The 72,089-nt window shown below is 38.8% G+C and overlaps 1 protein-coding gene across 2 annotated transcripts; it reads left to right on the forward strand.

Annotated features, from left to right (window-relative positions):
* The first annotated feature begins 5,851 nt into the window (after window positions 1-5,851).
* On the forward strand, window positions 5,852-55,971 carry cacnb2b (calcium channel, voltage-dependent, beta 2b). 2 transcript variants are annotated; one of them, XM_023265060.3, is made up of 14 exons: window positions 5,852-6,380; window positions 36,969-37,034; window positions 40,132-40,254; window positions 41,048-41,187; window positions 44,321-44,382; window positions 44,475-44,500; window positions 45,075-45,155; window positions 45,283-45,341; window positions 45,474-45,583; window positions 47,899-47,907; window positions 48,666-48,817; window positions 49,008-49,103; window positions 50,451-50,624; window positions 53,669-55,971. In XM_023265060.3, the coding sequence occupies exons 1-14, from the start codon at window positions 6,363-6,365 to the stop codon at window positions 54,389-54,391; spliced, it is 1,839 nt and encodes a 612-aa protein (XP_023120828.2). In that variant the 5' UTR covers window positions 5,852-6,362; the 3' UTR covers window positions 54,392-55,971. The 2 variants fall into 2 exon arrangements, with proteins under 2 accessions (XP_023120828.2, XP_054870627.1); XM_055014652.1 differs by lacking the exons at window positions 5,852-6,380; window positions 47,899-47,907 and adding an exon at window positions 24,715-24,945.
* Window positions 55,972-72,089: the final 16,118 nt, after the last annotated feature.

Raw genomic sequence — 72,089 nt, forward strand, 5'->3', positions numbered from 1 at the left:
AACAACAAGAAAACATAAGCATGAACACAGTCATACAGGATACATGAAATTACAGATGTCTACTCTCTATCTGTCTTTTCTGTCTTTGTGAGAAATTAAAGAACAAGTTATGGAGAAATATTCTGCATTTCACAACAACCAATTTCATTTAACATGATTTTTTCCCCCTTTAATCTCATGTAAGGAATCAGTAATGTGCCCTCCACTGACTGGCCCTCTCCAGTCGTTTGTCCTCCCTCCTCTACGCCATCACCTCCTCCTTCTTCACTCACTCTCCCTCCCTCCATCCTCCAACCCTCACTATCCCTCCATCACTACCTCTGCTCTACCCCACCCATATCCATCACTGTCCTCCCCCCTTTCTTTCCTTCTGTCCCATTGCGCTCCATCCATCCCTTCTCAGTGTCTTCTCTAACCCCAGATGTTAGGAGGGCAGGACTGGCCATTTACTGGCCCCAGCCTCCAGCATCACAGAGGAGGGGCATCAGCCAGATGTTTGATTTCATATTCATACAGGGTTTATGAATCTGAGAAGAGCAGACAAGCACTGACAAGGAGAAGGAAGAGGAGGATTCAGGTGGAAGACTGAGGGAACTTTCTGCATGTTCTATTTCTGCCTCTGTCAGGCACTTTTGGAGTTATTCTATCTTTGTTTCGCCCTCACTCCTACTCCTCCTCCTCCTTCTTGAGTGAGTTTTGGAGACTGGTTATCTGGGTGGTTGGAGGGCGATGCTCCAGGCAGATGTAAACCTGGTGAGGGAAGTTTGTACAAGGGGGAATCGGCGGAGGACGTCAAATGAAAAACCCGTCTCCATCACTGAGGGGGCTGCTGCAGCTAAAGGTGGTCTGGGATCTGTGTGTGACTGAGGACACAAAGTGTATCAGGAGCTGGGTTCTTGGCTTGTCCGCCTGCAAGTCATGTCAAAAGTGCCCAAGACCAAAAATGTTTCCTGGGTGAGTACCGCCTTTCTGGCTGGCTGGTGGGGGGAGGAGTGTAAAGGGCATGCAGGGGGAGGGCTGTTAGTGGATTATATGAGTTCATTTTGAGTGCTTTTAATTTCTGTCAGTCTCATCTGCTTTGAAATTTGTTATTTATGGCTGAATTTTCTGAGGAATGCTATTTATGTTTTATGTGAATTTCAGGATACATAGCTTGGCTTTTTCAAAACCCAGTATTTCTGCTTTTGGCCAAAGAAGCATGATGTTTTTTTGGGCCCATCTCAGGATTCAGGAGACAGAAGAGATAAAACCATTGTCTTTGATGGCTCTTTTGCACATCTGCCATTATGTGTCCAACAGCTGTGCTGTCAAAACTATCCTAAAGCCATCTCTGCTCTTCCCTAGCCTGCTTCTCAGCATCCTGCCAGATGAACACTAAAAGAAGAGCATTAACCCTTAGATGCAGGAGTGATTTGAACCCTACACTCTTCCATAAGTGGGTCAAAAATGACCTGTATAAGAATCAATGTGTTTGTATGACATTTTTGTCATTTTAGTTAAGAATAATCATTTGTATTATTATTTGTATTATATTTTGGTCCACACAAAAATGATTTCATGTTTGAAATATGATTATTTTTCACTGTAAAACAGATTTTGAACATTTTAATAATTGAAAAAGAAGACTATTACAGAGAACAGCAATAGAAGAATGTCAACATCCATTCTGTAGACATTTTTCCACTCTTTTCCTCCAGCTGTTGCTACTCTCTGTCCCTCCAAGTTTGTGCACTTCAGCACCTGTTGTATGATATTATCAGTGATAAAGAGCTTGGGGTAGTAATACAAATATTACAATTTCTTTAAAAGTATAAAAGATAACTTAAATATTTAAATGCAGTGATATCAAAAACATGTTTTTTGAGCAATATCTGAAAAATTAAATTATAAAAACTAATCAAACAACGACCTCACCGCGTCATTTTTGACCTACTTATGCATCTAAAGGTTGAAAAAAAAAAAGGTGCTCAACAAAAGGTGACAATGAGGCTCAAATCAGGGAACCTAGAGGTCACTGAAGGGGTTTAGGCATGCTGAGACTGAGTGTTCACAATTTCAGAAAAATAATGAAACATTTTGGTTGTATATAAATGCTACTAGTGATGAATTCTGGAGTGTTTTTTTTTAGGTCAGGGCAGATGTGTGGTTTCTAGCTGTGTGGACACAGTGGAGGGCCGAGTGGGAGGTCGAGGTCTGGAACTTTGCCTGAAATTGTGCGTGCCATCCATCTCTGGCCCAGCAGCCCTGCCCTCCACTACTGGCCTGGGCCTGGCAGCGCACACACACACACACACACACACACACACACACACACACACACACACACACACACACACACTGGTTGTAAGAAGCTTAGGGACAGATGTTTGTTTATGTATGTGTGAGAGCACATGTGCACATGAACACGTGTGGGAGAGCGTGGATGAGGAGTGCAATGAGATTCGTGTGGACGTGTGATTATAGCTGTGTGAACAATGCAGTAGTAGCACATATCATCTTTAACAAATCAATCTCCAGTCAAGGTTTCCCTTGCTCCCTTATTATAGAGCTTTCAGCACTGATATACACAGACCTTATCAGGAGACTGGTTGTTGCCTCCAGATATTTGTCATAGGGGTGGCCGAATGGGAACTCTTGCAGTGGCACACCAAAACCAAAAGACAGCTGAATTTCATGGATTCTGTAGTGCCGTTGTAGTATAGACGTGAGTTAAAAAGTAAAGGGGAGTTAACGCTTGGTTTCTCATTTTACAGTGATGGTTGCTAATTATCTGATGTACATAGAGTAATACAGCTACAGGTAACACGGCGTCACTGCAGCTATGACTACAAGTGAACGCTACGTCAGCTGCCTGCTGACGATCACATGATTGCGATCCTACTACAAATTGACCGCTGTGGATTTTCAGGACTTGTCTGTCAGAAATGATACAAGGAACAATTGATTCAATTGTGGGGGTATTTCCGAGTCCCATCAATTCTCGCCGCCCGCTACATATTTAGGTCATGTGATTTGTATTCGTACATAACGGAATCACGCCTGTGCTCAGCACAAGGTCACTTTGTTTGTGGGTACATCTATATTAAATGGCCACATTCTATGTTGACGTGATTTCTGCCACGCATTTTTTCAGGATTTCAACCATCGGAAATGATACAACAACTAAGCACCCATGGCGGAGTACTGTGCTCTCCGAGTGCTTTTCTTGTTTTTTCTGTAATTAGTTAATAAAAATTAATGCATTAAAGTCCCAGCCCTAGTATAACTGTTTCAGTGGGTGTGTGGAATATTTTTATGTCTTCATGGAGCACATTTCACGAGTAGCTCCTTTCAGCAGGAACAGTCAGACTGCCTTATATAACAACTTCACAGCTGGGCCTCTTGTGTTCAAGTGCATTGCTGGCACTTCATAGGAGAGCTTGTTCTTGCTGGAGTGGAGTTGAGGGGTCATGGAGGAGAGATCAGTGGAGCCACAAGTCAGATTCAGTCCCAGGTCATGGGATAATGCTGGGACTTGAGGAAGCAGTTTTATGCTTCTTTCATCGTCTGTCACAGGTGGCAGGATCTCAGCAGTTTAATCTGTAATGGTGATGTCTGACTAGCAGGAAAGATATTGATGAGGATGTGCAGTGTCTGTCTGTAGAGTGTGTGTATGTATGTGTGTGTTTGTGTGCAGCTGTCCATTCTGTTGGTCCAGATGCGTGTCTGACCCGGAGGTCAGTGTCACAGCTCCACACGGTCACAGCCTGGCACAGCTGACTACAACCCTACACTTTCTTTTCCATTCTCAGTTACGTAACTCTCTCATCTGTGTCCCTCGCCTCTCAAAGCTCTCCCTGGAGATTTTGGTACCTCATCATATCGCCCATCTGCTCATGTCCCTTACTTGGCTGTGCAGGTTACAGGGCACAGCAATGAAAGAGCCGTGCAGCATCCCTTACCTTAAAACAACAGCGGAGGAAGTATCCAGATCCATCATTTTTAGGAATGTGGGAATAAAGAAAGATGCAATTCAGGACATAAAGCTTTTCGACATTGCTAAATAATCAGAAGCATCACAAGTAAAAATTTCCCATTGTGCAGAATGTTCCCTTTCAGCACCAATGTAAACTCCATTTTAAAGGGCTGGTTCACCCAAGTTTTACTACATGCGCCTTATGGTAAGTACACTGTAAAACGTCAGGAAGGAATTTAGTCAGATCAATTTATCTTTTCTTGTTTCCTCAATGTAATAAACAACTTTTGCTAATTTCTAGTAAATTGAACTTAAAATGTCCAATTTTTATTTTCAAACAAAATTTCTTACACTGTAAAAAAACTTATTTATACAGTAAAATTCTAGCAGCTGTGGTGGTCAGAATGCTACCGTAAAATTACAGTAAAACATTTTCTTCATTGACGGTAAAGAAATTTATTGATACTGTTCATTTTACAGTTATAAATGTACTAACTGTAGAAAAAAATCTTAACCTTTAAAAAAAAAGTTTTACTTTACATGTCAAATTTACATAAAAATAACTATAAAAATAAAGCTTGTTTGACCTATGATAAATATCACAACATTTTTCCATTATCAGCACAACAATTAGTATATTTAACATTTAAAATATTTATTTTTAGCAATGACATGCAAAAATTCTGGTTATAGCTGTTATAAATATTAAACCATATTGCCATAATGAATGACAGAAAACTACATCAATTTGACCACAACAAACTGTATTCTCTACATGAAATTAATGCAAAAATCACCATGTTGTTCTAGGTATTACGGCATGTTTTCAATAACAAAGAAACTCTTTAAACTAAGAGAAGACAATGACCGGATTATTCAACCACACTGCAGAATGGCAACTCACATTTTTAAGCTGAATGAACCTAAAATGATTTACAGTGTATGATTTGTTTCATTTGTCCACTGACCTCCTTGCATTTTTCATTTAGACATTTTTACTAGTTTTTAATAATTTTATGATAATATTGTCTCCTTAGTAAAATCATCTCCTTACATCACAAACTAAATATTTTCTCTAACCTACTAATAAATCTTCCTCTCTTTTTTATTTGACTGGAAAAAACAAACACATTTTAAGGTACTTAAAAAAGCAGAATCAGCTTAACGTGTGTGTGCAATAAAATTTTTAAAAAAGCGCTTCACATAGCAAAAGACTAGAGGTAGAGTGGATATTTTTTTTTTCAGTGATTCGGATTAACTGACCCTTTAATTCTGTAGCTGACCCCTGTTGTCCAGTCAAAATAAACTAGCAGCCTCATACAATACATTTCATATATTCAACATAAAAACTTACTATTCATAATTATAACAAACTATAGTTAAAGAGACACAGTATAGTGATAAAAAGGTGGAACAAAACTGAACTTAACTACAGTGTTTGAGTAAATACAGAGGATTGCTTTCCACCAGCCTCCATCGAAGGGTTTTACAGCCATTTTAGACAACATGAATGAATCCACTGTTCCACAAAAAACATTTTTCATTATTATCTTGTCTGCCTTTTATTATCCCATTGCCTCTCCCAGAATAATCTGGCATGTTGGTGTGGTCACCATTCTGGAAATCACCGTGAGATGTGTTGAGAGGGTAACAACCTCTAGTTTTAACAGTGACATAAGGACACTGAGCCAGCGTGGTGACAGAATATCGTGATTACTCTCTCTGCATGATGAATACTGGGTTTGTCTGTCGTTCCATGCTGTAAATCAGGCGCACAAAGGAATTCTGCACTGCTTGCTTTTTAATTTCGTCTTTCCATTTTGGAGCCAGGCCATTAGAATGCTCCCATTTGTGCAGCCAAACCCCAGGAAGTTGTTTGGATGCACACACGCACACTAATCAGGCATCACACGCGCAGAGGACGGACTCTGGTCAACAGTATAAACGAGACATTCCTCACTTTGCGTTATTTTGGACTCGCAGACAGCGCGGGCGGGTTGGACACCTTCTTGGTGAGCTCAGTGGCTGAGGTCAGAGTGAGCGGTGTGCGGCGCAACAGATGCCGCACCGAGAAATAAGCCTTTAATACCCCTAGGACTCTGGAAAGGGTAACTACACTCAACACAATACAGACTTAAGTGAAACCCCTCGCGCAACTCATCCCGTCTCCGGCGGTGTCCTGCGCGTCACGGTTCCTCGGCAGGTGTCTCAACTTTACGCACAAAACCGGCGCTTCAAAAACGGCGTTTCTGCTGCCCTCCACGGCATCCTCGGATTTCTCCACCTGAGCGGTGTTCGAGGTGAAAGCAGTCTCATGGCATCGTCCACGTCCCCTTCGCTGGAGCCAGGTGATTGGTAAATTTGAGCTACAGCCGTGGAATAACGCGCGTGGACACCTCGAACCACCATGCCACCCAAAAAGAAGGTAAAACAACCAAAAATATGTGATTTTATGAGCGTGTCTGGGAGTGTGCAGGGGCGCGTGCGCGTGTGCTGAACAGGAAGGGTAGGAGAATACACCATCTGTTGCACTGGGCGTTAATCCTTGTGTGAGGCCTTTCCACATCATTGCACTCACTGTAACAGTCAGAACGCGCAGGGCAGAAAGAGATGCATATCCACATGCTTGTATCATGTCATGTGTCCAGCTGAATAACAGGCTTTAGAGGGGGTTGCATAACCATTGGTTTGTGAAGATCAGATGGAGTAAATCTCTTTTTCTTGCTTTTTCTCTCAGTTATGACTTCTGGACTTGCAGTGAATTTCATGTGTAATATTATGTAGAAGCACTAAAAATTGGCTTTATTTTCACCATATGGTGGTGTGGTGAGGTTTCCTTTGTACACGCAATCCATTGGATCACTATGGTTTCCTGAAAGACACTGACACCGGTTTTACTGTTGGGTTTTAATAAAATCCCTTCTTGTCATTTTATTGTAGACAGAAACAGGCGAAAAAAAGTGAATTAAAGCCGCACGCAGTGATGGAGAGAGATTCTAGTTTTCTTTCAGTGAGGAAACCATTCCGGAGATTGTGCTGTTTAGGTTTTACCGTCACATTTAAGTCACAGCTGGCATCCACCTGTCACTCAGAGGGTGATGTAACAGCGCTTACCATTGTTATGGAGGTATTCTCAGAATCTTTAAAGACTCTTCAAAGTGAAAAAAAATCTAATCCACACAACGATGATAGCTGAAAATAAACTACTGGTCCTGCTTAGATTTGGGTAAGATGAAGCAAAATTAAATTGTACCATCATTTAAGTTTTTTTGTTATATTTTTATGTAAAACACTGTTCCAATATTTTTCTTGTATGATTCCAAACCAGCAGAGATTTGGGAAAGAATGGTTGCTATTCTTCGCAATAGATCCAATTGTAATATTTTTTACTTTCCACTCTTTCTCAAATACACTACCCAGCCAAAAGAAAAGTTGCACACACTAATATTTTGTAACTAGCTTTGAGTATGACACTCATTTGTTGTGGCATTATTTCGATAAGCTTCTGCAATGTCACAGTATTTTCTGTCCAGAGTTGCATTAATTTGTCACCAACATTTTATATTGATGATGGGAGAATCGGACTGCTGTGCAAAATCTTCACCAGCACATCTCAAAGATTCTCAATGAGGCTGAGGTCTGGACTCTGTGGAGGTCAATCCATGTGTGAAAATGATGTCTCATGCTCCCTGATCCACTCATTTACATTGTGAGCCCAATGAATCCTGGCATCGTCATCTTGGAACATGTCCATGTCATCAGGGAAGAAAAACTCCACTGATGGAAAGACCTGGTCATTCAGTATATTCAGGTAGTCAGCTGACCTCATTCTTTGGGAACATAATGTTGCTGAACCTGACCAACCCTAGATCATAACCCTAACCCCCACAGGCTTGTAGGCTCCTTGGCATGATGAGTGCATCACTTCATCTGTCTCTCTTCTCACCCTGATGCTCCCATCACTTTGGAACAGGGTAAATCTGGACTCATCAGACTACATCCAGACACTATCCTTCAGGTTTTAATAATACTTTGGACAATTCTTAACCTGATATTTTAAGAAATCTTCTTAGTTGTTTTCTTTGCTTGATGCAGGCCAATAATTTGACCCTTCTGAGACAGATTAACATCCTTTCCCTGACCACAGGAAATGTCTTCCAACATGGTTGTTAAAGAAATGAGAACTGACAAAGAATCAGCACATGCTTACAACCATGTCAACTTTGGCTTCACAACAAACAAGCCCTACTTAATATTCAAAAAATACCCCTTTGTGCTAGAACAGTTTCCAGCCAATATTCCCTTCAGAGTGGATGACCCCTGTGGATATTTCTGAGATCCTGAACTGGCCACATACCAATTTTAATGCTGGCATGGTGACAGTCAGACAAATATGTGTATTACAACTGTAGCAAGTCCCATTTAGGGGCAGCTTGACCATATGTTTTCATTCAGAAGATTTTTCTAAAGCAACTACAAGAACATTTTATGGTAAGGTCTTTCAGCTCATTGCTTTGTATTTTTTTCCAGCCCTGCATCTTCACTGTATTCTTTCATTGTCAGTTTTTGGTAAAAAAGGCCGAAATTCAGCACTGTGATGCAAACAGAAGTTAGACAAAGTTAGGATCAAGCTCGGGGACAAATAGACAGAAGCCCCTTTGCACATGTACTCAACATACACAATCTGAAGGCAGTGGGAGGCGTCAGCTCCAGGTCTGAATTAGTAAATAACTTATGAGGTCAGAACTGGTGACTTTTGTCGGTCACTTTCAGCTAGGCCTGGGTGACAAAACAATAGTCTATAGACACAACAGCAGGAAGAAAACTGTTTGATATTCTTTGGTCTTTACAATTTGAATGCATTTGATTCAAACTGCCATGTAAGCAAATAATGAAAACTCAAAGTTTAATTGCATGATCCTTACACCATACTGCTGTCCTGGTTCATAAACAGCCTTTCATGCCATGATAATGGAGCCCCTTCACCCAGCATTGCTCTCCCCATCACTGCCCTGCAGGTCTCCCAAGGTGCTCTAGTCTGCAGCTGCCTTTACCTCTTGTTGCCTTTGCCTGGTACTACATGCCTCGTCTTTTAGAGGCTCAGCGATGCTCTTCTGGCGCCCTGCTTCAAAGGTTGATGCAAGATCCCACCCAGTGATACCTGCTCCAGGTCCCCCACGCAGAACCTGAACCTCAGTGCTTATAGTGCTTATATTTAATGTGTATGAAGGGGAGATGGTTCCTTTATACTTCCATCCATCCATTATCTATACACCGCTTAATCCTCGTAGGGGGCTGGACTCTATCCCAGCTGACTTAGGGTGAAGGCAGGGGACACCCTGGACAGATCACCAGTCTACTGCAAGGCTACATATACAGACAGACAAGCACACTCACACCTACGGGCAATTTAAAGCTACCAGTTAACCTCAGCATGTTTTTGGACTGTGGAAGGAAGCCAGAGAACCCAGAGAAAACCCACACATGTACAGGGAGAACATGGAAACATACAGAAAGATCCCAGGAAGGTCGGGACGTGAACCGGAGATCTTCTAGCTGCAAGGCGAAAGTGCTAACCACCAAGCCACTGTGCATTTTTACTTGATGCTTATTTATGTGGGTACATTTATTTACTTGTGTGCATTTTTAATTGCTGTGTTAACATTAAAGTGATTACTTGTGTGCATTGAGAAAAAAAAACAAAGTAGTTAAATTCAAAAGTGGTAAAATTGAAAGCAAACCTTCCTCATCATCATTATCAAAAATAGGTAATTAAAAATCAAAATAATTATCTGTCACTCATTAGAGAAACATTCATCATAACATTTCGTCCAGTCCTACTTTCAATACAGCTCAAGTCTAAAATGCAGTTGCATTAACAGACAGGCACACACAAGACTACAACCTACTGATGTAGGATATCGTTACATATACTGGGGAACACAACAGTTTAGGAGGGGATGCTGTAAAAATTGCGATCTCATCTCAGTGGAAGCTGCCGATGTGACTGCCGGTGTGGCAGCACAGTAGTGAAGTGGATTTGTTGTGTAGTAGATCTGAGAATAGTGTACAGGTAAAGAGAGTGTGCAGTGATTGTACTGCAGTGCTGTGTCTGGGCCGTCTCTGTTGAACAAAAGTAAAACAGAAATATCCGGGAATTGGTCTTTGCTGCTTAAATTAGGGAGCTGCTTTCTTTCAGTTTCTTCAGTTCGAGGATGAGAGCTTTCCAGATTAACTCTCAGAACCCCAAATACTCTCTGGGCCTTTTTACTTCGGCCACATTTTTACTCATTGTGAGTATTTATTTATTTTTTAAAGCGTAGATTTGGTTTCCTAACCAAACAGCACGTGACACATGAGTAGTTCAAGGACTGTTAGAAAGTTCAAAAAACTATTTTCCCTCAGTTTCTGGCTCTGATAAATGGTGTAATGTGAGAGTATTTTGTAAAGGCAACATGCCTTTCAAATCCAGCAACACTTTTTGGGATTCAGAGGCTGAATGGGACAATAAGGAACATGGCTGAGTATCTGTCACTTCATGTATAGTCTAATCTTGCACATGTGGCAAATATGACTTTTTTACCATGGCCCTCTGTCACTGTTGTGATTCTATGTGAATGATGGCATAAGGATCAATAATGTAAAAGTGACCTATGTCTGAATGACAGAATGCCGTTACTTTAGCAGGTTGATTTAGAGGCTAGAAGGAGGCAGATGCTTCTCTTGGAGTGAATGGAGACCAAAGACAGTCAAATAAAGTGAAAATTTGACTACAATTACCAGGGTACCCAGAAAAATGACTCTAAATGAATAATAATATTTCTCTGTATTGTCAGGATGTGTAACTAAGCAATGGTTTGTTAAGCTGTAAGCCCCGGCAGCTTGGTGTTAGGTTTGTAGCTTGTTTCAGCTCAAGTCACAAAAAATACAAAGGTTTCAGGAACTATGTTCATAACAGGAATAATATTTAACATTTACTGCTTTTCCCCCCAGATATCTCTGAATATTTATTCTTCAGAAAACAGGCTGTTGGCTCTGTCACTGAAATGTAATGACAACCCATCAGAAGCAGAAAGTGGGGTAGAAGAAACCACACAGTCAGTGGACTTCCTGCTGTCTTAGATTGCAGTGTGCTGTTTAGTGCTGGCCCACTGCTTGTTACCTAGAATAGGAAAAGCCTCTTAGCCTTCGTTACTGGGGTATTACATGCACATACCTGCTCTCCTTCTGAGCAGGAAGTGGGGCAATAAGATGTCAGAGCTGTCTGGAAAGTTCCAGAAGAACTCTCGCTAGACCTGCTTCCTTTGTGATTAGGACTGTTTCCAAGTTTCCGAGCTTATTGTTTGTGTCTTTTCACTTCCCTATATCTGTGTTTTTCTCTACTCATACAGCAGACAGACAGACAGACAGACAGGTCCAGTGATAGAGCTGGTCTAATAATTGTGCAGCGTGTGAGAATCATAACAGGAATTGGTGGCAAAATGATTGTTTATAATCCCCACACATGCAGAGGCCTCCTTGTCAATTCTAATCATGTTGCGTTCCAATGCTGTGCAGTGCAGAGGAGCAGACTTCTGTGAACTATAAATATAATGTACACCAATCAGACATAACATTACGACCACCTTCCCAATGTTGTGTTGGTCCCTCTTATGCCATCAAAAATGTTCTGAGCCACTGGGCCTGGACCAGATGACCTGTCAGGGTGTCCTATGGGTTCTGGCAGTGTTGGCTATGGATCCTTTGGGTTCTCTGGGTTGTGTAGTTTGGCCTCTGTGAATCAAACTTGTTCCACTACATCCTGCTGATGCTGGATCAGAATGGGGTCTAGGAAGTTTGGAGGTCAAATCAGCGTCTTGGGCGATTGTCATGATCCTCAAGATCTTCCTGACTGTTTGATGTATTTGCGATGTGGTGGGGTGCATTTTCCTGCAGGGGTAGGTCAGTGACATTTAGGATTGCCTTTTGCATGTCATATGTGATATGTCTAAATCTCATCAACACAGATGCCAAAATCCAAGGTTTTCCAGCTGAACACTCCATAGTATCAATATGTTCAATGTTATTCACTTCACCTGTCAATGGTCATAATGCTGTGGCTGATCAAGTGTATCTGTGACAGGAACCGAGCAAGTCAGGAATGGAGTCGTATAGATAAAATTAATGCAGCTATTGTGTCTCTCTGATGACTGTCAGGAAGCCTAAGCACATGCTGTGCAAGCAGCAGTGTTGGCTGTCTGTGAGGAGTTTGCATTTGTCTCTCTGTCTCTAAATCCTGGATTGACGCATGCTATCTTAATCTCCTTACTCAGAGACAATCATGACCCAGAGAGCCAGAGAGGGAGAGAGAAGGATCCACATACACAGTGCTTTTTTCCCCCTGCAATGATTTTTTTTTCTAATTTAGTCTTTGGTGCTGTGATTTTCTTAGAAGCAAATGTTTTTTCCCTTATTGATGTTCCTGCATGATGAATAAGGAGTCATTACTGCGAAATAATTATGATTTGGTAGTATGATGTAAAAAAAAAAAAATCATTATAATTTGGTGTTACTCTTGTGTCTTACTTTTATATTCAAGGCAATGACTGATCCCTCAATAAAACAAGAAAAGCAGTCAGAGCGCAGTACTCCGCCAAGGCTGCTCAGCTGTATGATTTCAGACGGACGAGATCTTTACAAACATTCGTGGTCCACAGCGGTCAATATGTAGTAGGATCAAAATCATGTGATCGTTAGCAGGCAGCTGACATAGTGTTCACTTGTTGTCATAGTTACAGTGCTGCTATCTCACAATGATACAGAAATCTTTAACAAATCCATGGATCCAGACTATAAGCCACATCACTGCCAAAGTCTAATCGGTTGATCCTTGTCATTTCTGACCTTTGCTAAAAATTTCATCCAAATTTGTTAGTCCATTATTGAGTAGTGTTGCGAACAGACAAACAAACTAATGCTGATCCTTACATAATAGAGTGATAAATGAACCTAGAGCATTCACCAGCTGTACTTTAGAAACCAGAACTGTGCAAAACAGGCAGGTCAAAATTTGGCTAGACTAACAAAAATAACGAGTTTTAGAGTTATAATCCCAGGATATCCTCTCAAAGCTGCAATCCCTCCATCATAAACCAGAAGGTTTAAAATTTTGACCTTCCCTTGAATTCTCTACTGTGCTGGGCTTTTTCTTTGTTTACGTCCCAGGAGAAGCAGTTCTCCCCAACTCGAATGATATATACACTACTATTCTAAAGGTTGGGGTCACTTCGAAATGTCCTTATTTTTGAAAGAAAGATATTTTTTTTCTATGAAGATAACATTAAATGAATCAGAAATACAGTCATGACATTCTCAATGTGGTAAATGACTATTCTAGCTGGAAAAAGCAGTTTTTTAATGGAATATCTACATAGAGGTACAGAGGAACATTTCCAGCAACCATCACTCCTGTGTTCTAATGCTACATTGTGTTAGCTAATGGTGTTGAAAGGCTAATTGATGATTAGAAAACCCTTGTACAATTATGTTAGCACATGAATTAAAGTGTGAGTTTTCATGGAAATCATGAAATTGTCTGTGACCCCAAACTTTTGAACAGAAGTGTGTATATTTCTGTACATTTGACAGAAGGCCTCTTTTTACCTGCTCTTTGTCATGTTATCAAAAGTTTCTCCAGGTCAGATAATCATTTGCCAACATTCTGCCATTCTTGATGTTTCTAGAGATAATCAGTGGAAGATTATTTTGATGTTCGACAAAGTCAAAAGAACACAACAGAAGAAGTGGCTTCAACAATGAATGCTAGTAGTAATTTTGCATCCAGTGACAATAGCACTTCATACTAACTTATTATGTGGGTTTACACTTTCCTTTCACTTTACAGCCAAAATAACAACCATAGTGGGACTGTCCGATGTTTCATATCCTACTTTTGACTGTCTCACAATCCAGGTCTAATGTGACACAATGGCAGCCATGGGAAGCTTGGCATGAGCTCCCCTGAAAACATGAGCTGTGAAATTTTGTCAAGTGAAGTCCATCCACCATTATTTATACAGCAAATTTTAAACAACAGCCTCCAAGCCTACAAAGTGGCTAGTTAAAATATTGAGCTTTAGATCCTGTAGTGTTATTTCTGATGTGAATTTACCTGTGTATACTAAATATTAAGGCTATAATCCTACAGTATTATTAATTGTGAGGATCAAACAATCACAACACTGATGCATGTTATTCATGCATGAGGGTTATTAATCACAAATTCGCTTAGATACTGGCCTCACCATCACAGCGAGGCAGCGCTATCACAAACTTGACTCATTTTAATTCAAAGTTGAAAAAAACAAAGACATATTTCTTTGATGCCAACCACCATTAAAGAAGCCAGTACAACAAAACTATTTTTTTGTGGTGCTAAAAGCAGGCAGTAGCAGCGACTTCTCATCTGCTTTCTTGTTCTTATTTTTCATATTTTTATTAATAGAATAAGGATAAACAAGGCTAAATGAAAAGCTTTATTAATGTTTTATCTGTTCTCTTTGGAAGTCATGGTGTAGTTTGCACACTCCATGTTGCAATAACTGTCAGTATGAACACAGCTTTGCACTCAAAAATCCAAGAATTAAATGGTCTGTATTTATATAGCGCTTTACTATGCCAGACAGGATACCCAAAGTGCTTTACATTATGAATGCGGAAGCTGCAATGCAAGGCGCTAACCACAACCCATCAGGAGCAGTTAGGGGTTCGGTGTCTTGCTCAGGGACACCTTGACAGGAGTTCTTCAGGCAAGGATTGAACCGGCAACCCTCCAGTTACAAGACGGCCACTCTACCCACTGAGCCATGCCACCCAACAAAAGAACGCAATTTGAGACACTGTGAAGGTCTGCACAGCAATACAAGAAAATGTTTTCTTTTTTTGCACATCTTTCTGCCCACGTATTTAACGCTTCTTATATGGGTCAGCTTGGGATGCTGTTTTCAACTGCTTCATGGAACAAACTTTAACTGCAGCTGATAAATTTTTTGGACAATAAAATAAGATGGAAATGAGAAGTGTGCTTCTGTCTGCCTCTGTCTGAAATCAAGGAAGCAGTGTTTCAGAAATGACTGATTATTCTGAGATGTTGCCACCATTAACTGTTAACTGCAGATGTGTGTAAATATGAGAATTGGAGGTGCTTGGATGTTGGACATCGAATAGTAATTTAACTGAAACAGTTTATGCCTTTAACACAAACTGACAACATTATAATAATGACAAAACCTACACCACCGTTCAAAGATTTGGGGTCACCTGGCAATTTTTTATGTTTTCCATGACAACTCACACTTTTATTCATGTCCTAACATAATTGCACAAGGGTTTACTAATCATCAATTAGCCTTTCAACACCATTAGCTAACACAATGTAGCATTAGAACACAGGAGTGATGGTTGCTGGAAATGTTCCTCTGTACCTCTATGTAGATATTCCATTAAAAATCAGCTGTTTCCAGCTAGAATAGTCATTCACCACATCAACAATGTCTAGACTGTAATTCTGGTTCATTTAATGTTATTTTCATAGAAAAAAATGTTTTTCTTTCAAAAATAAGGACATTTTTAAGTGACTTTTGAATGGTAGTGTATATTAACATACTGTATAACAAATTGTGTTCGATGTGGTACAGATTTGCTGCCTCTTTTGATCTATAATTGGAGATCTGAAGGGTTGCGATGCAGCCTTAAACTCCATAGACGGACACTCGTGCCAAAGTAAAGGTGGCGGTGCCAACCCAGCCATATCTGCTCTGTGGTAGCATCAGGCACAGGGCACGGAGCCAGTCTCCTTCAGACAGATGATGCAAAGCAGCTGATTAGACAGGGCTTGGAGAAAACTGGATTGGAGCACACTCTGCATGCAAATGAACAGGCTGTTAATGACCAAGAGATAGAACAGCAAAGAAATCTTCCCAGTATACAGAATAGCACATCAGAGGAATGAACAGCAGATGAGCTGTAAGAGGACTGCTGTAATCAGATGAAATCTCACTACTCCTCAGCCGCAGAAAGTGCCAATAGAGAAAAATATTTATAAGCAAAAATGAGAATTGTTTGCCCATGAACACCTGGGCTCAGTGCCAGCTGCTCACTGGTGGGCCAACAGGAAATTAGTCATTATTAGATTAGTGACCTGCTCCACAGACAACAATGAACTGGGTGTTTGGGAATCAGGCTGTGTTTTTGTCCTTTTAGATGCACGATTCTGTTCATTGAGAATGTTTTAACGTGACATTAGTCTGTATCTGCAGATCAGAATGTCCTGGATATGAGTAAATTTATTGCGTTTGTGATCTTTCCTCATGAAAAACGATTTACTTGTTGACACAAGATTAAGATGAGGGCAGCTTTTCAGGAGGACCAGCTCACCAACGGGGTCTACTTTCATACTTTGATCTACTTTCAACTGCTGCAGCAGAAAGATATTTTGGTTTCAGCTGTCAAACTCAGCAGGTAACACAGTGGTACACATTACTGTGCTCAGATATGGGGAAAATATCATGCGACAGACTGCACTGTAAGTGCTGTGAAAGAGGGGATATTTTGGCGAAGATGTCGTTCCTGCTCATTTGCTGCATGGAGAGCTTCAGGGCACTGGGAGGTGGAGGCAGGCTGAATCTGTTGTCTGTATGTCCCTGGGGGTATTTATGCAGGATTTGGCGTTTTCTGCTGTAAATCTTTGGCTCCCAGTGTGAGCACAGAGCAGCTACTAACCCACTATGCAAACACTGATGCACAGATGAGGCAGACCGGGAGGGTATGTGACAGTTTGAAACGTGACACATCTGTAATTAAATGCCAAATAAAACAAGCAGCACTCAACCCATACTTTGTGGTTTGCTGTGTTGTGAGATATTTTTTCTAAGTGAAATGTGTTGAAAATTTAACCCTTTGAACCTAAACTACACCATGTATCAGAGTCAGAATCTGTGAAGTTGGGAAAGATGGTGAAAGTATCAAAATCTAAGCTTAAAATTGTGATATTTAATCTAAATCTATTTATTCTATGTCTTTAATTTGATAAAAGTTTGTACTGTATAGAATGAATGAACGTTGTTATTTTATTTCGGACACGTGAGGGGAAAAAAAGCCACAGAAACAAAATATTCAAAACAACAACAAAACAAAACAACAAAACAAAGCAAACAATAACCCAACATATCCGGAAAGGAGTAGGACAAAGCATAAGTTTATTTACTCCGACCCCTTCTCCATCTCAATCAGTCACATACTGTAGTTATTCGTGTACATATTTACAAACAAGAAATTACTTATTTTCTATTAATGAACAAATATTAAACAAGAAAAGCACTCCAAGCAGTACTCCGCTAAGGCTGCTCAGTTATATCATTTCCAACCGATGAAATCTTGAAAATGGCAGAAATCACAGCAACATAGAATGTGGCCATTTAATGTAGATGTACCCACAAACAAAGTGATCTTGCGCTCATGCATGTGTATGTTATGTACAGATATGGGAACGAGTGACCTAAATATGTAGCAGGTGGCAGGAACTGATGGGACTCAGATTACCACACTAGAAAATATAAGGAAAATAAGTATAATTCATAGTTTTATGAATTTTCCTTATTGCCCTTTTTTGTAGTATTGATAGTGACTGTAGTGAACATGTCTATGTGTTTCAACACAACCAGGTGCCAGGTGACGTTAGAGCTCCCTGTTCACAAAGTCAGATTCAAACTATGAGATACTTCACTGCCTTTGTCCTGAAGGTGAGGAAGCGTGACGCTGAATTTTTGCCAATATCTGATTTGCTGATATTTCTCAAGTCATTTTGGTCACTTTCCAAGTGCAGCCAACGTCTAGTCTCTTCTATACTGGAATCAACGTGTTATTCTGCCAATGGATTAGTTGTTACTCAGTGTTTATTAGGCTAGTGCCTATATTTCATTTCATCAGTACTGATGATATCCTGATATCATGAAGCTGAAGGATCTACTCATACTAGAACTGGTGTGGTGGTGCAGAAGCATATAACAAGGTGTATTTTCCATCGCTATAAATGAGGGCTAGATAAACAGCAGCACCTGGGAAGCAGTCAGCAAGACACAGGCAATCACTGACTCATCTGCAGTATCTATAAATAGCAATATTTTGCATATATCTCCTGCCTTTGCGCATATCAACGCCTGCTCACATATAACAGTATTGCACAAGATGCTAGCATTTGCATGAAGAATTTTCAACTGTTTCAATTTTATCTCATCTTTATCAAATTCCATTTTATTTCGTTTTCATTTTATTTGTTATTTCAGTTGTATGAAGGGAACTCGCAAAATAAGAATTTCATTACTCAGGGAAGCCACTGTGTTTGTGCTGTGTATATGACAATAAAGTTCTTGAATCTTGAACACAGTTCACAGCCACAGAGCTACTGGCTAGAATACACCATACATAATACACAATGCATCACTGAATGCAAACACAAAGTCACTGTGCACCCAAGCAGCAAGCAGGCACACACACATTCTGTAGTCGGTCCAGCCACCCTTCATGTAGAGATGAGAGCTCTGGACCCTGCTCTGTCAGTCACGGTGGAGTTGCATTTTCACATACTTCACCTCACCATTTCTGCATCCACTCTTTGATGCTAAAAATTATATTGATGCTGCATCAGAGTCTGAGCTGTATGAGATGCAGGTTCAGAAGGAATCTGCTGCCTCCATGTTATTAGACCATCTTTGTTTCTGTCTCTATGTCTCCTTAAAACACTTGGAATTTAAAACACTTTGTGCAGGTATATTACCGTTCAAAAGTTTGGGGTCACCCAAGTAATTTCATGTTTTCCATGAAAACTCGCTTTTATTCATGTGGTAACATAACTGCACAAGGGTTTTCTAATCATCAATTAGCCTTTCAACACCATTAGCTAACACAATGTAGCATTAGAACACAGGAGTGATGGTTGCTGGAAATGTTCCTCTGTACCTCTATGGAGATATTCCATTAAAAATCTGTCATTCCCAACTAGAATAGTCATTTACCACATTAACAATGTCTACACTGTATTTCAGATTCATGTAATGTCATCTTCATAGAAAAAAACTTATTTTCTTTCAAAAATAAGGACATTCCTAAGGGACTCCAAACTTTTGAACAGTAGTGTATATGAGTACACCAGCGGTACAGGCTGGTACAGGCAAGAGACAAACTACTGGACAACTACAGTGGTCAAAATCTTGACCTGAAGTCCTAAGTTTAGGTCAAACTACAAAAATCCTGCGTGCTTCCCATGATACAACTTGATAGCCTCCCTTAGAGTCATTCACTGTGTGTGTCTGTAGTCATTTATCACATTAACAATGTCTAGGCTGTATTTCTGAATAATTTAATGTTATCTCCGCTGCAAAAAAATGCTATCCTTTCAAAAATAAGGGCATTTTTAAGTGACCCCAAACCTTTAGACAGTGATGTATGTGACTGACATGTGACTTGCATTAGGGACAGTTAACTGTTAGATGTTCGATGCCTTCAGCATTGAGAAATACAGCAGCAGTGATGTGCCTTCAGCACTTCCAAGCTGACCTAACTGTATTGACATTTTCTGTCAGTTCAATGGCTCCTCTATGGATCTCCCACTGATTTTAATGCACTACTCAATTACTGTTAACCTCCTTAATCAGTCTTTGAGGATGTCGGGATTTTGTGGTGGAGCAGAGGGTTGTATTGTGGAGGATGATTTTTTTCCCCCTCCGAGGATAATGCCATACAAATTGTAATGTATTTTCATCAGTGGGAGTCATTTGTGCTTAGGTAGCATATTTCTCTCAATGGAAGCCGTGGAAACGTGTCTCCATTTGTTGAAGGAGTGTGCAATGGGAATCACATCTTTGGAGACACAACAGTATAAAGTCTGTTACAATGGAGGATTGCTACTAGTGGGAAAGTTGAGATGTTGTCGAGATCAGGGGATGGAACACAGAAGGAATCTTAAATGAAGATGCATGAACAGATGTTTGTTTTCTTTCAGATCACAGAAACTGAGACTGTAGAAACCCTGGTGCATTATGCAATTTGTCACGGTCCCCCCTTTGCTATTTACATAAGATGCCAATTTACACCTCAAAATCGGATTTTCTTGTAGTTTTGTCAGTCATTCCCATTGATCATGATAACATTTAATCTCCTAAACTGATTACTTAGATCCGTGGATCAGATCGTAGACATTGCCTTGCTGTGGAGACCATGTGGCAAGTAACCACCTGTCATTTATTTAGACAGGCTGTAAACAAGTTGTCAGTTTAACTATATTAACCCCACTACTACTTTTCCCAAATGAAAACAATGCACCTTTTTAGTTGCAGTTCAGGTGCACTAACAGTACTTTAATATTTACTGTCAAATAACTCAGTATCGATTAAGTGTCTGAAATGTGTTGTACCTGTTTGGTAATGTATAGCAAATAGCCCGAGATGCCAAACCAACTACTTAGTCCTAATCCTTTCTTTTCTCATTTGAAACATGCCTTCTGAAAACTCTTCAACTAAAGCATAAATCTTAGCTGTGTTCAGACAAGTTTAAAATTTTAAGTCAGTTTCTTTGTACACTAGAAAAAAAACCCACAAATTATTGACCTCTCGGTTCAATCCCAGAAGTAAGAAAATCAAAATGAACTACTACTAGTGACTACTTTAAAATCCGGCTTTGGAACAGAGCCTGGCTCAACAATATGAAAAAAGCCCTTTATTGTCTTTGATAGCTGCATGACAGAGAGAAAAAATAGACTATAGACAAGAGATCTGGAAAGTTTAAAAAGTGAAGAAAGTGCTGGTAAGTTATATATACACATGAAAACCAGTTATAATATCTGCGCTGCCACACTTGTGGGAACTGTCTGTAGTTTTTTCTGTGATCACAAAGCAGTTGTTTAACTTTGTTAAAGTCCCTCTGCAGTCATTGATTAAACTCAAAAAAATGGATCTGCAAATTCAAGTTACATATTTAAAACTGTTTGAATTGTTATTTTTCCCTAAAAATAATCCCTTTCTTAAAATCAGAAATGCACTCAGAATGCAGTACTCCACCAGGGCTCTCCATTCCCCCATAGGGCATTGTCAGAAATGCAGCATTTTTTGTTTTAGAAATGCAGCATTTGTTTATTAGTTATTGATGATCAGAAATCACGGCAACAAAGAATGTGGCCATTTAATATAGATGTGCCCACAAACAAAATGACCCTGCGCTGCACAGGCGTGTGTTATGCATGTGTATGTTATGATACTGAGTCACGTGATCTAATTATGTAGCTGATGTAGTGTTTACTTGTTGTCATAGTTACAGTGACGCCGTGCCACTATCTGGCAATGACACAGATCTTCAACAAATCCATGGATCCAGACTATAAGCCGCATCACTGCCAAAATCTAATCACTTGGTCCTTGTGTCATTTCCGACCTTCCTTGAAAATTTCATCCAAATCTGTTAGCAACATTACTCAAAAACGGACTAAGAAACAGAAACGTATGCTGATTGTCACATAACTCCACCATTCCTTGGCGAAGTAATGACTTAGATTTTAAGAAAGAAATGTCCACAATGTTGCTTCCTCTTGTCTATACAAATCTATGAAGTTCCCATCTCTTCACTGCTCAATACATTAGAGCACACCAGCTCACCCACAGCTCAGCCCAAACACTGCAAACCTAGTTCAGTTTAGTGTACAGTCATTTTTCTGAGCTTTCTATGGGGCAGCATTAGCACTGTCTTATCCACTGTATGACAGACAGCTGTCTGTGGATAAGACAGTGCCAGATGGTGGCTGTATCCAACCAAGACTGGATTGAATAAAGTGTAACCTGACTGTCCTTCAAGGGTTTTACATCAAAGTTGGTTTTTTTAGATCAGCTGTTTGTGAACTTTCTTTGGTTTGAAGTTTGAGGGAAACTTCATTGTTCTTCAGAGTAAAGCAGGGCTTTGGAACAATTTGCATCCAGGCACATTTTATTACCCCTAGTAACGTGTCATTGGTCTATATAAGAGTTTTGAATCAGGGGTGAAAGTCAACTTTGTTCTGTCCAAGTGATTTCTCTCTCGCTTTGCTGTTATCTGGAATTCACACCAACAGCAGCTGGATAAATATTTAAATGAGAACGTCAGTATACAACAGTTTGTCATGTAAGAGCTGCTCATTACTGCACATCCAGGGAACCTAAAGTCTGCGCTGAGTTTGAGAACCTCTGAGATCAGGCTCAACATGCAGAAGACCATGCAGTGTTCTGTACCGGCTGTGTTCTGAAGGAGGGATGCGATACGATTGACACCATTCACCAGACCATGAATGATCTCAAGACTTTTGACTCTGTGACCCTGACTTGACTTTCAGGCTTATTTTTGACAGTTTATTCTTTGGAAGAAGAAAGTTTTGCTTTTTTTTTTTATTAACTCAAAATCAACCAATAAGGAATAAGTTTGAAAACATTCAAATCAACCCCTTCAAGTATTGTTTAATGTGGACGTGAGCTGTATGTCAGCATTTCTTTAAGAACCAGTCCAGAGTTCAGTTTGTCCTCTAGGGAATCGCAGTGCTCCAGGCCAGCCAGCTGGCTCCTGGTGACTCGATGGCTCTGATTATTTCAGTTTAGGGATGGAGTCCATCTCCCCAATCAGACGCTTCTTTCCTAATGTACTCCCCTGGCGCGTGTCGAAAGAGCTGTGTAAACGCTTTTGAGTGGTACAGGAGTCACCTTCAGATAGCACAAGGGAGAACGTGGCTTCACTTGTTCACATCATCCTTGTCCTCCACCTTCCTTTGCCCACCCTCTAATCCACGTAATCACGTTAATGGGCCAGGATGGCTCTCCAACAGGCAGACACAGCAGGGAGAGCAGGACGGGCTGGGAGGAGATGGAGGGATCAATGAAGGAAAGGGGAAGAGAGTTAGAATATACAAGTCAATGAGAAAAATTCAACTTAGAGCAGCTGTATTGGACAGTTTCAATGGTGGGTAGAGAGAAACTGTTGTGTAGGTCAGGAATTCTGGGTATTTTCAATTAGGATGCAGATTTTGAGATCAAAAAAAGATGCTCTGTGGAACAGTGTTCAACTAATTATGTCCACTATCAGTTAATATCTGGATTATATTCTTTTGGATATTTTGACTTTATTTTATTTTTGTTATTGTTTTATCTACACTACCGTTCAAAAGTTTGGGGTCACCTAGACAATTTAATTTTTTCCATGAAAACTCACTTTTATTCATGTGCTGACATAACTGCACAAGGGTTTTCTAATCATCAACTAGCCTTTCAACACCATTAGCTAACACAATGTAGCATTAGAACACAGGAGTGATGGTTGCTGGAAATGTTCCTCTGTACCTCTATGTAGATATTCTATTAAAAATCATCCGTTTCCAGCTAGAATATTCATTTACCACGCTAACAATTTCTAGACTGGACTTATTATTAATTTTAATGTTATCATCATTGAAAAACCCCTGACCCCAGGGATATTTGCCTCTAGAAAATGATTTACATAAAATTGTTGACCAAGTTCAGGCACTTTATTTGTTAAATACATAAATAGCCTCTTGATAATGAAACCTATCAGTGAGTTGACGTGTACTCTAGCGCCACCATCACACCAAACTTTTAAATTAGAATTAATGTATCCTGAAAAGTTTTCATACAAATCTTCTAAGATTTCCTGAGAACATTAATGACCACAAGAGTATGAACCCCATGGGTTTCGGTGATGATATGACCTTTTCTGTAGTGCTGCCATAAGATCAAACTTTCAGTTTTAGAGTTAGTGTATCTTGAATGACACAGGACAAAACTTGGAATGTCTTCAGAGACATGGTGGCTGGAAATATTGCCTTTCCAGTCTCAGCGTTCTAAAGGCTTGCTGTTGCTTCACCTTTTAATTTGAAAATTCCTGCCAAAATGAGCAAGCATATGTACGCTTCCAAGTCAACTACATTCAAGTCTTTCCAACTGTCCCCATACACATGCTTCCCCTCTAAATTTGTCATCCCAAGTATAGTATTTTCAATCAATGGAGGTATGAAGAGCTCTAATGATGGCTTGACGTTTTCAATATGGCTGATTGCATATCTGGTGAAGCCTGGAACCATTTTGATAATATAAGTAGCGCTAAGTCTACCCTGCTGTTGAAGTGGGGAAATGGACCATATTATCTTTCCATTTTTGGAAGGGATCGTGTCTGCTGGTTGTTGAGAGACAACAGGAGGGTCAGCACACTCATTCTCCTCAGATGAGAATGCCTCAAAATCAGGGTCGTCCTCAACACAACCTTTTGTCTCAGGAACATTCTCCTCTGTCACTTTGACTGTCAAAGAGCTGTTCCAAAACATCAACAGTAAACCTTTTCCCACAGGACATTTTCAAATGAGAGAGCATGTAGACTGCAGTAAACACAGAGCACAATGAAGAATGATTTGGATCGAATGCTGTCCTGCGAGTGTTATGATCCGTGCTCCAGCCCTGCCCTTCTTCCTCCTTCTCCCTCTTTTTTCCTTCTTTCTCCTATGGTTCCTCATCTGTTTATCTGTTTTGACCTGTCTGTCCCTTTGGCTCCCTCTGTCTGTCATCTCTCCCTCCTGTCTCTCTCGTCCCGGTCTCTCTCTCTCTCTCTCTCTCTCTCTCTGCTCCCTGCATCTCCTGGCTGCAGTCTGATTGCAGTAATGTTCATCAGCTGCAGTAATTAGTTCACTCTACTCACCTGTTCGCTCCCTCACCTCCAGCTGTATGAACTCTGTTCATTCGCTCACTCTCCACCAGATCATAGACTCCGAGCCCTTCCTGGATTCTGGTTTTCCCACCAAGCCCTGCTTACCTCCTGACTGCTTCAGCCCCCCATGGACTCAGCTCTCCCCCCGGATTCCTGCCAGTTCCTGTTCCTTGTTTCCTGTCTCCTTAGTTGCATTTGGATTCTGTTTTCCCCAAGCCTGTCTCCCCATTTTTGTGAGTACCTCAGTCTGGCCAGACCAGTTATTTCTCTTGCCTTAGTTTGTTGTAGTGTTCATTTTTGGGTTTAGTGGTTTGTTACATTAGCTCTGAGTAGGTTTTGATTTAGTTTCCCCTTTTGTTAGTTGTTAATTTTCGTAGAGTGTTTGGTGTTGGTTTTCCCTCACAATCCAGTTTCCCTTTTGTGTTGTTGTAGTTCTTGTTTTGTTTAATATTTTCCTTCTGTCTCCCCGCTTCTGTGTTCTGCGCCTGGGTTCTCTGATCCTCCCGTAACAGCAAGCTTTTATGTTTGCTCCGCCCTTATTTTGCATGAACTACTAATGTCCTTGCAGAAACACCCCGCCCTTCAAAGTGCAAGAAGTGTCAGTTGTACTTGAGCAGGTGTGAGTACAGTAGGTCACATATGCACACACAGACATCTTCATACCCATGGTACGGGAAAGTCCTCATGAGAATATCGTTTGCTCCTCCTCCCTGTCACGTTGGCACCAAAAGTGGAAAATTATGGTCCCTCTACTCACTTCAACAACAAGGTAGAAGTGCTGCTAAGAGTGTGTCCCAGACACAGACATGTTGAAGACAAAGTCATTATTCAAGCTCTTCATGTAACTGTTAATTGATAATCTTGCACTTGAGATGATTTTAGAGGGAGGCGTGTGTAGTTGAAAAGAGTTGGATGTGATCAACTCACATACCTACATTGGCCTCCTTGGTGTCCGTAAATAACGTACACATGCAGAACACACGCCTGTGCTCAGCGCAGTCATTTTGTTTGTGGGTACATCTATATTAAATGGCCACAATCTGTGGTGTCGTGATTTCTGCCACAAATTTTTTTCAAGATTTCAGTCAGAAATCATACGACTGAGCAGCCTTGGAGTACTGTGAGTGATTTTATAGTTTTTTTTAAAAAATATAATTCATGGCATTCTAACTGGGCCATACTGCACAGCAGACATTTCTGACTTCCCTGTCCTTCTAGTCACAGTTGTGCAGGACTTTATATTGCAGTGAAAAATGAACCCACAGTGAGGAAAAATGTGACAGGAGCAAAAAAATCCAACCAGAAACAGCTTTGAGTTTTGAGGGGCAAGTTCAAAGTACTTGTTTTTACAACCAAATCTTTGACATTTTAGAAGCTGAATAATGTTAACAGGCTTATTTTTTTCCCAAACTAATCAATCATTTGATTGAATGTCTAACCTGATGATTATGGGATAAAATGGAAAAACATGGTTTAGTCATTTTACTATATATAACTACAAATGTGGGTAAAAAGTTATTTTCAGACAGTTACACAACAAGATAAAATAATAAAATGAAACACAGAACAGGTTCAATCCATATTTTTGTGCCACAAACATCAGTACAGCCCACACAATAATTTAAAATGCAAGAATAATGATATTTTCATATACTGACGTGAGACATGACTTTATGAGGTAAAATCCCGTCAATAATTCATGTGGTTTCCTCGTTTTTTCTTTCCCTCTCATATCTAAGTCACCTGCAGTAGCTCAGCATTGTTTAATAATTCAGCGTTGGCGTTTTGTAATGTTGGCTGGGTGACATTGGCTTGCCGGAGAGGCGTGTGCTGTGCGAACAGATGTCTACACCAGGCACGGGTAAACAAAAACCTGGGCATAATTGCGCCTCAGGGAGATTTACGGCCACCTCGTCTCTGATTCCCTCCTCATCATGTTCAATTCTCTGTCAGGACATTATCTCCACCGCACCCTCCTTTCTACGCTGTATTCTCTAATTACCAGCACGATCCCATCTTGTTAATACACGGTGTTCAAATCCTTTTTTTGTCATGTTATTTGAGGCCTTGTCTGCCTCCAAGGTTAATGTAGTTTTTCTCTCCTATTTTAAAGATGTTTCAGTTTATCTTTCTGATATATCATTCTTTTCTATTCTGCTTTTATTCCTAACTCATTTGATCCATAATGAATTTAGTCTACAATGTTTTGCTAAACATATTACAAGGGGATTTATGAAAAAAGAGCAATGACAAAACATTAGAAAAGACAATATAATACATTCATATATTGGTCACCTGTATTGCATAAGTCTGAGCATGACCAGTTGTAGCACCTTGAAATTGTCAGTGCTGCATTTTTCTCTTTTTATAGCACTTTTTTTCTTTACTTGAATGATTTCAACAGCTCTGTTTATAACATCTTTGAATCCTTCTTAACCCTTAGATGCATAAGTGGGTCAAAAGTGACCCGGTGTGGTCATTTTCTTGCTATATCTTTGTGTATCTTTGCATGAAAAGTTTTTTTTTTTTTTTTATTTCGTATTCTAGACATTACTTAAAAAATGTTTTTTTGATATCATTCCATTTAAATTTTAAGTTACCTTTTACACTTTTAAATAAATTCTATTATTTGTATTACTATCCCAAGCTCTTTATCACTGGTAATATCATACAAGAGGTGATGAAGTGCACAAAGAGGAGGGATGGAGAGCAGCAACAACTGGAGGAAACGGGTAGAAAAATGTCAACAAAATGGATGTTGACATTCTTCTACTGCTGCCATGCATTATTCTTATTTTTAAATTATCAAAAATGTTCAACATCTGTTATAAAGTGAACAATAAACATTTCAAACATGAAATAATTCTTGTGTGGACAAAAAATAAGACACAAATAATAATCAGGGCTCGGACTTTAACACAATAATTTCGATTAGTTAATTACAGAAAAAATAACGTGTTAAAAAAATAATGTATTTAATTGCACCTTTTCAGTTGTCTAATTTCTGGCACACCAGTAACACTGGTGCACACTCCAGCCCAGTAGGTGGCGGTAATGCACCTAAAGTCTGTTTGCCAGCTGCGAAGAAGATGCACAGAATTCTCTGAGTGATGTCAGCACATAAGAAAGTTTGGTGAACAGTGATGGAAGATGAGACCACTTCTCACGCTTGCTTATTTTGAAACCGAGTCACCAGACTTTGTAGGCATTTAAAAGAATGGATTTGACTGGTGATTCTATACATGCAGTTTTTTTATGTACCAGTGAAATTTAAGTTTTGACTCTCTCCCCGTTCATTTAGACCAGGGGTGTAAATCTCATTGTAGTTCAGGGGTCACATACAGCAACAACAATTTGATTTCAAGTGGGTCGGACAAGTAAATTCATAGCATATTAACCTATAAAAAATAATGCATTTTTCCCTTTGTTTTAGAGCAGAAACATCCTATTCTGAAAATGTTCACATTTAATAAACTATCTTTTTAAAAAAACATTATGAACAACCTGAAATTTCTTAAGAAAAATAAGTGCAGTTTCAATGACGTTATGCCTCAGTTTATGGTTTACATATTACAACTAACAGATCACAGTGTATGAGGTATCTGTAACTGAACCATATAGCATTTTACTTTATAATCAAAACAACTGGCTAAGATTGAGAAATTATTTTAAATTTTCAGTTTTACAAATTTGTAATTTGCAATTAATGTCTTGTCTGTTTTTACACTTGGTAAAGTCACCCCACGGACCAGATTGAACCCTCTGGTGGGCTGCTTTTGGTCTGCGGGCCATATGTTTCACACCCCTGAGTTAGACGGAAGTCTGGTCTTGTCAGATCAAAGTAACTGCCCATAAGATGACGATGTGAGACTTTACCTATAAGGACTTTGTTTATGACCCAGTGCTCCAGATATTCCTACCAACCAGCTGTGCAACGCCAAATGTTAGCATACTAGAGTGTTAATCTAAGAAAAAGGAGATGAAAATGGTGAACATCAACTAATGGTGAACAGTGAGTGGTGCCTTAGTACACTGTAAAACAAAAAAAGGTAATATTCCTCCAGGTGAAGTGCCAAATAAATATTATACTTGATCCATTTCATCTGTTAAATAAGAAAAGCACTCAGAGAGTGCAGGACTCCGCTAAAGTTGCTCGTTATATAATTTCCGACGGCTGAAATCTTAAAAAAATTTGTTGCAGAAATCATGGCGCCATAGAATGTGGCCATTTAATATAGATGTACCCACAAACAAAATGACCTTGTGCTGAGCACAGACGTGTGTTATGCATGTGTACATTATGTACAGGTACCGAATCGCATGACCTAAATATGTAGCGGGCGGCGGGAATTGATGTGGCTCGGAAACACTCCCACAATTTAATCAGTTGTTCTTCACATCATTCTGCAGCAGTCGATTTGTAGTAGGATTGCAATCATGTGATCGTAGTGTTCACTTGTTGTCATAGTTACAGTGACGTTGTGCCGCTATCTCGCAATGATACAGAAATCTTTAACAAATCCGTGGATCCAGACTATAAGCTGCATCACTGCCGAAATCTAATCAGTTGGTCCTTTTGTCATTTCTGACCTTCCCTGAAAATTTCATCCAAATCCATTTTGAGTAACATTGCAAACAGACGGACGGACAAATCAGTGCCGATTGTCACATTACTCCACCGAGGCTTCACCTCCTTGAAGGAGTAATAAAATGAAAATACGTGTGAAATTGCAATAAAATCTGACACGTTTTTGTGATTTTGGTGATATCGTTTCCATGTGTTTCAAAAATACAGAAAGAAATTAGCAACATTTAAAAAAACAACCACAAAAAAACATGTACAGCTACCGATTTATTTTTACAGTGTATAGTCTCTCAGACCTGCAGCCAAAGCCCACTGTGCAGGTTTTACTGTACCCAGCTAGGAACGGATGGGCCAACCGTTCATGTGGGTTTCTGCTCTGCTTCTCACTGAACTTATGAGATGAGCTCATCAGAAGCTCCTCTTCTGTTGGTTATTTCTCCTTCTGTCCTTGTCTTTATATGTTAATGAGCAAGCATAGGTTGAAATGTTGTTGTCAAACTGAAACCATCAGATTTTTTTTTTTTTTTTTGCCAAGATGGTTGTTGTTGCAACTGTGCCATTTTGCTCTTTCCTAGTACGTTTCCTCTCATTGCGCCTCATTTACCCAGTGCTCCTTTTCCTCAGCTCTCCCTCAGAATACACTCCTAATTTCATATTTCAAGCCATTAAACTAGAGTATTTTGAAGCTGAAGATAGGTCCATCACACAACAATTGGCCTGTAGTAGTGACACGCTGTGTAATCCATCATTGTCAGTGTCCCACTAGTGTCAGGCATCGCAGTGTGCACTCACTTGGAATAACACAGAGTGGGAGCAGGTGATGGGTAAACGGGAGCCAGAGGGAAATTGTTCTCTAGCATGAGGTTTGAACAGTGAACACAGTGACTGACTTTCATATTCATTCAGTATGTTCTTATTAGCCTCTGTAGTGAACAGAACAGAGCCATCAGTCCGTTTATTTTTTCATTTGTCTCAGGAGTGCTGACACATACACTACCTTTTAAAAGTCTGGGGTCACTTAGAAATGTCCTTATTTTTGAAAGAAAATCTTTTTTTTTCAATGAAGATAACGTCAAATTAATCAGAAATACAGTCTAGACATTGTTAATGTGGTAAATGTTAAACTATTCTAGCTGATTTTTAATGGAATATGGAATAGGCCCATTTCCAGCAACCATCACTCCTGTGTTCTAATGCTACATTGTATTAGCTAATGATGTTGAAAAGCTAATTGATGATTATAAAACCCTTGTGCAATTATGTTAGCGCGTGAATAAAAGTGTGAATTTTTACGGAAAACATGAAATTGTCTGGGTGACCCTAAACTTTTGAACGGTCTTGTAGTTTTGGAGGATAGTGACTGTGGCCGTGTGCTATGTGATGTTTTGCTGGAAAATCTGACTATTGTCTCTTTTATGTTCAGTGGCAACATTTTGCTAGTGAAGAAAGCTGTGTGTCATTTGTTGGCAGCACAGGCTAGGTTAGACAGTGTTCAAAGTATGAATGGTTCATTAAATTACATTTGGTTCCTTGTAGTTGTGAAGCGTTGTTGTGAAGAGATCAGGTTTCATTCTACATTGTATAGATGCTTACATTCTGGTCCACATTTGCTCTTTTGCACATATTTTGGTTGTATGTATCTTTTGTCTGTGTTTAATATTGCTTTATAGGGTTTATTTTTTAATGCTGCTAATGCGGACAGTGTGATGAAGTGGAAACTAAGTCCCAAATCATGGGCCAGAGTCTATGACTTGACTGTGTTCAAATGTTCTAAAAGCTTCTTTAAAGATCCACAAAAATCACCAGGAGAAGTCAGCAGCAGGATTTATTGTCAACAGAAAATCCGGGAGTAGTTCTTAGCAGTGATAACACCTCAAGAAAAACCACGGATACAGACCTGTACATCGTCTTTTATGCTGTGAGAGATGGTCATTTTGTCCATGCCTATAGGGCGTATTATTGAAGTGACAGTTTTGACATCATTATACTTTTCTGAATCTGTTGGTCAGATCTTGACATCAGGTTATCATATTTCCCCACTAGATCACCCCCTACAGAGAACATTATGTTACCATTAGGTCATGTTTTACAGAGAACATACCCAGACATGTTCAGACTCTGCCTTACTGCGTTGTGACAGATTTCATGCATATTACACCTGTATGTATTGTTTAGTTTATTATACATTTTTAACAGTTATATTGCCTTAACTTTAAACCATTATGTCTTGAGCACTCTACAGTTCATTTTCTAAAAAGTGTGTGATTTGTCTTCACACCAAACATACATGTTGTACTTTATAGTCTTCCAGCTGTGTGTGTCCTCCACAGACACACAATACCATCAGAACATCAGTCATTACTAGAATATTCATCATTATGTATTTTATACATGTCTTAACTCTATTCTTCAGTTTAATTGCATTTTCCATAATTATATCATCTTTTACTTTTAGTATATTGCACCTTAAAATATATAAATAGAAACTGATCTTCATTGTTTTTGTAAAAGTGACAATAAATTTTCTATTTTGTGTTGCTTTTGTTTAGGTCAAGAAAAAACTGTGGTTTGGCTTTTGCAGTAAACTAAAACTCCCTTTGTCTCGTTAATCATGTGACTGATCAATTTCTCAAAACATTCTTTCTATAAACCTTAACCTCAGGCCTTCAAGTTGTCTAAATAGGACCATGAAATAATTCATCAGAGTGGATAGAGAAGGAAAAACACATGGAAATCCTCAGCAGTTGTGCACCACTGGTTTAACCTCTGGTTCAGATCAGTACAGGAGAGTGCAGTGAACTCTCCAGTGCTTCGCTAACAGCAGCTAAAACCTTCATGGTGCTTCTTGGTGTTTTTCTGCACTGCTAACCAAAATAATTCACAACTACGGAGAGCATTTTTTTTATACATCACCATAGAGCTGCGCTAGCTAAAAAGTTTCTCACAATGAAATTATTATTGATCTTTTTAAATGGTCTGCTTTTCCAAGTGGAAGAAAATTGTAAAAAAACAAAACAAAACAAAAAACAACACTTTAGATGTTTTTTAATCTTAGTTTGTATCATCAGTGTCAGTTCTGTGTTGTTGGATATGTGTGTATACAGGGCTTAGTAGTTCCCCTCAGTACCTCTGTAGATCTACTCAATGATGGTGATGAGGTAAAGAGGTATAATTTATCTAAACTATGAATATATATTCTAACCTCTGCTACTGATAAAGTGTCTATCGCTATTGTTTTATCACTTAGGATGACTTGGGTATAATAAGAATACAGCATGTTAACTCTAAGTTTCTGGATGTTTTTTCGTCCTGGCGCATTTTTCCTCATTTTGGGTACTTTTCTGACTACAATAGAAAGTCCAGCACCTCTGTGGAACCACCAGTCCTATTCTGTACTATAACAGAGCTGCAATACCATAAGTCATTCTATTTTTCAAAGTGCTCCCTAGTGTTACTAACAGTGGAACAACTGGGAATCTACATACTATTTATCTCATATCTGCTCTCTATAAACTGAGCCTGCAGCCAAAACTACAATAGAGACAGAATCTTTGGGGGGTTTTTTTTGTTGTTTTTTTTTTTTTTTTTTAAACAATATCAGTTTAGTACAAACGGTTTATTTTTGGTGATTTTTTTTAATGAAGACTTGTGTGATTAAATGATTGCAATAAATAATGAGTATCTTTCAGCTGTGAGGAAATACCATGATTCTAAGATTGAATTTAGTTTTCTGTCTCAGATGAGCAGTTCAGAGGCCATCAGAAAGTTAAAAACCTGACAATTCTTTCTTTATTCTTCACGTTTTCTAGGTTTGGGATTTGATCAATGGTAATTTTGGCAATTTTTGAATGAAAACATGTCTTTCAAACCAAAATCATATAATTTATTGTTTGACCCACCAAGTTTCTGATGTTTCAAGACTGTGAACCTGAAGTTGTTTTTACAAATTGCACAATCATTATACACTACTGTTCATAAGTTTGGGGTCACCTTGTCAATTCCATGTTTTCCGTGAAAACTCACATTTTTATTGATGTGCTAACATAATTGCACAAATAATCATCAATTAGCCTTTCAACACAATTAGCTAACACAATGTAGCATTAGAACACAGGAGTGATGGTTGCTGGAAATGTTCCTCTGTACCCCTATGTAGATTAAAAATGAGCCATTTCCAGCTAGAATAGTCATTTACCACATCAACAATGTCTAGACTATATTTCTGATTCAAGAATTCAAAGAAAGAATTCAACTTACAAGCAAGTTATGAAAAATAAGTGCAAGTTGTGGAGTCGGCCTCAAGAACTCGCAATTTGGATTTAAAAGCGCTCAATGATATTAACTTAATTTCCAATTTTGCTGCAACATATTCCATGCAAAAGGTGCAGAGTAAGCAAAAGCCTTTCACCCAGTTCAGTACGAGCACATGGAATAGAAAGAAATAAATGATCCTGTGAACACTGAAAGTAAAGATCAGCACTTTTCTGTGCAGTTAGAGAACTTCATTGTTAAAAAAAAACAAAAAAAAAAAAAACTTTTCTTTCAAAATAAGTATACAGTACTGTTCAAAAAGTTTGGGGTCACTTAGAAATGTCCTTATTTTTGAAAGAAGAGCATTTTTTTCAGTGAAGATAACATTAAATTAATCAGAAATACAGTCTAGACATTGTTAATGTGGTAAATGACTATTCTAGCTGGAAACGGCTGATTTTTAATGGAATATCTACATAGAGGTACAGAGGAACATTTCCAGCAACCATCACTCCTGTGTTCTAATGCTACATTGTGTTAGCTAATGGTGTTGAAAGGCTCATTGATGATCAGAAAACCCTTGTGCAGTTATGTTAGCACATGAATAAAAGTGTGAGTTTGCACTATTCTGAGTATTCTGCACTAAATCCGTCACTTTATCTCATGGTCATGTTTACATTTCACTCAGTTCTGCTTTTCTTAGTTCTTAGTTGTTGCTCGGCTCTAATTTTGCTTCCTTTGTTCTTTTTTTTTTGCCCAAAGTTTTGAACAGTAGTGTATGTAGCAGCAAATCTAAGGTTCTTTAGACAGAAGAATGTATTGAATGATTATAATGCAACAGAGGCACTATAACATAAGATATGCATAAAATAAATACAGCATGGAAACACTGAAGCTATTTTCTAAAATTTCTCTCACTCTTATGCACAGAATACCAAAACCACTGTGTGTGAAAGCAATTTGAGAATAGGTTGGTTTATTTTAAAACAGCAAAGACGCCAATCACTATGATGTTAAAATGCACCAAACTGAGCAGACTGTCTACAACCAGAGAGCTGATTTGTGACTTTGGGATGCAAGTGTGTATCTTGAGTGCCAGATTGACGTGGGGGGCTGTGCCACCTCCTGGCGATGACACAGAGGGCATTAATTACCATGTCTTTGAAGGGACAATCTAATCTCAGGGACACATGGCACATAAACCTGAGCGTCCCAGGAGGGGACTGCTGCAACACTTCCTGACAATTAAAGGCATGAGCTTTTTGGAAAAGGGAACAGTATATGGGAACGCATATCCATGAGATGCAGCAAAATCCTAACATTATAGTGCTTAGGGGTCGACTGATGTGGGGATTTTTTTCCAGAGCTGATGCTGATTATTAGCAAGCAAGGATACCAATAAGTGATATTTGGAATTGATATACATTTTTAGCAATTACATCTCCTTGTCAAAACTTTGTTTATTTATTTTTATGTGTTTAATTAAAAGAGAATTTTATACCATATAACCTTCATTGCTGATTGGCTGTTGCTTGGAATGTGTGACTGTGGGCGGGATGTTGCTCAACTCCAGAGAGGTGAGTGCAGACAGTAAGAAGCAGTTAAATTCAGTTATTTTACTGGGAATCAAATTAAATACTTAACTACACTGATAGAAAAATGCTAAATATTGGATCTGATCAGCTGTGGACTTCTAAAATGTTATCTTGGAATCTAGCTGGATTTATAAGACATTTTATGGAACTGATTAATTGTGAGTTCTACTCATTGTGCTGCATTCACTGACCTCTTTGACATTAGCAAAGCTTCTGAACCTCAAGCAGTTTCTGGGAGCTTTGTGCTCACTGTCTACTCATTTTTGCACCTTTTGTGGAAACAGCACAAGCATGACCAGAAGGAATAAGGACTTAGAAGTGTTCTTTGCACAGTATGGTACAGTTTAAATGCCATAAATCATAAAAAACATTAAAAACTAATTTCATTCTTTTGATTATTTATTTGGTGAATGAAAGAAAGAAAATTTAATCAATATGTGGAAAGTTTTGTGTTGTTACCAAATAGAAGCTTCACAATAGATATTCAACTGCTTACATTTTTACAGCCTCTTTAAACTTTCATTTTTCCACTCTACCCCACCAATATTTCACCATGCTGAAGTATCTTCAGCTGCTGTGTACTGTGTATGAGCCATGCTGCGGTTGTTTCATTGGTCCAATATGTTTTATTCTCCTCTCAGTTTCTCTTGTCGTCTCCATTCTGCTCGGGATGAACACAGACTATATGTATAAGGGTCATAGCAGAACTGGAGGACATTTGGGCTTCAAAATTAAAATTAACCTTCTCTTTTACAATTTTCTGCTCCATATTCATCAATAATAGGTAATAAACTATCAAAGGCTTGATTGGTAAATCAAGTACATTTACACAACTGAATGTTTTATTATTTTGTACATGGATTATTTCAAATTTGATGGGTGGGACGTAAAATGTCCTCCAATTCTGGAATGAACCATTAAAACTCTGAATTTTTGTCACGTGACCGTTGGTTGTGGCTAAATGAATTATGGCTTCTTGGTGGTACTGAGGAGCCCAGGCTTTCTATTTTGTTACAGGATCTGGTGCAAAGCTTCTGTTATAAACCGGAGGAGTCGAGTGTGAAAGATGTGGGTGTTTATCAGGCCGACGGACTGAAGAAGAAGTCGAATACAGGGTTTTTAAAGCATTAAACATCCTAGAAACTATATTTCAGTCTGTGTGACACTGATTTGGACAATTCACACTAACTAAACACTACAATTTAGTGTTGCATTTATGGAAATGCAACACTAAATTGTCGGACTACTCTTTAGACATATGTCGCTTAAGGTCGGTGTGTTTTTTATTTATTATTTGATGTTTTGGAATCAGAATTTTAATCTGTGTGTTGTTCCTATTTTATGCTTTTATACACACACACACACACACACACACACACACACACACACACACACACACACACACACACACACACACACACACTACACTGATAACAGTGTGAGTTTTCATGGAAAACATGAAACTGCTTGGGTGACCCCAAACTTTTGAATGGTAGTGTAGTTTAAAAACATTTGTCAAACACTATAGAAACAAAAAGGTTCTTTGTCATGACTTTTATCCTTTTCTCTTTTAAATCTGTAACTCGCTGCGTACTTAAAAAAAAAAATAAAAAATTCTCATTTCACTGATATGTGGTCCCAACCTGAGCCTGAAAGAATCAGTGTGGACCTTTTGGGAAAAATATGTGACAATGTCTTTGAATCTAGTGTGTTTAAATGATTAAGTTTACTGCTCTGAAGTTTGTCACAGCTTTTCATGTGCACCTCTTTATGAACGATACAGGGAACTGGTGAAACTGACTGTTGTTCCTTCTGTCTCCTGCAGGGAGAGCGTCAGGACAGTGACTTTGTTGAGGAGAGAAACGCCCAGGTGCAGCTTGAGAAGGCCAAGGTACTTTCACATGGTTGCATCACGGTATCACCCGACTCCTCGCAGACTCTTTTCAAACATCCTGCTCTCAAGGACATGGTTACATCACAGACAGGAAACACAGACATCGGGAGATTGGATTAGCCGAGCAATATTCTGCCATTAAAATGAGTCACTGCAGTCGTCATCCTTGTCGTCCCTTCATGTGTATAGTTTCTGGAGAAGGATAATATTGAAGGATACTGGTTATTGCTGCTTCAGTTCAAATAACATACTGACACCTTCAGCTGAGTGCTTTCTAGCAGTATAGTAATAGAATATTAATTCACTGAAAGACACTGGAGTCTAATGAAGCGACACTAAAATGGCCAATTTAAAATGTGATAAAGGTTTTTGCTCTAGCAGCAATAATGATATATAGGAGACACTCATGTGTCATCCATGTAGAATTATTTAGAATCATTATGTCCTGCAGAATTTTTTTCCCCTATTCATTCTATTCTGTTTGGCAAATCCCAAAAATCCCCGGTTTTTATTTGAGCAAGATTTTTTTTTTTCGAAATGACAAGACATACAATAAACAGTAAATAAACCTGCTCAGAATATTTTTTCAACTGCAGCTTTCTGGTAGTGCAGAGTGTTAAAATGAAAGTTAATTCATTTGCTTTACATCCTTTGTATATGGCTTTTATATTCTGTCTCCCAAAGCCACCAAAACTGAAGTACAATTATAAGTGTGAAGTACCTTTTAGAAAAAAGTCCCAATTCTCTCAAAATTTATAAGCAATTTGAAATTAAATTAAACTGAACCTGCTAAATTATGTCAGGATGTAGTCTCACAGTTTATTGTGGCTCAGACACATACAAAAGGTGTAATATCTGTTTTTTCCACAATGATAATGAAGGTCATTACGCAAATATATCAAAAAAATATCATTTGATATTGAACATCCCCTCTCTTTGCCTCTATTTTAAGCAGCCCCTGCTGATACACGTCCTGTTGAATATTGAATTAAATCCCTCCCCACAGATTTAATGTGCTCCCGCTGGTGCTCCATAATTAAGACGGCAAACATACCGGGCCTGTCCCCTGCTGACCCTGCAGCCTCTTCCATAGCCTCATCTTTCCAAAGTGGAGTAATTAGCAGCTCGGATCGGCATGCCGCTGACATTTGACTCTGATAGGATTACAGCACCAACAGGCATTCAATCAGGAGGAAGCATACAGCGGCTGAAGTTCAGCAAAGAGGAAGATGCAGTGGGCTTTTTTTCCACAGCAGACATGTTCATTTGTTACAGTGGGAAAAGAGCATGTGTTGCTAATGCTATTAACAGTGGCTCTGTTGTCCTGGCAGTCCATGACGGTGAAACTGAAGCAGATAAATGCAATTCAGCAAACATTCATTTCATTATTTACACTTTTTCTACTGAGACATGTCTGTGAAAAAGGCTAATGCACATTTCTTTTTTTTTTTTTTTTTTTTTTTTTTTTTTGCACATTTCGATGCATGCTGCGGATTTTATCATCATGAAATATTACACTACCTTAAGCACATCTTCCGCTCATGTAGTTTAGATTCTGTCAAAGTCTTTGTATTAACCTGCATTAGACTGCATGTGTGCATAGTAGTAACAAAGCTCTCCACTGCTGCTGACACAATTGTCCAGTTCAAGTACACTCGATTAATAAAGGGACAACAAAGGTACAGGCAAATGTAATGATGACAATAGAACAGAACGTATGTTATTGTTCCCTGAGGTATTCACTTTTCTTCAGTTCAACAAACACACAGAGCAACAGGAAAAACGTATAACTTCATTCCCTTGAGTGTCAGACAACCCTCTCTGAGTGTTCTGCTTCGGGATACTCTGTGTCATGATATTTTTCAGATTTCTTATGTTCAAATATTTTTGAATTATCTTTAAGGTCATTTTTGAGAATTGGCTGCATAATGGCTTTGTGGTTAGCACTGTCACCTTCCAGCTAGAAGATCCTCAGTTCACATCTTGGCCTTCCTGCGATCTTTCTGCATGCAGTTTGCATGTTTTCCCCGTGCATGCGTGGGTTTTCTCCGGGTACTCCGGCTTCCTCCCACACTCCAAAAACATCCGTCCATCCTCTATACACTGCTTAATCCTCATTAGGTTCACAGGGGGGCAGGCCTATCCCGGCTGATTTGGGGTGAAGGCAGGGGACACCATGCACAGGTCGACAGTCTGTCGCAAGGCTACATATAGAAACACAAACGACAAACGATCACGCTCACATTCACACCTACGGGCAATTTAGAATAATCAATTAACCTCAGCATATTTTTGGACTGTGGGAGGAAGCCGGAGTACCCGGAGAAAACCCACGCATGCACAGGGAGAACATGCAAACTCCATGCAGAAAGATCCCGGGAAGGCTGGGACGCAAACCGGGATTCTTCAAGCTGCAAGACAAAAGTGTTAACCACCACGCCATTATGCAGCCCTCTAAAAATATGCTCAGGTTAATTGATGATTCTAAATTGTCTGTAGGTGTGAATGTGAGTGGGCTTGGTTGTCTCTATATGTAGCCCTGTGATAGACTGGTGACCTGTCCAGGATGTATCCTGCCTTCACCCTAAGTCAGCTGGGATAGACTCCAATCCCCCACCATCCAAATGAGGATTAAGCGGTGTATAGGTACTGGAAGACTGGCCAGATTACTGAGAATACATTGTGATGAAAACTTTGCGATTTATGCAAAGAAAGTGAAAGATTTCTTATTTTTGCATGCTGTTAGACCTCTGTTGAGCCCTGAAACAAGACTACTGGTCCAGCCAAGTTAGCTTCTATAGCTTAGAGGGTCTTACCCTAATAGGGATTCTAAGAACAGGTTAATCTGGAGTCGAAAAATCTTTCCTGCCCTCTGACTACCTTCATCCTAAGGTCTACACTGCACAGTTATGTGGTGCTGCACAGTAACAGCATCATATGTTAAAGGCAAATTTCCCTTTTGCACAGACTTACTGCATATTATTGGGTGTTATGCTCCTTGACATTCACAGCCTGATCGCTGTGATCTGCACTGTGTCGTATGTTGGTATCACAAGATTTAAACATTAATAGAACACCTGTCCTGTGTCTCCAGTACAAGCCTGTGGCATTCGCTGTACGTTGCAACTTCTCTTACACGCCAGCAGACGACGACAGCGTCCCTGTTCCGGGCCAGGCCGTCACCTTCGAGGCCAGAGACTTTTTACATGTCAAAGAGGTTTGAAACAAACACACACATCATGCAAATGTACATGCAGGTGGAGTTCTAGCAAGGAAGTGCATGCAGAGGTTTAACTAGAGAGGCAGATTGGGATGGCACAGCAAAAATGAAATATGACTACAAAGAGATTGAAAATGACACAAAATGACCAAAAGGTCTTATTTTTTCTCATTTTACACATTCCCCCAGTCTACTCCCTTCCCCCCATATTTCAAGTTTATAAACAAAGCCCTGCTTAGCTGATAAGGCCTGACAGTGATTCATTAAAACTGAGATCTACACTACTGTTCAAAAGTTTGGGTTCATCCAGGCAATTTCATGTTTTCCATGAAAACTCACACTTTTATTCATGTGCTAACATAACTGCACAAGGGTTTTCTAATCATCAGTTAGCCTTTCAACACCATTAGCTAACACAATGTACCATTAGAACACAGGAGTGATGGTTGCTGGAAAAGTTCCTCTGTACCCCTATGGAGATATTCCATTAAAAATCAGCCATTTCCAGCTAGAATAGTCATTTGCTACATTAACAATGTCTAGACTGTATTTCTGATTCATTTAATGTAATCTTCTTTGGATAAAAAGCTTTTCTTTCAAAAATAAGGACATTTCTAAACGACCCCAAACTTTTGAACAGTCGTGTATGCACAGTGCAATACTTAACAATGACATTAAAGGATAGAATGCAGTTGCTGAATTTAGTTGTTAACATCAACACATTTAAAATGTGAGTCACATCAATGACTCAAGTACATGTTTTCACTCTGTTTATATTCCTGCTTTTCAGAAGTTTAACAATGACTGGTGGATCGGCCGGCCAGTAAAGGAGGATGGTGTGGTGGGCTTCATCCCTAGTCCAGTCAATCTGGAAACCATCCTCATCAGAAGAGAAGTCCAGGCAAGGAAAGCTGCCAAGGCCTTAGCCAAGTATGTACATCATGCTGCTCTTTGAAAACAGAAGTTCCTTTTTGAAGTGACCAGAAGTAAATGTAAACTCATCCAACGATTAATCAAACTACATTTTGACCAAACAGGTGATATAAGTGGCAAAGAGTCAAGCCTGGATTTTTATTTTAACTACGGTAAAAATAAGCTACAACTGAAGTCAACAAGTCAATATTATATCCTTCCTTGGTCTTCTTTTATAATTGACATAATGTAAGAAACATACAGCTAGCGCAGTCTCTTTTCTTTATACAATGCTGACTGTTTTACAAGTTAAAATCCAAATATTGGCAACAGTTATTTCTATAAAGGCTAAAATTTTGGTTTTGATTGTTAATTGGTTCTATGCTGATGTTGGTGTTCAGCAGAAGATCAGCAAAAATAACTGAAATCTGTCTGTGGTGATGCCACATCAGTATCAGTGTTTCTCAGTAAATCTTTAATGTTCATCATGCCATTTAAAGAGACTATCTGTTAAAAATTCCATACAATGCACTACTTCTGTGGCCTTTTGCTTCAGCACAAAAAATAGGACAAAATGTGTAAAACATACACTGTACACACTCACTGGCCACTTTATTAGGTTACAGTAAAAGGTTGGGCCCCCTTTTGCATTCAGAACTGCATTAATTCTTCGTAGCACACTTTCAACAAGGTGTTGGAAACATTCCTCAGAGATTTTGGTCCATATTGACATGATAGCATCATGCAGTTGCTGCAGATTTGTCAGCTGCACATCCATGATGCCAATCTCTCCTATTCCATCACATCCCAAAGATATTCTATGGGATTGAGATCTGGTGACTGTGGAGACCATTGGAGTACGGTGAACTCATTGTTGTGTTAAAGAAACCAGTTTGAGATGATTTGAGCTTTGTGACATGGTGCATTACCCTGCTGGAAGTAGCCATCAGAAAATAGGTACACTGTGGTCATAAAGGGATGGACGTGGTTAGCAATAGTACTCTGGTAGGTTGTGATGTTTAAACCATGCTAAGTTGGTACTAATGGGCCCAAAAGTGTGCCAAGAAAATATCCCGCACACCATTACACCACCATTACCAACTGAACCGTTGATACAAGGCAGGATGGATCCATGCTTTCATGTTATTTATACCAAATCCTGACCATCTGAATGTCGCAGCTGAAATTGAGACTCATCAGACCAGGCAACATTTTTCCAATCTTCTATTGTACAATTTTGGTGAGCCTTTGTGAATTGTAGGCTCAGTTCCCTGTTCTTAGCTGACAGGAGTGGTACCCAGTGTGGTCTTCTACTGCTGTCGTCCATCTTCTTCAAGGTTGGACGTGTTGTCCTTCAGAGATGGTATTCTGCATTCCTTGATTGTAACCAGTGGATATTCGAGTTACTGTTGTCTTTCTATCATCTCCAACCAGTCTGCTCATTCTCCTCTGACCCCTCACATCAACAAGGCATTTTGTCCACACAACTACCGCTCACTGGATGTTTTCTCTTTTTCGGACCATTCTCTGTAAACCCTAGAGATGTTTGTGTGCAGTTTCTGAAATACTTGGAGCAGCCTGTCTGGCACCAACAACTACGTTCAAAGCCACTTAAATCCCCTTTCTTCCCCATTCTGATGCTCGGTTTGAACTTCAACAAATTGTCTTGACCACGTCTACGTGCCTAAATGCATTGAGTTGTGGCCGTGTGATTGGCTGAACAGCTGTTTGTGTTAACAAGCAATTGAACAGTTGCACCTGATAAAGTGGCTGGTGAGTGTATAAATTACAGATTTTTTTTTTTTACAGTGTTGGTTAAAATGAATTCAAGCAATCTGCTCACCAGCTTTTTCTCATGTCAGCAGTTTAGGCTACGCAACATATTACACCTTTTGCTGTTTATCTCAGGACGTGAGTATTAATTGGGCTGCAACATAAAACTTCACAGTCCCCTAAAAGTGATACAAAGGATTAAATTTTAATCTTTAAGATTTTGTCATGTATAACTTAAGCATCTGGCAAATGTTGAAATTAAACCTAGTTAGATCCACTGAGGGATTCAAATAAAAACTGGTGTCTAACCATAACCTTTCCCATTCAGTGAGGCCCAAGTGTAGTCAGATGAGTTTTATGTTTATATCTAAACATCACAAACTACAAATTTGGTTTTTACAACATGTGCAGCACACAAAGCAACTGTTGGAGGCTTTTTTTTTTTATTATTTTGAAAGAGGGATGCAGAAGCAATTAACAGAACAGTATCCCACCTATCTGTACGTACTACCATTCAAAAGTTTGGGGTCACCCAGGCTTCTTTATGTTTTACATGAAAACTCACACTTTTATTCATGTGCTACCATAATTGCACAAGGGTTTTCTAATCATCAATTAGCCTTTCAACATGATTAGCTAACACAATGGAGCATTAGAACACAGGAGTGATGGTTGCTGGAAATGTTCCTCTGTACCTTATGTAGATAATCCATTAAAAATCAGCTATTTCCAGCTAGAATAGTCATTTATCACATTAACAATGTCTAGACTGTATTTCTGATTCATGTAATGTTATCTTCATTGAAGAAACTGTTTTTCCTTCAAAAATAAGGACATTTCTAAGTGACCCCAAGCTTTTGAACGGTAGTGTATATATAAAACTTCATTTTAACAGCAGAAAAATTCGTACAGTTGTTGGTGTATGTGTATTTTATGTGTTGTATAAAATTAACATTCAGAGAGGTAAAACCTGTAAAATTCAAAACTGCTGTATGAATGTTATTCTTTTGCTCAGTCAATTGGATGTTTTGCCCTAATCAGCCTGGCAGGCAGACGTTCCCCTACACACTGACAGATTTTAACTTGACCCACTTAGTTTGACAGAATCGCATCGAGAGCATCTGGGAAATTTGACTTTGGTGGCAACTGTGTGTGTTGAATCACTTCAAGGGATTTACCCTCTGAGCTCTATAGAGCTGTGTCTTATATAAGTACATACTGTATACAGCCTCCAAGCACAAATTTTTTTCTTGCTTAGACACATGGTGATCTATTTTTATCATGCCTGAAGCACTGAAATTTAGAGTGTAATGAAATCCCTGTTTATTTGTGGGAGAGATGAGACGTGCGCAAATTCAAAACTTTTCTCCCATTTCAGCAAAGCAGCATCTCAAGCAGCTCAAGATCTGAACTCAAAGAAATACACTCCTCCATCACAAGGTCAGTATATAAATTGTGTTGAGTTTGTTGTTCTTATTTGTGATGACTGATGAATTAACATTAGTTGTTGCTCTTGTCCTCTATTTCAACAGCTACTCAGCAAGTGAAAAAGAAACCGGTAAGTGCTTCAACCTTTTTATGAAGAACAGCGCTCCTCAGAAACACAAAGGATTTTCAATGTAGTAGCACTCACGATCTCACTTGTGCTGAGCCTGTTCACTGTTGCACTGCAAGCTTTGGAACCTCGTGTGATAATAAACCCTCTAGTCAATTTAGTTGAGTTTCATTTTTCGAAAAGCATTTGAGAAAAATCCAATGCACATCTGTATTTTGGACAGATGTTGGGCTGCTGGATTTCCCATTTGGTTTCCCCTTTTGGTCTGAATGTGTTGAACACAGGCTACTGAACCGACACTGATGTTGTGAAACTGCCCCGCTTCTGTATTTTATATATATAGTTATACAAGATTGTTAATTAAGCAAAAATCACTTTGCTGTGGGAACAAAAAAATGGCAGAAAGATGATCAATCCAATGACTATGTAGAATAAATTGAGGCTTTTAAATACAAAATCAGTTCATCTTAAGTAATATTGACATGCTGCCTGCCACAGTGTAAACACACATTTACAGTCAAATATGAAACTTTTTCACATGAAACCGCATGATTATTTTATTTGTCTGTGGCCACAGGGGGAGCAGATAGCTATGTATGATGTAGTGCCAACAATGCGTCCTGTGGTTCTAATGGGACCATCACTGAAGGGCTTAGAGGTGAGTCTCTTTTCCTATGAAGGGTCTAAGATGCTGTTCATATCAAATTTCAAACTTTGATATTATTTGTTTAATTTGAATAGTGGGGAAGATTTGTTAAAATTATTATTATTATATTTTATTTCAGGTTACAGATATGATGCAAAAAGCACTTTTTGACTTTTTAAAGCATCGATTTGAAGGCAGGTAAGTTCTGATTTAAATTTTGATGGTCATACTATTTACTTAGAAGTGAAACATAATGAAAATTATGACTATGTAATAGTAACTGTTTAATCACTTTTTATGTATTTTTTAAAAATTTTGTCTCTTTTCCAGAATAACTATCACACGTGTCACAGCAGACATCTCTCTGGCTAAACGGTCCATCCTCAACAACCCTGGCAAAAAGGCCTTAATGGACCGGTCCAACACCCGCTCCAATTTAGGTATGTGGTTTATCATTACACAGAAGAAAAAAACAATCTTTGGCACATCTTTTATCTGTTTGGAAGATGGTTAAAGTTTACTGCATCAGGACAACTCATGAATAGTGCTAGTCACAGAACAGAACAACAAATCGATGTTGAAAGTTTTTTCTTTAATTGCTTTATCTCTCTGGCACTCATTGTGTTGTCCCCTGTGGCAAACCTCACCCACTTAGAAATCTAATTAGGTTAAACAAGCAGCTGATACTATCTGACCCAGGTCTGAAATTAACTTTTCTTTATCTCATCACTGCGGTTTAGGCTCACAAGGTTTGCTTGTATAAATGTGACATAGATTAGCTCTTATTCAACAGGGTGCTAATGTTTGAGGTCCTTATACACTGCTGTAAAGACAAAGTATGAGAAAAAAGCTTTACATTTCAGAAGTTATGCATATAAGCCTAAAGAGTCAGATGAATGCGTTTAAATACAGCCAGTAGCCTGTTGGCCTACCTTAGCTGAGCATAAAGAGTGGAAACGGGGTGTTCAAGCAGCCATGACAGCAGCTCTGTGATGCTGCACTCAGACACTTGACAATATTTTGTGCTAAATTCTGTTATTAGCCCTCTAACACGCTCACAGGACGAAGCTAACATGCTAATGTTTCAATGATAGTGTTCACCGTGGTACATGAATATCAAATATAATATTCATGGCCAGGATCCCAAGGTGCAGCAGGGATGTCCTGTTTGGAAAACTCATACTCAAACACTGCCTTTTGTGGATGACGTAAGTCATCAGGTCATGACCTTGAGCGTGAAATCGAGCGGTTTGTAGCCGAGTGTGAAGTGGCTGAGGTAAGAGTCAGCACCACCAAGTCTGAGGCCATTTTTTTCTTTGCCAGAAACCAGTGGATTGTTCCCTCTAGGTTGGGAGTGAGCTGCTGCCCCAAGTGAAGGAGTTTAAATATCTTGGGATTTTGTTCATCGTGTGTTGAGAAAAAGGAAGATGGGTTGGTGCAATGTCAGTAAGAATGCAAGCGTTGTTTCAGACCGTCATAGTGAAGGGGGAGCTGAGCCTCTGGATTTACCAGTCAATCTATGTTACAACTCTCACCTTTGGTCATGATCTCGGGACAGTGATCAAAATGCTGAGATTGCAGTATCATTGTTGGGGTCAGCTTTAGTGATAAGGAGCTTGCAGTAGGGGCACTCCTCCTTTATGTTAAAAGGAGCAGTTGAAGTGGTTTTGGCATCTGATTAGGATGTCTTCTGGGAGCCTTTCTTTGGAGCCTTTCTTTGGTTCCTTTGGGTAAATCCAGAACTCGCTGGAGGGATTACATACAGTATCTCATCTGGCCTGGGAATACCTTGGGATGCCCCAGGAGGAGGTGGAAAGCATTGCTCAGGAGAGGGACACTGGGCAGATTTGCTCAGGCTGCTGCCACCACCACCCAACCCTGGACTGGGGGAAGAAAATGGTGGAATAGATGAATATCTGCTAAGTTCATCTTGCTTGAGGAAACCAGCTTGCTAACATTTGCTAATTGTTACGAAATACAAAGTGTAGCTGAGGCTCATGAAAATTTATTTTTTTTCTAAGTAACTGGTCCAGAGTATTGGACAAACTAAAATGGTGATGATGATAACTCGGGGTAAGAATTTAAAGGATTACTAGCCTGTGGAGGACACGATTGTGTGAACAAAATTTTAATCCGATCGCTTCAAGAGGTATCAAGATATTTAACTGATAACCAGAAATTCATACCTCATGGTGGCAATAGAGGCAAAGTCACCAAGTTCAGTAGATTTAACCCTCTGCAATAAATGTCTGTATGAAATTTCTTAGCAGCTAATCTAATAACTATTGCACTATTTCACTTTGAAACTAAATGGTGAGCTGACTGACTAACAGACCAGCCAACATCTGTCCAACCCTGGAAGTAAGAATGACCAAAAATCTGCTGATCAGTGCCACTTAAATAACGAAGTTAATCATTAGCTGCATATTCAGGGTACAGATATGACATTGCTGTTATCTTTATGTAATTCTCTGCAAAAAAATAAGTGTATTGCCCAAAACTATTGCTTCAGGATCTGGACAGAGAGAAGTTGGTATCTTACACATACATAACTTGGTGAATGGTGTCACTCAGCTTAATGAGTTTCAATACATATTTACTGGAAAACTGATATTTTTGTCCCAGTAGCAGTGCACAGTAGCATAGTTTAAATCTCCCCATCATTTAGAAAAGGGAAAGAACTGGCATCAAACAGAAGGGGGTGAGATTTACTTGGTTTTCTCTACTCTTGTCTTTCTCATTGCTCTCATCCCAGATGCTGCCGGTATGTATGACTGAAAGCACTGGTAGTCCCTGTGTTTTTGAATGCATCACCTTCCTTCCATTACCTCACATTCCATTGTTCCTGTATAAATACACACAGCCATTGACTTGTGTCCTTTGTAGTTGCTGAAAAAAGGAAACTAAACTTAGATGAAGATTATTTATTGGTTGACAGATATGTAATTTTCTGTTATTTGTGAGTACTATAAGTCATTGAAGGACAGGAACAGCCTCATTGTGCTGCTTTCCTGCTCTTTCTTTAGTGGCTGAGCTTTAAAGTACTCCTCTCATAAGCAAAACAAATCTAGACTCACCTTAAGGATTAGTTAAACAAGGAAATAAAAACTGCATCACTTTATAGCTTCATTTTGTAGGAATCGTTTTTTTTTTTTTTTTACATGTAGTCCTGTCACAGTTACATTGATTTGAGACATTTTCAATTCATCCAAAGACTCAATGACAGGTCTGTGTATTTTCCATATTGTACTTATTTGTTTTCTGCATGTAAAATCATATAGCAGACATGGGAATATGACCGTTTGTTAGCATTTCTTGGATTTTCCTAGCTCCAGAAAAACTAACAAAAGGTAAAAAGGTCTTTTATTTAAGATGCAGAAAAACTGTAGATTTCCTCTTAGAAAAACCTTTTTAGATGTGGCGTCTGTTTTTCAGTGTTATGAAGAAAATTATATACGTCCAATCGTTGAATTTCCAGGAAGTTAGGCATTAAAGTCTTGCTTTTGCTGTGTACTTTTGTAGCCCAGATCCAGGGGGAGGTGGAGCGAATCTTTGAGCTTGCACGCAGCTTGCAGCTGGTGGTTTTAGATGCAGACACAGTCAACCACCCCATGCAGGTGTCCAAGACCTCCCTGGCTCCAATCCTTGTATATGTCAAGATCTCTTCACCAAAAGTAAGCGTCATCAGAGAGAACTGTGCAGCCACATAAAATACATTTTCCTAAAACTGAGCTCTGAACTATCATTAATTATACTGTGCACACTGAAGAAACAAGATCCTGTGAAATTGCTACTAGAACAGTTTTTTCCCTCTCTTTCTCTGCTTCTATTCTTCTATTCCTTCTTTTCACTAATGTTATGTAGGTGTTGACGAGACTGATCAAGACACGAGGGAAGTCTCAGACCAAACATCTCAACGTTCAGCTTGTGGCAGCAGACAAGCTAGCCCAATGTCCGCCGGTGAGTGCCATCTAGTGGCAAATGTGAGGAGTTGTTGCAATGGCAGTTACTGTACAGTATACTAGAATATCTTAAACATAGTAATGAATAGATTGTAATCATGCATTGTTAATATTAGAACTTCTTGCCTATTATTTTAAGTTATTCAACTGGTTATAACTGACTTTTCAATTGCTGAGGTCATTGTCAAAGTAGTTGTTGGGGAACTGGCTGTTTCTGTAAACTGTGAGTGTTTACATTGCTGCTAAAAAACAAATGTTGTGTGACATGACAACAAATTGCATGTAAAAATAGAGAAAATGCTTTTAACCTTTCCAACAGTCCAACTACTCATGTGTAGCTTGTGGTTTCTTTGGAAAAACTATCCAAACCTTACGTTGAAATTGTGATATTTCATCAATATCACTTTGTGCAATGTGTCTCATGTAGAAAATCTCTGTCAGTTTCCACTAAACAGATTCTGTAAAAATACAATTCTGTCATTAGTTTCTCAGCCAGCAGTCACAAGATCACAAGGCTGAAGTGGACTGAACTACAGGTTGTGTTTATCTATAGCATAGAGGTGACAAATATGGAAACAAATTTAAAATGTAAGTAGTAACATTTCTATTGTACACTACCATTCAAAAGTTTGAAGTCACTTAGAAATGTCCTTATTTTTGAAAGAAAAGCAGTTTTTCAATGAAGATAACATTAAATGAATCAGAAATACAGTCTAGACATTGTTAATGTGGTAAATGACTATTCTAACTGGAAACAGCTGATTTTTAATGGAATATCTCCATAGAGGTACAGAGGAACATTTCCAGCAACCATCACTCCTGTGTTCTAATGCTACATTGTGTTAGCTAATGGTGTTGAAATGCTAATTGATGATTAGAAAACCCTTGTCCGATTATGTTAGTACATGAAAAAAGTGTGAATTTTCATGGAAAACATGAAGATGCCTGGGTGACCCCAAACTTTTGAGTGCATATAGAGCTACCATTTTTCCAGTATCAGTAGCATTTGTAGACACTATGAATATGTACATATTCATTCCACTTTTAAAGATTTTTGTCAAATACATTTTCAGAGAAATTTAACTTCCACTTCCATACAGTGGACATTTTGAGTTCTCTCTACTTCCAGCCATGGTTGCTGTATTTCCACAGAGGTGCAGGACTTTGTATTGCAATGAAAAGGGAGCCCACAGTGAAGGGAAATGTGACAGACTTTACCTACTTGCTTTCAATGGGTCCCATAGTCTTTCATCTTCTGTCTCAGCCTAGTGCTAGTCCTTTGTTTCGTTTTTTTACGACTATTGATCTTTTACTTATTCTTGCCCTTTCTCTCAATTTTCTGTAGGAAATGTTTGATGTGATCTTAGATGAGAACCAGCTGACAGATGCCTGTGAGCACATTGCTGATTACCTGGAGTCCTACTGGAGAGCCACTCATCCTCCAGAGATGGAGCCTGCCAACGCACTGGTGGCCCATCTGGCCGAGAACACACTGCCTGCCAATCCCTCAGCAATACCGGTAGATAAAGCACAGACAAACGAGGAAAAACAAAAAAAGGAACAAACCAGTAAATCATAGGATGTAATGTAACCATTTCATCTCATCACAACCCATTCATGTCATGTGGATAGAAAGACAAACAGCTGAATGTAGACAAACTGCTTGAAATGTAATTTGTCAGCTCAGCAGGAATGTTATTTACAATGTGTTCCATCCATATTTCTTTCCATTAATTCATCTAACAATTTCATTTCATGTCTTCTCATTCTACTACACTGGAAAGTTGCAGAAATGAGATAGGCCTACCTCTGGTGAGTGAGATACAGTCGAAACCGACTGTTGCTCCATTTTCACTTTGTCACCGTACTAGTAGAGATGAGTTTTAGCTGTGGGTTATTTGGGAGTGAGCTAGAAATGCGGTGTGTGTGTATTGTGTCTACAGTACAAAGGAGATAACTATATATTTCTATATAGAATATAGATATACACTACTCTTCAAAAGTTTGGGGTCACCCGGGCATCTTCATGTTTTCTGTGAAAATTCACTCTTGTATTCATGTGCTAACATAACTGCACAAGGGTTTTCTAATCATCAATTAGCATTTCAACACCATTAGCTAACACAATGTAGCATTAGAACACAGGAGTGATGGTTGCTGGAAATGTTCCTCTGTACCCCTATGGAGATATTCCATTAAAAATCAGCTGTTTCCAGCTAGAATAGTCATTTACCACATTAACAGTGTCTAGACTGTATTTCTGATTCATTTAATGTTATCTTCATTGAAAAAACTGCTTTTCTTTCAAAAATAGGGACATTTCTAAGTGACCCCAAACTTTTGAACAGTAGTGCATGTAGAAATATAGACAACCTGTTCTTTGTAGATTATAGTGGGGCAGAACACACTTGCTACATGTGTAAATATTCTAAAATAAATCAGCTAGTTGAAAACCAGGGAAAAAAAAATGGTAAGAATCTTTATTTATAGAGCCCCCTGCAAAATCTACATTACGAAGTGCTGTCCGAGGCAGGTAAAAACATTTTTAACTAAATACGTAAAAGCCCAAAGTACAATTAAAACTCAGGTAAAATCAGACCCTAGACATACAGTGCTACCAAATGACCCTATTCATTTGGCAGTTGGGTTCAGCCTCACCGGCCACACTCACATATGATTACTGTCAGGCTTGATGAACCTAAATCTCACTAAACAGAACCCATCTGGCACTATAGCACATGATGCTACGATCTAAGGAGATTCAAGAACAGATGTGAAACAAAGTCATCGACATTTGTCAGTCTGGAGGGTTATAAAGCCATTGCTAAGGCTGTGGGACTCCAGAGAACCACAGTGAGAAACATTATCCATAAATGGAGTAAACATGGAGCAGTGGGGAACCTTCCGAGGAGTGCCCAGCCGACCAACATTTCTCCAAAAGTAATATCAATATCTAATCCAGGAGGTCACAAAATAACCCAGACCAACATCAAAAGATCTGCAGGCCTCACTGGCCTCAGTTATGGTCCATCTACATGATTCCACACTAACGAAGACACTGGGAAAATGGCGTCATGGGATAGTTACAAGGCACAGACCACTACTGATCAAAGAGAACATAAAGGTTTGTCAAGCATTTGCAAAAATATATCTAGATGAGCCCCAAGACTTTTGGGATAACATCATGTGGACTGATGAGTCAAAAGTAGAACTTTTTGAAGACATGGGTCCGTTATATCAGGCTTAAGCTAATACTGCATTCCGCAAGAAGAACATGATACCAACAGTGGAACATGGTGGTGGTAGTGTGATGGTTTGGGGCTGCTGTGCTTCCACAGGACCTGGACAACTTGTTATAATTGATGGAACCATGAATTCTGTTCTCTATCAGAAAATGTTCCTCGTATAGCTGTGAAAAGCCATGTTTGGATCACATTCTTTAAAACGATGAGATACGATATTGGTTTTGGTGAAGGACTGTTTTTTCAGTCATGTCTTAGCTTTTAGATGTTACATGTTACAGTGCATGTAGAAAAAACTTCACTCAGAATAGAAAGGAGCTGTGTCATTACAGGTTTTAAACAGCCTTTTTTTTTTTTTTTTAAAATCAGTTTCTTCAATTTGGTTGTGTATTTGTAAACCAGACTGACAAGACTGGAGAGGAGTCTGAGACAAACATATTAATGTCACACACACAATCTTTAAGTGCATTATTAGAGTGATTAGAGAAGCATCGATCACAGAGCTTAATTTATACATTACAGATTAAAGTGTAATGTTACGTTCATGCTTCTCTGTCTAGTGTGAGAAGGGTGTTCTGGGTATTTGTAGGTTGTAATCTGAAAAACATGTTGTGCAGAATGTAAATATATTTGAGTAACAACCATGCTGACTCACTGACACCCAGGATGGAGAAGTATAGTTATGATTTTAGTTTGAGCTGTTTTACTTTAAGAATCCATAGCAACAAAGGTAGTAATCTAGTTGAACCTTGGTTTCTCAGATGCTGGGACTGTATGAAGACGTGTTCACCTTTGCAGCCAACAGCAGAACATTGGTGTGCTTTGCTCATGGCAGAGACATTTTAGAGTGAGCAGAAGCAGCTCCAGAAAATAAAGGAACCAAGTGAACTAGCAAATCTATCTACTTGTGGGGGTGGGGGGTGTGGGGGGTGGGGGGGGGTGTGAGGAATGACAGAAGGAAACGTTTTTATATCTTAACAGCTTTTGTTTTACACCGCCATGTTTATATGAACAAAACACACAAAAAAAGGATTTTCGTTATACGGGACCTTTAAAACTTGCTTTACCTCATCACCTTTATCTTGAAAAAACTATTCATCAGCTATTTCAAATGAACAGTTTTGACAAGATCACTAGACACAAGAAGTTAATTCAGCTTTCTGAGCCTACCCATTACCTTTGCAGTTTCTGTCATTTATAGCATATAAGCAAATATGATATCTCCATAAACTCTCTATGGCTTAAGTTTGAAGATGTGATGCATGTACAAGCAGTGGTAGGGCCAGTCATATAACAATATGTTCTTTCTGTTTTATCCCAGGATGAACAGAAAAACAAGAAGTCAGCTGCCCCCAAGAGGAAGGGCTCCCATGAGAACCACCTAGATCAGGAGCCCCCTTCAGCCCCAGCTCAGGAGCACAGGGCTGAGGAGGGCCAAAGAGAGGAGGAGGAGCGACTCCTGAGGACCGAACCAAAGAGACCCCAGCACACCCACCACCACCACCACCACCACCACCACCACCGCCGGATGGAGCACCACGGCCACACCCAGCACAGCCAAACGTCCGGCGGTGTGGATATACAGTCGAGCAGGGATTATAGTCAGAGGCTCCCCCGAAGGCACCTGCCTGAGGAGAGGGAGGACGAGCTGGCAGATGTGGTGGAGGAGGACGAGGAGGAGACTTACTATAACCACCGAGCCCATAACCACCACCATCACAACAGCAACCACCACCATCACCACCACCACCACCATCAGCATCACCGTGGGAACAGCCAGCCACACGTTGGGGAAGACTATGAGCAGGAGCACAATGAACGCAACCGGCAGCACAGGCATCACCAGCATGTACCGCCACGGACACAACACACCGATCACTATCCTGTACACAATCACCACAGCTACCACCACTACCATGGCAGAGATAGAGACAGAGAACGAGAGAGAGACAGAGAAAGACACAAGGACAGGGACAGAGATAGGGATCGAGGAAGAGACAGAGATGCCCGACAGTGGCAAAGAGATTCTTATATCCACCAGTGACTGTTCTTTCTACATGGGATTGGTGCATGGTTTTATGCTGCTCACTTTATAATGCACTAATGGGTGGGGCAGTGTGTCATGTTTCCCCTCATATCGTTTGCCATTTTTTTTTTAGGATTTTTACCCTTGATCCATGTGCACACACCCTGTTCTTCTTTCTTAATCTTTACCAAAAGGAATTTAAGCACTTGTAGGATACATTTTTGTCCATCCTGTTTCTTATTCTGATGGCTCTGTGTGTGTCTTTGCACAAACAATGTTAAAGATGAAATTGCATCAGTTCTGTTCTTAAAGTAAGGCTGCATTTAGAATTATTTTCATTATCCATTAAACTGTCAATAAAATGTCTGATAATAGTAAAAATGGTATTTTAACAGCTGTCAATAGCCCAATATTACATCCTCTGATGTCATCTTAGTCAGTGGCTATTTCTGACTATCAGTCTAAAATTCTAAGATATTCAGTTTACACTAATACAAAGTGGCAAAACAGACAAAACAGTCCCCAACATATAATATCTGTTATGTGCAATAAGAAAAATGCTTCAGTGTGGTAAAGGGATAATTGTTTTGAGACATTTCCCACGAAACACTAATCCTGAACTGGGTTGAAATACTTGATTGACCACCTAATTAAGAACAGAATAATCGCACGCCACATTAGCAACTAAAATGCCAAACATTGTTTTGTTTCAGCTTCTATGATGTGATGATTTACCACTTTACCTTTGGGTGTTAAACTGTGGACCATAATAAATGTTCAGATGTCCCCTTGACCTCTGGGAAATTGCATTAAGTATCTTTGACATTTTATTCACTAAACAGCTAATTGACTAATGAAGAAATTAATCAGCAGATGAATCAATAAGAAAAAATTATTTTTAGTTGTAGCCCTAACCAGGTTATCTTTGTCATCCCAACATAATGACGTAATGAACTCACAATCTGGAGATAAGGGGAAAAAATACAATTATTATAACAATGGCTTATGCATTTTATGATTTTAGGTTCTACACAGTTACACAAAGGGATGTTTTGTATAATCATATCACTGACTTCCGCTTCAGTGTCACATCCTCCCCTTTGTATTTCAGTCGGGCATCCTCAAAAGCCAACAACTTATTTTAACATTGGTACTGAAAATCAAACTATTTTTCTACATGATTCTAAATGGAAGTCATACTCAGTTTCCTACTTTTAAAAATGGTGTTCAAGCATATTTACTGATATGCATTTCTTCTGTCTGGAAGCATGAATAAACTTTTGGTGACACTGAGCTGTGCTATATGCTGGTTACTCTATGCATCTTATTGTTGTAAATTATCTTGCTTGAATGCAATCTCTATGCATTTGTATATATTTCATAATTGCCTTGTTAGGTAAATGTAAGGAGAACCAGAGAACCTGTTGCACTGTTTGGTAGACCTTGACTTAATGTGTGATTGCTTTGATTTACCAAGACAGAATTGACTGTGTTCCTCTCAAGATTTGTTTTCATTATCTTTGTTTTGTACAGCATTCAGAAGTTAATTTTGACAAATATGTGTTCTGGTGTTAAAATTCATTAAAATGTAAAATGTGTTCAGTGGCATTTTATTTGAACCGTCAGCAGTGCTCTCACTTATTACTGTTCACATCACTGAAGTTTTGCAAGAGAACAACCGAAGGTAACCTGGTGGGGCATGCAGGGTATTATAAACCAAGGTGGAGATACGTTCAAGCACATATGAATCATATTTTTGACACTTTATTTAAATTCAACAACTCATCAACCACAACAATTGTCCAGAGTTTGTGAAAGTTGTTCTTCTGGTTTGTATAATTACAAAATAAATTGTAATTTGTAACCCTATCAGATAAACAACCTCGCAGATGAACACAGTAAGCAGAGTAGTTTGCAGGCTAAAGATACATTTGTTAACAATTTGGAACTAAAAAGAAGATGGACATTGGATTTTTTTTTTTTTTTTTTTGGATAAGTCCATATTTGAAAGCTTGCCTGGACTTGAAATGTACAAATAATGTATAATGTAAAACTTGTCTAGATGGATTTACATGTCATCCTCACTCATATTTAGGTATTTTTTCTTTGCTTCTCTTTAAACATTGTTTTCTCTTATAAAGTGTATTACAAGTTCAACAGATTCATTGTTTAATGTTAACGTTTCCTGTAAAAATCATTCCAATCGAACAGTATTCACAAACAGTAGATAAACGTAGAGAACATAAAACAGTATTTTTGTCAGCGAATTAGTGGACTGGTCATGGATACATCAGTTAAAATGATGAACATTACTGTCTGTATTCAGCAACCGTCATGATGTCACTCTTAGTTTTACTTTGTCAGAAAATACTGTCACGTGACACAGGCTGGAATAGCAACTCACTGTGTGTTGTTATGGAGGAACAGGACTGTCGGACTATTTGTGACCATTATATATTTAAAATACAACTCTGTCAAAGATAACATGTTTTACATCTGAGAAAGACGTCTCTGGTTTTTATTTTGGTTCATAGGAGTCATGACTTCATGGCAAAGAAAATAATGGAGTAGAGAAAATGTGATTTAACGTTAAAGGGTACGGAGCCCCTATGGTGACATTGTAAAAAAAAAAAAAAAAAAAAAATCGTGGCCACAATATAGCTATAACGTGCGCACGAAATACTAATTCGTTTGCACGAAATACTAATTCGTTCGCACGAAATAATTTGTTCGCACGAAATACTAATTTGTGGCCACGAAGTAGGTATAATGTGCGCACGAAATACTACCTAATACACTATTAATATCATTCCTGGACAGCTGAGTAAGCAAATCGAGCACACCTCAACTGGGTAAGCAAATCAAGCGCACCTTCTCAAGGGTCTAAGGTAGAAGCATTAGAGGAGCAAAAGCGGCACGATGGACAGGGACAGTGTGATAGAATTTTATTTTAGGCTGGGAATGAGCTACAAAGACATTCTGAAAAGCCTGGCATTGCAAGGGACCATCATTACTGAGAGACATTTGAACAGGATATTGAGAGTAGGGTTGCCTCCCGTCCCTTAAAATACAGAAACGTCCTTTATTTGACAATTAATTGTTGCGTCCCGTATTGAATCAATACGGGACGCAAGTTGTTCCGTATTTTCATAAATGCCCCATACACGTCTGTCACACACTCATCAAAACTGCATAATGAATAAAATAAAACACAGGAAATATTAAGGGCAGCCAAATTCATCTTCGTAGGACCCATGTAGCGAGGACCCGATGCCAGGTCCAGTGGACAGACTTCAGACGTCTCTGTGTGTCCGGTCCTGTCCGGTCCTGTCTCTGGTTGCCAGGTTACAGACGCTGCTGCACCCGCACGTTTAAAAATGTCTACACCTGAAACTCCACCACGTCTAAAGAAGCAAAAACGTTTGCAAATGTACAGACTGGAGTGGGAAGAGTGGAACCCCTGGCAATGGGTACAAGGCAAACTGTGTTTATGTTGCTCATGGACTGGCTGAAGTAAGGCAGCATCAGGAGACAAACATGGAGGAAATATGAGAACAGAGAGAACCCAACCAGCAGGTCACAGTTCATCATCACCTAATCATCTCCTGAAGTCGATATGGTAAGGGGACATCATGATGAGATCACCTAGATTTCCTACAGTATATGGCTGTGAATTTACCAGAGGATGCTTATAATAATGCTGATGTGGCCGTAGACTACACTATTTTAGTGACTCAGTAAATGCCTAAGTTGGTTTTTTTTTTTTTTTATGCTTTTTAGCTTTTAATAAACATTTGTTTAATAGCCTATATGTAATCAAGCATGGCATTTGCCTAAAAAGAATAATATTTCATTGGACAAGTAAAAGTATAGTCATTTTTAAAACTGTTCAAATTATTATATGTTGCTAAAAAACAAAACAAAACAAACAAAAAACACATTATAGTGATATGTCAATTAAAAAAGCCTATAGTATAGCATGTTGCCCTACAAACGTCATAGCATAGCATGTCGCTCAAAAAACATCATAGTATAGCCTTTGGTCCAGAAAATGTCCATAGTATAGAATGTCATCCAACAAACGTCCATAGTATAGCATGTCGCTCAAAAAACGTCATAGTATAGCCTTTGGTCCAGAGAATGACCATAGTATAGCATGTCGTCCAAAAGACATCATAGTATAGCAAGTCGCTCAAAAAAGTCATCGTATAGCCTTTGGTCCAAAAAACGTCATAGTATAGCATGTCGCCCAACAAAAGTCAGAGTATAGCATGTCGCTCAAAAAAGTCATCGTATAGCCTTTGGTCCAAAATCGTCATAATATAGCATGTCGTTCAACAAACGTCATAGCATGTCACTCTAAAAATGACATAGTATAGCATGTTGTCCAACAAATGTCATAGTATAGCATGTCGCTCTAAAAACGTCACAGTATAGCCTTTGGTCCAAAAAACGTCATAGTATAGCATGTCGCTCTAAAAACGTCACAGTATAGCCTTTGGCCCAACAAACTTCATAGTATAGCATGTCGCCCAAGAAACGTCATAGTATAGCATGTCGCTCTAAAAATGTCATAATATAGCATGTCGCCCAAAAAACGTCATAGTACAGCATGTCGCTTTTGAAACGTCACAGTATAGCATGTCGCTCTTGAACCGTCACAGTATAGCATGTCGCTCTAAAAGCATCATACTATAGCATGTCGCTCTTAAAAACGTCATAGTATAGCATGTTGCTCTAAAAACGTCATAATATAGCATGTCACTAAAAATTTCATAGTATAGCATGTGGCTCAAAAAACGTCATAGTATAGCATGTCGTCCAAAAAATGTCATAGTATAGCATGTCGCTCTAAAAACGTCATAGAATAGCATATCGCTCTAAAAACGTCATAATATAGCATGTCGCCCAAAAAACGTCATAGTATAGCATGTCACTCTAAAGATGTCATAGTATAGCATGTCGCTCCTAAAACGTCATAGTATAGCATGTTGCTCTAAAAACGTCACAGTATAACATGTCGCTCTAAAAACGTCATAGCATCGCATGTTGCTCTAAAAACGTCATACTATAGCATGTCGCTCTTAAAAACGTCATAGTATAGCATGTTGCTCTAAAAACGTCATAATATAGCATGTCACTAAAAATTTCATAGTATAGCATGTGGCTCAAAAAACGTCATAGTATAGCATGTCGCTCTAAAAACGTCATAGTATAGCATATCGCTCTAAAAACGTCATCGTATAGCATATCGCTCTAAAAACGTCATAGTATAGCATGTCGTCCAAAAAACGCCATTGTATAGCATGTGGCTCAAAAAACGTCATAGTATAGCATGTCACTCTAAAAACGTCGTAGTATAGCATGTCGCTCTAAAAACGTCATAGTATAGCATGTCACTCTAAAAATGTCATAGTACAGCATGTGGCTCAAAAAACGTCATAGTATAGCATGTCGTCCAAAAAATGTCATTGTATAGCATGTCGCTCTAAAAACGTCATAGTATAGCATGTCGCTCTAAAGACGTCATCGTCTTGCATATCGCTCTAAAAACGTCATAGTATTGCATATCGCTCTAAAAACGTCATAGTGTAGCATGTCGCTCTAAAAACGTCATACTATAGCATGTTCTTCTTAAAAATGTCATAGTATAGCCTTTGGTCCAAAATATGTCATAGTATAGCATATCGTCCAAAAAACATCATAGTATAGCATGTCACTCTAAAAACGTCATAGTATAGCATGTCGCTCTAAAACCGTCATAGTATAGCATGTGGCTCAAAAAACGTCATAGTATAGCATGTCGCTCTACAAATGTCATTGTATAGCATGTCGCTCCAAAAATTTCATAGTATAGCCTTTGGTCCAAAAAATATCATGGTTTAGCATGTCGTCCAAAAAACTTCATAGTATAGCATGTCGCTCTAAAAACATCATCGTATTGCCTTTGGTCCACAAAACGTTGTTTTGTCCCGGCTGTTTGAAGTAGGTGAGGAGCAACACCAAAACAATCCAAACACTGGTTTCCAGAGAGTTAGACGAGTATTTATTTGAAAGAGTAAGTTTACAACAACACAACATGTGAGGGGGTTAAAAGCAAATGTGTGTTAGTAAAATAAAACTAAATAAACAGAACTAAAAGTGAACTTCATGTTGACATTGATGGGCATTCCAACCAGGAACAAAGTAAAAGATAATCAATACGAACAAAACCTCTTCCTGTTCACCTCTTCAAGCCCAAAAACACACCACAGTAGCACCCTAAACTAAAACTACCAATGGGTTCCCTGTTTTCCTTTCTGAACAATTCAAAGGTTCCTCTCTATCTCCCTACACATCCACCAACCACTGGAACACATCTCCAAAGTTCTGCCGGGCCAGCTCAGCTTCCCCTCAGAAACTGTACTTTGGTCTGTTCCAGTCCAGCTTCAGCTCCAGAGACAGCAGGTGGGACGAGTCAACGGAGACCAGGTGGACGAAGGCATGCAGCTGAATACAATCCAGAAAACAACAGAGGAGGAGTGCAGCAGCCCAGGACCAGAACAAACAGATTAGCATCGTATGTCTCTTAGAAAACATCATAGTATAGCCTTTGGTATGAAAAAAACGCCATCATATACATCGTATATTGTACAAATAACAAGTCAAAGGAAAGAGACATACATTGTAGAATTGTAGTAATTGTGGGCTGACTGATTTACTGATTATCAGTATTTTATTTTTTACTGATTTACGGTAATAAATACATTTAAAAATGGTGCTACTTTGGCTCTGAACCTTAATCTACCTGTGGTCGCTCTGTCTTCTGGAGTGATTTGATTGGTTATCCGTCACGAATAAAACTCCTTTAACTTAACATCTCTAAACAAAACAAAAACGTATCAACAAAGTTTCCTGTTAGAGTTTGTGTTCTTCTAAGTTTAACTCCAAGATTTTAAATACTTTCATTTACTGCAAATGAATATCTACTCTAAATGTCTCAGTAATAATCATTATCAGCCTTAAAAACCCACAAAACACCCCTCTATACTCAACCACACTTAGTACAGTCTGGTTCCCCCTTCTATAAATCTGCTTGGAATCTTCCACTTCCTGTTTGTCAAAGTGGCCTTCTACCTGGACAGGTTTTGTTGGAGCTCATGCAACAAACATTTTGGGTAACTGCACTTTAATATGGATGGATGACACTGAATTAGAGTTTGTTTTTATGAGACTGAGTTAAGATGTGTAGCTGTCATTAAATAGGAAATTATTTCTCAGAATTCACAGAGGAAAGTCTGAAATGTTTGCTAGGTTAGCGTCCCACATGTTCTTTGGCTCAGCTAAAGCTAACTCTCTCCAACTTCTGGATCTCTTGAGTTGCTTGTTGTTAAAATATCTTGCTGTAGGTGCTGAAGCTCAGAAAGTCTGAGACGTTTGTTCAAAATAAGCTCATTCTCAAGTCTTACCTGAACTGTCCTCTTTTGTTTTAACTTTCCCTAAACTTAGGAGTTAATGACAGAGCAGCACATCCAGACTCAGTCTCATTTATGTAGTGATTAAACTTCAGTGTCATTCATTGATGTTAAAGTGCAGTTTTTCAAATGTTTGTTGCACAGGCTCCCGACCAAACCAGTCCAGGTGGAAGACGATGTGAAGAGAAAGCTCCAGAGGATGAATATCACACATTTACATTGGAAATAAATGTCCTTTAATTAGATATTGTCATGCAAAAGTTGGATTTCCCTTTAATGATGTTCAAATCTTTGAGTGTTTTGTTGATGTTGGTTTCTAAATGTTTTTTTGACACTCGGCCCCAAAGATTAAAACCTTCTACGGCTCACAAGCTGCAACAATTCACATATTATCAACTATCTTTCTGACTAAACTAAGATAAAAAGTGAAAAACTGCCTGATTCCTGCATCATGAATGTAAATCTTTTTAGTTTTTATGACAGTAAACTGAATATATTTGGGTTTGACATTTTATAAACCAAAACAAGAAATGAATTACTGGAGAAAACAATCAACAGATTAATGGACAAAGAAAATGCGTTTTCCAACATATATGGCTGAATTACTCCAACATTACAAGGTACATACAATTTTAATTCAATTTTATTTATATAACGCCAATTACAGGTCAAATTGTCTCAAGATGCTTTATTTTTATATTTTTTTGTCATATGTAAAATATGACAACATAAGAAATTTAAACCTCTTGACTAATCCAATTTATTATTTGGTTTTTAAGAGACTAATGGAGAATTAAAATAACTTTCTCCACTAAAACTAATAAACATGAGGTCAAATAGAAGGAACAGTTTTAAATACTGCAGTCCCACGACGACAAGAATAAAGTTTGTCAACAAAAACTAAATCTGATGGTGGATTCCATTAAAGTCCTAATAAATGATAATAAAGTGTGATACTAAAGGTTTGTGGTGCTAAAAATGTCCAAGTAAAGATATGAAGTTGAACATGTGGATGGAGGTTGATAAAAGTTGACCTCCCTCCATTTCTCTGGAGCGACTCCATGGATTTTATGGATGGTGTTTAAAGACCTGCTCTTCTAGTCGTCGTCCTTCTAGTCGCTGTAAAAAGTCAGTCCATCCTGGCCAACTTCAACACCTCTTCATGACAACTTGTTCTGCCTCCGACCTCGTGGAAACACCAGAAACTCGGGAAAACCCGTGGAGACTCGAAGAACTCGTGGAGACTCGAAAAATTCGTCGGGCGGGGGAAGGTGTGGTGGGCGGTGGGGGAGTAGAGGGGGGAGGCCGCCACCCACCTCCCCGCCTACTCTCCGCCCTGACTCCACCCAGACTCCGCCTTGGCTCTGCCCATGTGGTCACTTCAGGAACTACGATGCCAAAGGGACGACGAATTCATGTCTTTTCATCTGATCTGTAGCTCAGTGAGTTAAGGATTTGCTTGTGGAGCTGCAGGTCGCTGGTTCAAGACCAGACCCTTCTTAAATTTTCTCAAAATCCTGACAAAGACAAAGAAAGAAAAAGGCCAGTGGCTGGTCTTGAACCTGCGACCTTCCACTTGGGAGTCTGTCTTCTTATCCCCTGAGCTATTCGCTCAGATACTAATTCTTCTTTTTTTTGTGCATTTATCATCTATTTTTTGCCATTTTCGAGTTTTTTTTTAAATTATGTCTCGACTCGACCGTTTTTCTCAGGAGGTTGGACTTCAGCCTTTGTGCTGGAGGGTTGAACCCTCAGTTCCAAGACTTTCCAAGCCTCCAGACCTCCCGAGTCCTCAGGACCTGAGCTTTCACACAGTCTGAGGGCTGAAATTTTCTATGTCCCACAGTAGTTCTCTGTTAGATTGAACTTTCAGACAGTCCAAGGACTGATATCTTCTAAGTTCCTGAGTAGTTCTCTGTTAGTTTGAACCTTCAGACAGTCTGAGGACTGAAATTTTAAAAGTTTCTCACTACTTCTCTGTTAGTTTGAACTTTCTGCTTAACAGAAGCCTTAAAACTTGTGACCATGAGTCTTGATTTCACATTTAGACCATCGATCTGAGTTCTTCTCAGACCTTCACCTGTGGGTTTTTTAGAAATCCTCAACAAACTTTGATTCTCTTCACTGAACAGTAAAGTTTGTGGAGATCAGAAGGTAACATTAGTTTAATAAATGCCTTCAACTACTAGTAGACTTTATCTGGAAAGCAGTTTTCTGAAATGAGTTCTTAGTAAATCTATCCACAATCAAACCAAGAACATAGAAAGTGGAAATGTTTGAAGAAACAACTTGATGTTTTCATTTCAGACTAGAAAACACTTTTCTGTTTTTGCTCTTTTTGATCATTTTATTCTCTCTTCTGTTTAATTTGATCTTCTAAAGTCTAACTGGTGTCTTTTCAAATGTTTTGTCTTTAGTTTGATTCTCCTTAAACGTTTAGTTTTGCTCTTTTCTCATCTTTTATTCTTTTCTAATGTCTGATTTGATTTCCAAATGTTTTGTCTTTTTAATGTTTAATTGTTTTTTCAAATGTTTTATCAGCTTGTTTGAATTTTTTTTTTCTTTCCCAATATTTAATTTTTCGCTTAAATCTTTAAGGTTTTCCTATTTAAATGTTTTACCACATTTTAATGTTTAATTTTCTTTTTAAATGCTTCATTGTATTTTCCATTTAATTCCTAGTTGAAGTTTTATTGTCTTTAAGATGTAATTTTCTAATTAAACATTTAATTTTTTAATTTAATGTTTTGTCTTTTTAAAGGTTTAATGATCCAATTAAATGCTTTGTATTATTTTAAAATGTTTAATATTCTTCTTGTTTAAAAGTGTTTTTTAAATGTTTAATTATCAAAAATATTTTATCTGTAATTTTGAATATTTGTATTTTAAAAATTTTGCTTAATTTCATAATGACATGTATTGTATCTTGTTGAATTATCTCATTCAATATTTTGTCTGTTTAATATAATTTAATGTAATTTAATGTTTAACTATATTAAACAGACAAAATATTGAATGAGATAATTCAATAAGATACATGTCATTATGAAATTAAACAAATTTTTTAAAATACAAATATTCAAAATTACAGATAAAATATTTTCCACAATTAAACATTTAAAAAATACAATTCAACAAGAAGAACATCAAACATTTTAAAAAATGCAAAACATTTAATTGGATTATTAAACCTTTAAAAAGACAAAACATTTAATTAAAAAATTAAATGTTTAATTAGAAAATTGCATCTTAAAGCAATAAAACTTCAAATAGGAATTAAACAGAAAATACAATGAAGCATTTAAAAAGAAAACTAAACATTAAAAGGTGGTACATGTATATATAATTTAATTGTATTTAATGTTTAAGTCTATTAAACAGATGAAAATATTGAATGAGATAATTCAACAAGATACAATATATGTCATTATTAAACAAAATTTTTAAATTACAAATATCAAAAATTACAGATAAAATATTTTCCATAATTAAACATTTAAAAAATACAATTAAACAAGAATATTAAACATTTTAAAAAATGCAAAACATTTAATTAGATTATTAAACCTTTAAAAAGACAAAACATTTAATTAAAAAATTAAATGTTTAATTAGAAAATTACATCTTAAGTTTCTTAAATCTTTTTAATAATAAAACTTTTTAAAAGTTCTATTGTATTAATTTTTTTTCCTTTGATTTAATTGCTTTTTATTATGCAATTTATTTCTTTAATCTTCTTTTTCTGTCAAGATTTTAACCCCAACCTTTAAAATGAAATAAACCCTTAAATCACAATGAAAATACTTCTGTTGTCACAATCATGAGTTAGTCAATTATTCAGTTTATCAATTCACCTTTATTTGTTTAGCACCTTTTACACAGATGACAAAACTAAACAAGCAAAGAGAAAAAACTATGATTAAAACTCAAAAACACATTGAAAAAAAAAAAAACATTTAACGTAATAAAATATGTTGTGTCCAGGGGATGGAGGGAGTTTATTGAAGTCCTCTTGGGCTCACATGTTAAATCATTTAAAATATAAACTTGATATTCAGTCTAAGGAAACTGGAAACTGCAGAGCGACAGAAGAACCAACAATATCTCCTGTTTTCTCCTTTAATGAGTCGATTCTTGTGCTTTCAGACTAAAGAACTACAGACTCTTCACAACCTGCTCAAACTCTTGGTACAGGACCTCACCACACGGGTCAAGAAGGTTTCCGTCTCATTTCTACTCTGAAGCTCACCTTCTCCTACTCAAACTGCTGATAAATGTTTCTGCTGCTCTAAAGTCTGGTCTCCAGAACTTCCTAAAAACTCTCAAAGTCTCTTCTGCTGCAGGTTGCTTTGTAGAACTGTTGCAGAAAACCTCACTAAACCACATGGCGGGGCCTCAAGATAGTCGTCCAAATGAAACCATACAAAAACCAAACGAGCACAACCCAAACGCTAAAGTCTCCTGCAGCCTACCAGAGAACCTCTGAGAACAGAGAATCAGGACAGGAACTCTTACCTTCTGGACAACCAACCTTGGTTCACAAACAAGAATACAGAATGTCTGACCAAAAACCTCTAAAGACTCACTACAGCCAAGATAAAGACACAACTCAGCTGCATCAAATCCACTAATCACTGCAAACATTAGTACCATGTGCTAACTGTGGCTAAAGAACCACATTTACCAAGACAACTATCCAGTACAAAGCCCTAAAACACTCCAAGAAACACATTAAAGCCTATTTTACTGCTGGAAGCTGCAAGCCAACGCCTAAAGAACAAGCTAAAGCAACGGAGCCAAACCCAGTTCACTGGTGAAGAGAAGCAGAGGAAATGTTTGGCTGCAGCTAAATAAAGCAGGAAGACACTGAGCTGCTCAGGTGTTCCTGATAACACCAAGCTGCTCAGGTGTTCCTGATAACACCTAGCAGCCATCTGGACAGCCAATAGGAACACAGCTTACTGGAAGTCCAGAGGGCTGGCTTAGTCAAGGAAATTTAGTTTAAAGTTGAGGCAGAAAGTTAACAAAGAAAGTTGAAAACCACCTTCTGATACGTGAAATCTCTGAGTTTCCACACAAAGAACGCCTGAACATGTCAAACTGGTTTCATAGTAGAACCATCATTGTAAAAACGTCATAGTATGGTGTGTTGCTCAAAAAACATTATGACCCGGCTGTCTAGGGTCGCTGAGAAGCAACACAAAAACAGGACAAACGCTATTTATTTGAAAGAGGAAGTTTACAACAACACGTGAGCAGAAAAATCACAAAGTCTGTCTTTAGTTCAGCTGAAAATATTAGTTTTTGTCTTTTTTATTGACCAAACTTTTCAGGAAGTAGATGAAGAATAATTAAAGCTCTCATGTAGAAGTCCAACTTATTTTGGATCCTTGTGGAGTTTGTAAAGCTGTTGAGTTTTTAGAGTCACATGGATTGTTTTGACATTTAATAACCGAGTCCTGAAATAAAATTACACTTGTGGATTTCTGTCATTTAGTCTGGACTAAACAGCAGCATAAATCTCAAACGTCATTATGAGGAGTCTGGATTGAGGTTTCTCACTTGATAATGATCAAAACATGAAATTTAGGTTGGTTTAAAGGAATATTCCACCTTAAATCTTTGAATGTTGACCTAAAAGGTTGGTTTCAGGAAGTATTCCACCTACAAGGTCCTCAAACATCCACCTTAAAGGAACATTCCACCAAAAATCCTTGGACATGCACCTAAAATGTTGGTTTAACCGAGTATTCCATCCAAAATCCTCAAAGAGACCTGAGGGGCTGGGTAAAAGGAATATTCCACCTAAAACCTCAAATATAGACCTGAAAGGGTGGTTTAGAAAAAAAAATCCTTCAGTGTAGACCAAAAAAGTTAGTATGGAGGAATATTCCACCTGAAATGTAGACCTGAGAAGTTGGTTTGGAAGAATATACCATCCTAAACATCCTTAAATGTAGACTAAAAGACGGTTTGGAAGAAAAGTCCACTTAAAATCCTCCAATGTAGACCTAAAAGGTGAGTTTAATGGTATATTCCACCTAAAATTCACTACTGTAGACCGTGGAGGTTGATCTGATGGTATATTCCAGCCAACATCCTTGAACATAAACTTAAAAAGTTCGTTCAAAGGAATATTTCACCTAAAATCCTTCAATGCAGACCAAAAAATCTTGGTGTAAAGGAGTATTCCACCTTAAATGTCGACCTAAAGGATGGTTTGGAGTAATATTCTACTCTAAAATCTTCCAATGTAGACCTAAAAGGTTTATCTGATGGCATATTCTACCCAACATCCTGGAACATTTACCTAAAAGGTTGGTTTAATGGTATATTCCCAGAAGAACCCTTGAACATCAGGCTTAATGGTATATTCCACCCAAAATACTTGTACATATATCAAGAAGTCAGTGTAAAGGAAATGTAGACCTAAAAGGATTGTTTAAAGGAATATTTAAACGATTATTTTCATTATTTAATAATCCGTTATCAGTTAGAACCCTGGCAAACTTATTTTCATCAGTTTTTTAGTGGAAGTTACAAATAAAGGAGCTCTTGGATTTTCTCGGCGTTACTGAGTCCAAAGCTGCTGTTTCAACACAGAACGTTCACATGCATCCACAAACCTCTCAGCACTCAAACACCCACAGACAGGAGGCCGGCTGGACCGAGGCTCGGCGGCGTCCTCAGACCCACGAGTCGGGGAGTCGGTGAACTTGTTGGTCTGGTTTGAAGGCCTCCGTGTGGTCCAGTAGAAGTCCACGTAGTCGGTGTTGGCTTTGAACCGCAGCGACTGGCCTCCATCAGGTGGACCGGCTCGTCCTCGTAGGACTCCTCCTGTAGCCTTGAGGAGACCACAGGAACATTCAGTAACTGTTGGAGTTCTTCCTGTCAGGCTCGTGGTAGAACGGCTCTGAAGAATCTTGTACTTGTCTTATCTGGAACAATCTAACAGCCTAAACTGTTAACAGCAGTGTAAAGAAGCAAACACACAAGCATAGATTAGGACTCAAACTGGATTTATTTTAGAAAAGAAATCAACTTAGAGGCATTTGTTCACACATGTGGCTGAATAGGAGGCCATCCAATCAGGTTAGAGGTCTTCACTCTGTAGGTTGTTAGTTTGGTGAGACTCTTGGACCTCCATCAGCTGACATGGATGTTTGATGGTCTTCCTCTCTAGTGCCAGATGATTCATCCATGAATTCAGCAGCTACAGACTAAAATGAAGCTCATGCTGCCGTTATTGAATTCCTGTTCCAGATCAAATGTTCAGAGCTCACCTTGAATGCAGCCGTCTGCTGTCTGGATAGTTTTTCTCATTGTAGTCTTCAATAAAGTCTCTTTCCTCATGTCAGGATGTGGTGAGACTCTTTCTCAGTCTCTGCAAACGTCCCTCATTGTGCATCTCCAGAGAAGAAACAGAAAAACTGGTCACTGCTTCAGCATCACAAACGCTTTCCAGCATTGAGTGTTTTAGGAATTCATTCATTGTGTTGTGAACTTTGAAGGAGCAGAAACTTTACAGCTGCCAAAGATATGAGCTCCAATTCTGGATGTTTTAGGAAATCAAGTTCATCAAATGAACACTTTATTATTGCTGATAACGCTCATTAAATTACTGAAGAAATCCAGCATAAAAACCTGTAAACTCTCAGGCAGCTTTTGTTAAAGTTTGTCTATAATTCTATCATCATGTTCTGGAACCAGGACTCTGCAGAAGTTCCTTCAAACAGATACTTGTGTGTTTCTATTTAAGGCCTCAGGTTTGAACGTACAGCAGAGGATTAGAAAGGAGTGATTTTAATATTTAAATCAGTCCAGTAAATGTTTGGAGTAAAAATGATTAAAATTTTGATTTAGATAGATTTATGTCAAAGAATATTGTAGAGTCTCACTTAAATATATCCAAATGAGTTCAGTGTATTTACATTTTATAGAATATTTGATTTCTTAATCTCAATACTGTAGAGTCTGACTCTAAATATTATAATAATGATGTAAATCTGAATAATAAATAATATTGTAGTGCAGAGTCATAAACTTTAATCAGTTAAACTTACATAATATCACTGTACAATCTTAACCTGAACATTCATATTATTGAGGTAAATTGACATAAATCATGATATTCTAGAGTCTTAACTGGAATATTTCTAACATGAATCTTTTTGTATTGTGCTGATAAAAAACAATAACCCGACTTTCAGATAATATTTATTCACTGTGTATTGGCTAGTACAGAAGTATTAGTACAGAATATTATTTCTTGTTTTATGTGTGATAATTGGCAGTAAACATTCTAAGAAGTGGAAATTGTCAGGGTTGTAATAGTGCTGTTCTTGCACAATATTTGTCACTTAATTGCCCTCAGGGTGCTGTCGTTGAGCTACCAGTTTTACAGAACAGGCAGATGTTGCAGCTAATGATGTTGTAATTCACATAAACAAGGAAACAAGTCCATCATAATTTGAATGTTAACAGTCCAAAATGAAAAGGTCATATACAGCTTTCCTATTGGGTTAAAGAGCCAAAAAAAAAAAACCCATGAAAAAAACTTTGTAAAAGCGAGAGGTCGGTAGCAGCTTTCATTTTTTCTTACAAACCCCCACCAAAATATCTGTTGCTTAACACAAACTTTTGTTTTTCTTACTCACTGCAAAGGCAGAGAAGAAAGAGGACTATAAGAGGACACAGCTCTCAGCTCTCGTAGGAGGCGGTCACACTTTTCCTTGCTCCGCTATCTCTGTTCCTCCCTACCCTCATGTCTCCCTGCTTGTTGCATTTCTTCGTCTTCGTCTCGTCTGTCTGACTTGGAGCGATCGCTTGGCACTGGACCTTCGAAACACCGATCATGGAATTGATTAACTGGTCTCTCAACGCAATTGACAAGATTGTCGCCACAAAGAGCACAGGCCTAGGGGAGCCTACCTGCCCGGATGGGAGTTTTGCCTCTGGTTACGTGATCGACGCCTGGGGGAAGTGGAAGGGGATCATGTGCCTGGCACCCCTATCCGTGGAGGATGTGGAAGATGTTTATAAATTCGGATTTATGATGACAGGCCTGCTGATAATTGGCTTGTTCACTGGCCTGAGCTTCTGGAAAATCAGGAAGACCGCAGACAGAAACGACGTCCAAACTCTGCTGGTCTATGCAAACGAACGGATCACGGCTGCCGATGCTCGGTATGACGAACTCAATCGTAAGATGAACAATTTGCTTGGTGTGACTGTTGATTTGAGTCGCAGATTGGAAGCCATCAGGGTGAGAATCGCTACAGCTGAGGTCTAAAATTGTTGAGAGCAGTAGGGAGAAGGTGAAATTACTTCTCTCCCGACCAAACATGTGAATAACTGATTACGTTCTGGCGCCCCTGGAACAATAACAAACTCCTCTGGAAGTTTCATGGCCAAGAGATAGCTCTCCTACACCCCCCCACCTTCCCAAGGACACCTGTTGACTTTTGGACCGGGCCAACCGAGGACGTCTCCATAGCAACCTGCTGTGTTATCGCGCTCCCACCCTCGCGAACTGAGACACCGGAGGTCTGAGACGGAAGAAGATGGGCTACACGCATACACACACATCGGACTCATGAACTGAGGACTGAGCTAAACATTCACACACACATTCCCATATCCACCATCCCCCCCGCCTCCACAAGCTTTCCTCACCATACACAGGAGCCAGGAATCCGTGCACCTGCACAGGAATCGGCTAACTGTGCAGTGCTCCCCCCTCCACCACCCCACATCCTTATCCCAACTATCCTTGTCTAACGTCATGCTTTGCCTGTTTGCGGGTTTGTTTTTTTAGGTTCCTTCTCAAATTGAATTTCCCAACATTGGAGGTTTCATTTGGTACAACGAGCCTTTTTTTCTTTTACCCTCTGCTATCACTACCCAGATCCTTACATGTCCTTTTTCTTTTTTTCTTCAAGAAAGGTGCGCGCAGCACTGCGCAGCAGCCTGAGCTGTCATTGGCAGGGCAGCTCAAATGAAATTTCGTTGTATATGAAAATGTGCAATGACCAATAAAGATTAAAGATTGATATTTCACTTATTATAGGCCCTAATCACTGTTTAAAAATGCACTGCATGCCAGCTGTGACTGAATTGTTCTTGTTTCTTCAACAGGAGGTATTAAATGACATCCGGGGTGTTTGGAATGCTCACCGTATAAGGCTGTCTAAGAACACCAACGTGCCCAGTGGGATACCTGATGTCATGTACATGGTCCCTCACCTTTGGGGTGCAGAAGA

The sequence above is a fragment of the Amphiprion ocellaris genome, chromosome 10, assembly GCF_022539595.1.
Source record: "Amphiprion ocellaris isolate individual 3 ecotype Okinawa chromosome 10, ASM2253959v1, whole genome shotgun sequence".
Classification (NCBI taxonomy): domain Eukaryota; kingdom Metazoa; phylum Chordata; class Actinopteri; family Pomacentridae; genus Amphiprion; species Amphiprion ocellaris.

What these genes read in the sequence shown, in the direction of transcription:
- cacnb2b (XM_055014652.1), top strand. Translation starts at nt 24,730, where the DNA reads ATGAACTCTGTTCATTCGCTCACTCTCCACCAGATCATAGACTCCGAG. An exon ending in AAGCCTGTCTCCCCATTTTT is followed by an intron (nt 24,946 to 36,968) that starts GTGAGTACCTCA and finishes TGTCTCCTGCAG; the next exon opens with GGAGAGCGTCAGGACAGTGA. An exon ending in CATCACTGAAGGGCTTAGAG is followed by an intron (nt 45,156 to 45,282) that starts GTGAGTCTCTTT and finishes ATTTTATTTCAG; the next exon opens with GTTACAGATATGATGCAAAA.